At 31.3% G+C, this 72,089-nt stretch overlaps 6 protein-coding genes and 1 long non-coding RNA gene across 10 annotated transcripts in view; 5 read left to right on the plus strand and 2 right to left on the minus strand.

Annotated features, from left to right (window-relative positions):
* Positions 1 to 5,668: 5,668 nt before the first annotated feature.
* Positions 5,669 to 13,397, plus strand: LOC112717101 (protein CHROMATIN REMODELING 19). Of its 2 annotated transcripts, XM_025769200.3 has the most exons (12): positions 5,669 to 6,470; positions 6,600 to 6,723; positions 7,282 to 7,322; positions 7,412 to 7,662; positions 7,744 to 7,924; positions 8,830 to 9,015; positions 9,359 to 9,532; positions 9,632 to 9,790; positions 10,586 to 10,663; positions 10,769 to 10,905; positions 12,344 to 12,562; positions 12,683 to 13,397. In XM_025769200.3, exons 1-12 carry the CDS (start codon positions 5,913 to 5,915, stop codon positions 12,840 to 12,842), a joined length of 2,268 nt encoding a protein of 755 aa, XP_025624985.1. In that variant the 5' UTR covers positions 5,669 to 5,912; the 3' UTR covers positions 12,843 to 13,397. The 2 variants fall into 2 exon arrangements, with proteins under 2 accessions (XP_025624985.1, XP_025624984.1); XM_025769199.3 differs by having other exon boundaries at positions 5,712 to 6,470; positions 7,412 to 7,924.
* A 10,731-nt stretch (positions 13,398 to 24,128) lies between these two features.
* LOC112717102 (uncharacterized) lies at positions 24,129 to 28,310 on the plus strand. 2 transcript variants are annotated; one of them, XM_025769203.3, is made up of 5 exons: positions 24,227 to 24,376; positions 24,463 to 24,507; positions 24,600 to 24,781; positions 24,924 to 25,323; positions 27,146 to 28,310. In XM_025769203.3, exons 3-5 carry the CDS (start codon positions 24,601 to 24,603, stop codon positions 28,140 to 28,142), a joined length of 1,578 nt encoding a protein of 525 aa, XP_025624988.1. In that variant the 5' UTR covers positions 24,227 to 24,376; positions 24,463 to 24,507; position 24,600; the 3' UTR covers positions 28,143 to 28,310. The 2 variants fall into 2 exon arrangements, with proteins under 2 accessions (XP_025624986.1, XP_025624988.1); XM_025769201.3 differs by having other exon boundaries at positions 24,129 to 24,376; positions 24,463 to 24,781.
* A 6,776-nt stretch (positions 28,311 to 35,086) lies between these two features.
* LOC112717104 (uncharacterized protein At4g15970) lies at positions 35,087 to 38,211 on the plus strand. Its single transcript, XM_025769205.2, has 4 exons — positions 35,087 to 35,456; positions 36,404 to 36,769; positions 37,108 to 37,589; positions 37,692 to 38,211. The coding sequence occupies exons 1-4, from the start codon at positions 35,199 to 35,201 to the stop codon at positions 37,744 to 37,746; spliced, it is 1,161 nt and encodes a 386-aa protein (XP_025624990.1). The 5' UTR covers positions 35,087 to 35,198; the 3' UTR covers positions 37,747 to 38,211.
* A 3,848-nt stretch (positions 38,212 to 42,059) lies between these two features.
* LOC112718389 (uncharacterized) lies at positions 42,060 to 45,387 on the plus strand. Its single transcript, XR_003160787.3, has 4 exons — positions 42,060 to 43,858; positions 44,309 to 44,532; positions 44,799 to 44,876; positions 45,079 to 45,387. It is a non-coding gene; the product is annotated as an uncharacterized lncRNA (long non-coding RNA).
* A 2,395-nt stretch (positions 45,388 to 47,782) lies between these two features.
* Positions 47,783 to 51,422, plus strand: LOC112717105 (uncharacterized). Its single transcript, XM_025769206.3, has 2 exons — positions 47,783 to 48,347; positions 50,162 to 51,422. The coding sequence occupies exons 1-2, from the start codon at positions 47,918 to 47,920 to the stop codon at positions 50,689 to 50,691; spliced, it is 960 nt and encodes a 319-aa protein (XP_025624991.1). The 5' UTR covers positions 47,783 to 47,917; the 3' UTR covers positions 50,692 to 51,422.
* Positions 51,423 to 56,630: 5,208 nt separating this feature from the next.
* LOC112717107 (squamosa promoter-binding-like protein 14) lies at positions 56,631 to 62,431 on the minus strand. 2 transcript variants are annotated; one of them, XM_025769209.3, is made up of 10 exons: positions 61,441 to 62,431; positions 60,879 to 61,054; positions 59,950 to 60,746; positions 59,741 to 59,815; positions 59,525 to 59,632; positions 59,327 to 59,441; positions 58,987 to 59,122; positions 58,753 to 58,897; positions 57,997 to 58,599; positions 56,631 to 57,738 (listed from the first exon to the last, which is right to left on the minus strand). In XM_025769209.3, the coding sequence occupies exons 1-10, from the start codon at positions 61,932 to 61,934 to the stop codon at positions 57,304 to 57,306; spliced, it is 3,084 nt and encodes a 1,027-aa protein (XP_025624994.1). In that variant the 5' UTR covers positions 61,935 to 62,431; the 3' UTR covers positions 56,631 to 57,303. The 2 variants fall into 2 exon arrangements, with proteins under 2 accessions (XP_025624994.1, XP_025624993.1); XM_025769208.3 differs by having other exon boundaries at positions 60,864 to 61,054.
* Positions 62,432 to 69,305: 6,874 nt separating this feature from the next.
* Positions 69,306 to 72,089, minus strand: part of LOC112717106 (uncharacterized) — a 5,704-nt gene continuing 2,920 nt past the window's right edge. Inside the window, exons 3-8 of the mRNA XM_025769207.3 lie at positions 71,948 to 72,089; positions 71,670 to 71,849; positions 71,367 to 71,570; positions 70,721 to 70,819; positions 70,024 to 70,623; positions 69,306 to 69,943 (exon numbers count right to left, since the gene is read on the minus strand). The exon at positions 71,948 to 72,089 is cut by the window's right edge and continues 17 nt beyond it. Coding sequence (XP_025624992.1) covers positions 69,608 to 69,943; positions 70,024 to 70,623; positions 70,721 to 70,819; positions 71,367 to 71,570; positions 71,670 to 71,849; positions 71,948 to 72,089 — 1,561 coding nt within the window. The 3' untranslated portion in view covers positions 69,306 to 69,607. The remainder of the gene's footprint in view (positions 69,944 to 70,023; positions 70,624 to 70,720; positions 70,820 to 71,366; positions 71,571 to 71,669; positions 71,850 to 71,947) is intronic.

Here is a 72,089-nt window from a genome sequence, read left to right on the forward strand (position 1 = left end):
ACCACTATAAATACCCTGACACCCCTCAGATATCTCTAAGTTCCAATACTCTCCAAATCTGCTTAACTTTTTGCTGACTTAGGTATCGGAGTGTCTTTGCAGGTACCACCCCTCGTTCATTCACATACACAAATCGGACGGCGGCTTCTAGAAGCAAACCAAGTCAGAGACCACCTTCTTTTGGCGTTTGGGCTAATCCTTCAAGCCTAATCCACCTATCGCAGGCTACCTATGTAACATTGGCGCCGTTGCTGGAGACCTGGGGACTCAACCCATGATGGTGGACGACCTAAATAAAGACGGAAACACATCATCCAATTATGAGCAAGAAAACCAAGATGCTGGTAACAATGACAGAGTCATAGTCACTATGCAAGGAGTGACTAACCAGCACAGAGAAGGCCCCTCAAGGGTAAAAGACCTAAAGGGAATCTCTTCTGAGGTGCACAAACCAGGAAAAGTAGGACAGCCCCATGCGACAAGCCTTATGGGATTGCTCCACGGCCGCCAAAGACGACTGGAGCAACTAGAACAGGAACTAAAGCGACAGCGAGAGGCGGAGAAAAACCTAAAAAGAGAGGTAGAGCGACAAAAAGAGTTTGAAGAAAAGCTCCTAAGGCTGGAATTGAATCTACAAGGTCGAAGCTCTCGTAGTGACTGAGAATACTCTCCCTTGAGGGGAGAAGACCCGTTCAATGAGGACATAATGAGGGTAAAAGTTCCAAGGAACTTCAAAAGCTTCGATATGGACCTACACGATGGGACTACTGAATCAAAGCATCACCTGAGCAATTTCAAAAGTCGGATGTACCTGGCCAACGCTTCTGATGTTACTCGCTGTAAGGCCTTTCCAACGACCTTGACAAAGGCAGCAATGAAGTGGTTCGATAGCCTCCTCCCAGGTCGGTTATCAGTTTCAACGACCTCTCGCGAAAGTTCCTCATGCGATTTTCAATCCAGAATGATAAAGTAAAGCACGCACCGAGTCTCCTGGGGGTAAAACAGGAGGTCGGAGAACCTTTGAGGGACTACATGGAAAGGTTCAACAAAGTGTGCCTAAAAATTCAAGACCTGCCTATAGAAGCATTAATTATGGGCCTAGTGAATGGACTCCGAGAAGGCCCCTTCTCCCATTCCATCTCCAAAAGGTATCCGATTTCTCTGGGTGATGTACAAGAGAGAGCCGAGAAGTACATCAACATGGAGAAAAACGCTAGGCTACGAGAACCAAGCTGGCGACTTGGGCACTCTCACATGTCAAAGGAGAAGGAGAGGGAGCCCAAGAAAGAAGAAGAAGTTAGGGCTAAAAAGCCCAGGAGATACCACTCTTACACACCTCTACAAGTTTCCATCGTCGACGTCTACAGAAAAATTTGCCACACCAAAAGACTACCTCCCCCTAGGCCCATCAAGAACAAGAAGGGGGGAAGTGGTAGCGAATATTGTGAGTACCATAAGCTATATGGCCACTCAACAAATGATTGTTACGACCTGAAGAATGTGATAGAAAAGCTTACCAGAAAAAGTCGACTTGACAGATATCTCGTGGAAAGGTCGGACCATCATGGAACCGAGATGAAGAGGACCGAAGAGATCCACCACCACCGACCCCGAAAAGGCACATACATATGATCTCAGGAGGGTTTGCTGGAGGAGGTCTCATAAAGTCATCTCGAAAGAGATAACTGAAGGAAGTCTACCAGGTCGGAAGTGAATCTCCCGATCTCCCAACCATCTCTTTCACCAAAGAAGATGGACAGGGCATTGTTCTCGGACATGATGATCCGGTAGTGATTACCATAATTCTCGCCAATGCCCATTTACACAGAACCCTAGTGGATTTGGGGAGCTCGGCTAACATCCTATTCAAACCAGCATTTGACAAATTGGGATTGGATGAAAAGGAGTTATGGACATACCCTGATACCCTATACGGGTTGGGAGATACACCCATCAAACCACTGGGATTCATACTCCTACATACAACTTTTGGAAAAATGATGAAATCTAATACTATAACCATTGACTTCATAGTAGTTGATGTGGGCTCAGCCTATAACGCTTTAATAAGCAGAACACCCCTAAATCGGCTTAGAGCATTGTATCTATCTCCCATCTTTGCATGAAGTTCCCAACACCAGAGAAAATTGCAACCATCAGGGAAGATCAAAAGTTGGCGAGAGTGTGCTACAATGAAAGCTTAAACATAAGAGAAAAAGGCAAGGAGGTTCACACCATTGAGCTCGGAGGAGTCCGAGTTAAAGAAGAGTTACAACCACAACTTGGGGGAAAAACTGAAGGGGTACAGATCGAGAAGGAGGAAGGAATAAATACCAACATAGGAGCCAACCTGTAAGAAGACTTGAAGCAGAAGCTTACAAGGCTCCTATAAGAAAATTCCGACCTCTTTGCCTGGAAAGCCTCCGACACGCTAGGGATAGATCCCGAGCTCATGTCGCATAAACTGTCGGTATACCCTGGATCATGATTTGTTCAGCAGAGAAGACGGAAGCTCAGACCTGAACGAGCTCAAGTGGTGGAAGAACAAATACAAGCCCTCCTAGAAGTCGACTTTATCAGAGAGGTCAAATACTCGTCTTGGCTGGCAAATGTGGTGCTAGTCAAGAAACAAAACGGCAAGTGGAGGATGTGCTTCGACTACACGGACCTGAACAAGGCGTGTCCGAAAACCCATATCCACTCCCAAATATTGATACCGGTAGTAGATTCCAGCTTGGGATATCAATACTTGTTGTTCATGAATGCATACTCGGGATATAACCAAATTTTGATGTACAAGCCGGATCAAGATAAAACATATTTCATCACGCCTAGGGCAAATTATTGCTATGTGGTTATGCCTTTTGGGTTAAAAAATGCAGGAGCCACATATCAAAGGCTGATGAATAAGGTGTTTGCACTTCACCTTGGGAATCTAATGGAAGTATACGTAGATGATATGTTAATAAAAACCAAGTACGAGGCCGGCCTCTTGACCGATCTCTCGCGAGTCTTCAACACTATAAGGACGCACGGGATGAGATTGAATCCCGCAAAGTATACCTTTGTGTAGAGGCTAGAAAATTTTCAGGGTTCATGCTAACACAAAGGGGGATAGAAGCTAACCCCGATAAGTGTAGAGCAGTACTAGAAATGAAAAGTTTGACTTGTTTGAGGGAGGTTCAACAGCTAAATGGCCGACTTGCAGCTCTCTCCAGGTTCTTGGCAAGATCAGCATTAAGATCCCTACCATTTTTTTCCTTACTAAGAAAATGATGCCAGTTCGAATGGACTTTTGAATGCGAAGAAGCCTTACAATAGTTCAAAAGGTTTTTAAGCCAACCTCCAATTCTAAGCCGATCTAAAGTTGGAGAAGAACTCGTCCTGTATTTGTCCATAGCTGACAAGGCTGTAGCATCAGCCTTAATACGGGAAGATGAGGTCGTGCAGCATCCAGTGTACTTCACCAGCAATGTTCCACAAGGCCCCGAGTTAAGGTACCAAAAACTCGAGAAATTTGCGTATGCCTTAATAGTGGCCTCTCGAAGGCTACGACCTTATTTTCAAGCTCACACAACAAGAGTTCGAACGAACCAACCCATGAAGCAAATTCTTCAAAAAGCAGACATTGTGGACAAAATGGTTCAATGGCTATAGAGCTATCCGAGTTCGACCTCAGGTATAAAACTTGGACGACAATCAAAACTCAATGCCTCACTGACTTCGTGGCAGAATATGCAGGGGATCAAGAAGAGGCAATCATACATAAAGAAAAAAAAATGAGGGTCAGCATCAGCAGCCTTCCCGAAACAAACCCGGTCTTCAGGACCCGGGACTATCAACTCATATTTGGGCTCGTCAACATCAGTGCCACAAATCCTATGGTGGGTGCGGAGGTCAGTAATATAGTTAGTGTCTACTAAAGAATTTTTCTCTAATACTGTATCGTCTACCCATCTCGAAAGGGACTCAGGGATATGGGAAGACATTTTTTCAACAAAGAAGAAGTAGACACAAAAGTGACAAGACCTACAAAGAAAAATGAAAAGGCATAAAGAACAAGGCTTGCCCAAGACAAAGCAACCTTTCTCTAAAAAAGAAAAATCGCTAGACCCATAGGCAAACGCGCGAAGACACTAGCAGTACAAATAGGGAATCGTAAAAATGCAAAAACCTCATTCGACATGTAAAGAAAAGCACAACTTAAATGTCAAAGGATGAAAGAACTAACCTTTATCCGCGAAAGTGAGGAGGAACAGACACGGTGACAACGAAGCACTCCGAGAAGGAAGGCTTAATATTTTTTCTTTTGAGTAAGAAAGAGCAAACAGTGTAGGCAAAAAACTTCAGAAGACGAAAGAAAACAGAGAAAAGATAGGGAAAAGTATTTATAACATGCCAGGGGCATAAAGATAAATTGACGCGGTCATTAAAGAAACGCACCGTTACCAATGTAACTGCTCCCACATGTAAATGCGAAACTCCCAACAGACGTGATGTTTGATTAGACACGATGGTTGAGAAATTCAAATCACGTCGGTTGCAAACCCGAGTTCAATAATCGAATCCAACTCGTAAGCAAAAGAGATCGGACTCGAGTAGGGGCAGTATTCATATCCTGACCCAACACTATGGCTTATGTCTAAATAAACCAAAAGGCCCAAATCCAAAGATTGGCTTTCGCTATCCACCAACCTCCTCAGAAGAGGTCGGATTCAACGCAGACTCCATTCCAGAGAAGTCGGGTTCGAGGGATAGCTGATAGCTTATTCAAATAAGTAACTGTCCTTAAAATCTCTCAACCCACTTCCAGGAGCCATATCTCAACTACCCTAAGATAAAGGGACGGTTATCCACCTTGAAAAGTGGAACTATTACAATGGTGGTTATTGGATTACCACTATAAATATATACCCTGACACCACTTAGGTATTTATCAATTCCAATATTCTCTAAACCTGCTTATCCCTTTGTTGACTTAGGCATCGAAGTGCCTTTGTAGGTACGACCCCCCATTCATTCACATGCACAAATCGGATGGCGGCTCCCAGACGCAAACCAAGTTGGAGACCACCTTCTTTTAGCGTTTGGGCTAATCTTTCAAGCCCAATCCACCTATCTCAGGTTATATTTCATTAATTATTGAAAAATAAAATACAAATATGTCCAAAAACAAGACAGTATAATAAAAGGTGGGGATTTTCCAAAAACACTACACTGAAGGTATTCATCTAACAGTGCGTGGTCGAAAAATGAAGAAAAATAATAAAAAAGAAAGAATGATAAATCAAATACTACCAAAGTATTTTTGGAGAGTATATATGCCTTACTTGTAAAAAAATCCACCAACTTTAGGTTAAAAAAGGAAAAGTATAGGTTACCAATATATTATCTGCCAATTTATTGTCAATAATAATTAATTATTATATTTTAAATACATATATAAAAAGACATATGCATGAAATATATCTATAAAGACACTTCTATTAAACACAGCTATAAAAAATATTTTATTAAATATATTTATAAAAACACTTCCATTAAATACAATCATAAATAAAAGTTGTCAAAATTTGACAGAAATATTGTTGGTAAGGTAATGGCCAACGGGATTGGTTAAAAAAATAGTCTTCAAAAAAGATTATATTTCAGTTTCTTGGAAAAAATTAACACAAAAAGAAAAAACGGGGGAACTAAGTACTAGCAAGTAACGAGTGATTGCCAATTTGCCATGAAGCGCCATGTGTATGGCTTCCAAGCCCAGCCCTCGTCGCTTTCATGAACCCCCTTTTTTCCCCCTTCACTTCCTTTCTCTCTGATTCTTCTCTCTCTCTCTCCCTCCCATAAACCCAAAACGCTTCATTTCAAAGTTCCAATCTTTAGGGCACGCAACAGTGCAACACGGAAATAGAATGAAGCGCGACTACTATGAAATCTCCGACGACGAATGGGACCAACACGAAGAACAGTTCAAGCCCTCACGAATCCTCAAGAGACCCAACTCCACTCCTCCTTCTCCTCCTCCCATCGAGTCCTTCGCTTACAACAACACCAACAACAATTGCCACGACGAGGACGACGATTGCGTTGAAATCACTCGCGCTTCCGCAGCTTTTCCGGATGAATTGGACGATCTGGAGGATGCTGACGTGGATAACAACAATTCCACTGCAGCTGCAGCCCCGAATCGTGGCCGTCGGTTCATCATCGACGATGACGACGAAGATGGCGAGGAAGAGGAAAGTAATCAGAATAGGAATAGGAATGTTGCGGAATTGTATGAAATAGGGTCATCTTCTTCGGAGGAAATTGAGGAAGAAGAGGTTATGGAAGGTGATGTGGTTGGTAGGGCTTTGCACAAGTGCGCAAAGATATCGGCGGAGCTGAAGGGGGAGCTTTTCGGGTCGTCGGTGACTGCATGCGACAGGTATTCTGAAGTGGAGTCTTCTTCAGTGAGGATCGTAACTCAGGTGTGCTTTCAAAGAGACTAAAAAGATGGCACATTGGGTTTTTATTTCTAGGTTTTGGGAATTTTTGTGATATAAAGTTATGTTTTTTATGTTTGTGTGTGTGTGTGTGTGGTTTTGATTTTTGAATAGGACGATGTAGACGTTGCGTGTGGGTATGAGGATGAGGATTCGGATTTTCAACCTCTGCTGAAGCCGTATCAGCTTGTTGGTGTCAACTTCTTGCTTCTACTGTATCGGAAGCGGATTGGAGGAGGTAAGTCGTAGGGTTTTGGAGTGTTCTTTATCGGAAGTATGCATTGCTTTGAAGATGTTTCATTTTTACATTTGTTTAAATTTTTTGCATGATGCTTGTCTCAAAGGGGATGATTGGTTGCATGAGGGGGGAATGCATGTAGAAATCTTGACGATTTTGAAGGTTTTGTCTTGATCTTCTTTTTTCTATCCAAAAAGACAAAAGAAGAAAGGTTTTGTGATGATTAATCATTTTATTCTATCTTATTGTATTGTAAAACTGTAAAACATACTAATTTAAGAATATAATTTGTTAAAAATAAATAATTTATCCCTGTTCTCTTTTCCTCCAAAACCTCATCATAATAAAATTTTGCCCCTTGTTTCCCTATTTGTTCTTATTGGACATCAATTATGTAATGTCTGGTGACTTGTTTCATCTCATCTTGTCCAAAATTTAAGTTATTTTATTTGCTTTTATGTTTCTTATGGTAATTATGCCATGAGTTTGTGCATTAGAGATTATTTGCTGATTGTGATGAGTCTCATTCTTAACATTTGATTTTCATGTATGGCACAGCCATATTGGCAGATGAAATGGGGCTGGGCAAAACTGTTCAGGTATGTTCTTGTCCATTTGGTTTGATTATGCCTTCAGTTTTATTTTTAATCATTGACTTATTTGAGTAAAACCTGTTATTGTCTACCAGGCCATTACATATTTAACTTTGTTGAATCACTTGCATAATGATCCTGGTCCACATCTCATAGTATGTCCTGCTTCTGTTTTGGAAAACTGGGAAAGGGAACTAAAGAAGTGGTGCCCATCAGTTTCTACTCTTCAATACCATGGGGCTGGACGAACAGCATATTGCAAGGAGTTGAACTCCCTCTCGAAGGCAGGGTTGCCTCCTCCATTTAATGTTCTTCTTGTGTGTTATTCACTTTTTGAACGGCACAGGTTCGTTTGTCTACACAGAGATGCCATTTCTACAAAATATTCCGGTGTTAACTACATGTTTATAATTTATATTCACTCTAGTCCACAGCAGAAAGATGATCGTAAAATATTGAAGCGCTGGAGGTGGAGCTGCGTGCTGATGGATGAAGCTCATGCTTTGAAGGACAAAAATAGCTTTAGGTGGAAAAATTTGATGGCTGTTGCACGGAATGCAAACCAACGATTGATGTTGACTGGGACACCACTTCAGAACGATTTACATGTACGCATTCTGTTTAATTGAATGTCATTGCCAAAGTCTTGTCTTTTGATTTTCTGTCCATTTAACTGTTTCGTGTTACTGAACAAAACAATCCTTTGGATACATTAAGAGCATTATATGTTCATTAAATTAGATTTAAGAGAGGAAAGTATGGAAGGGGAATGTTTAGTATATACCTTTCCTTTTCTTGGAGGTTGTGTTAGAAAGGGGAAATAAATGGCATTGCTTCTTAAAGCCTCTGTGACCTAGTTATATTCCAAACATCTCAAAATCAGAGGTTTTAGGGTGATTAAGAAAATATTTTGATACGGTTTTATCCTTGTTCTTGTCTTTATGTCTTAATGAATTTTATTTTAATTCTCTTCTTTTATAAAAAAAGAATCCCAATTCGTATAGCAGAAACTTATCTCCAATTTGTAACATCTTAAAATAAATTCTTTTATCCCAGAATCTGTGCTTACTATGTAAAAACACTCAAAACATTGCAATGCCTTTGAATGTCAGCTAAGTAAACCCCATTAAAATGACCATGTGCTGAGCACCAAAGGGAAGCCAAACATTAACCTTATCTCAATGAAATCAATAGTCAGAAAGGAATAATTAAGGATCCTAGAATTCTTTTCCAACCACGAACCGAGCCAGAGTAGTTGGTCTTTGGTAATAGGGCCTGAATGCTGGTGGGAAACTAGAAGTTTATAGGCCACATAATGCAAACTTCCATGAAATGTATTGTGCGATGAGCACAGGATAAGTTATATTTCTAGTTTCTAAACCGAAAAGTGTACTTTGGTGCATTTGGTTGGAGCGTGCAACTCTTTTATTTGGACAAGCACCCTAATTGGTATTTTGCTAGCTAAAGATATATAAAATAATTTTTTTGCTGAAGTAAGTATGAATTTATGCAGGAGTTATGGTCGTTGTTGGAGTTTATGATGCCTGATATTTTTGCTACTGAAGGTGTTGACTTAAAAAAGCTGCTCAATCCAGACAATAGAGATTTAATCGGTCGTATGAAGTCTATATTGGGGCCATTTATTTTGCGGCGTTTGAAATCTGATGTGATGCAGCAGCTTGTTCCTAAAATACAGAAGGTATGTAATATGGTGCTAGAGATTAAAAGAACAAACTGTATTAGTGCTACCATCCAAGACATTGAGATCCCTCTGCTATTGATATTTAACGCATTTATCTGTTAAATGGAGAAAAATTTAAACTCATATAGTAAAATATAGAAATAGAAAGAAAATAAAGATTCGAAAAACCTTATTGATTTACCCATATTCATGTTCACATCACTACTAGGGTCTATGTATATCTCACCCACCATGCTTATTTCACTGAGTTTTAATTTTTTTTTTTACCAATATAACCTTGATTTTATGGTATGTTTGTCATGTAATGCAAAGTTTAATCAGGCTAATATTGTTATTGCAGGTTGAATATGTTGTAATGGAAAAGCAACAGGAAAATGCTTATAAGGAAGCCATTGAGGAGTATCGTGCTGTCTCACAAGCTCGGATAGCCAAGTGCTCTGAGCTCAACACCAAATCTGTTCTTGAAGCTCTTCCACGCCGACAAATAAATAACTACTTTGTTCAGTTCAGAAAGGTTCTAGATTACATTTTATTTTTTGAGTTATAATATAGACAGTTAACTTTTGACATTAATATAGCATTCTATTTATTTATTTCTGTACTATCGTTCCAGATTGCTAACCATCCCTTGCTGATACGAAGAATCTATAATGATGACGACGTCATTCGCTTTGCTAGGAAGTTGCATCCAATAGGTGCTTTTGGTTTTGAATGTACTTTAGACAGAGTTATAGAGGAACTTAAAAGTTACAACGACTTCTCTATTCACCGGGTAAATCTTCTACCAAGGGCATGCATTTCCTCACTTTGCTAGCATCTTCAAGTGTTTGTTTCATACTATTTACAAGAAAATCTAACCACGTTAGATCAACCCCAATTTAGTTCGTATGATCAACTTTGGAGCATGGGCCACAAAAGTGGCAAACAGTGCATAACTACTTATAGTAAGGAGGCTTGATCTATTCGGATCATAAAAGGTGCATGCCACTTATCTGTAATAGATTCACAAGAGAGAAAGAGCCACTAATAGCCTCTTGATTATCCAAGAGAAGGAGACACAATATAATTAGTAATTTATTATATCTGAATCCTAAACTCTCTCAAATCAATACCTATATCTATTGTTTTGCCGACATTTTAACTAGAGCCTTGATTGATCTCCCTGACATTACCAGACTACTTTATGTGGGTTATGGTTTCTTCTAATCTTTTCTTAACTATTCTTTTATCCACCACAACTCATTGTCTTGACTGCTGCCTAACATTCTCTGTCATCATTTTCACCTGAGTAGTGCTGGTCAGTTCCTTGTGAACTCTGGCTATCAATATGTGTTGCACAAACATTTGTGGAAACAAGTTTGGCCTACAAGATGATTGTGCCTAATGCCTGTGCTTTTTGTCTAAACGAAAGGAAGTTTATGCTAAATGATTGCATATGATTGGTTTTATTTGTTTACAAGCTTTTACATGATGTTAACTAACAAGTTTCATTTTTTTCCTTTTTGGTTGTTTCTGTTTCTTTTGTTGTGCTAGTTTAAATTTCAAGCTGTAAATTTCTTATTTGCAGCTTTTACTTCACTACGGTGTCAATGATAGAAAAGGGATACTTTCCGAAAACCATGTTATGCTTTCTGCAAAATGTGGGGTATGATTCTTCATTTCTTTAGGAGTCTGTATTTTTTATAATCTCCAACTATACATGGCTGGCATAGTTGTCTGCTGAAGTTGAGCAACACTCTGGATAATGTAGGCCTTGGCAGAGCTTCTTCCTTCACTAAAGAAGGAGGGTCATCGTGTCTTGATCTTTAGTCAATGGACGTCAATGCTTGACATATTGGAGTGGACCTTAGATGTCATTGGATTGACCTACAAACGACTTGATGGAAGGTACTGCTACTTTTGGCATTTAAACTTTTTCTGTGATATAATATTAGGTGTTTTTTGGCTTGCGTTGTGGAATATTTTGTTTGTGACTTAAAATAAATGCAAATTAAGAAAATAATTGATCAGAATGAGGATGCATGCAATCTAGTATTTTCTTTTTGTAGTTTAATGTTATGTGAAAGAAGTGTTGTTGTAAAAGCGTTGAAATGGAATGAATATTTGGATTATAAGTGGAATGATGGATTTGGTGGAAACAGATACTTAATAAGTGCCATTTCCTGTTTGTTACGATATGTTTTGTTTTTGGTTTTGTTTTTTTCTTTTGGGCTACATATATCTTTAAGTGGTGATCGGTTTCATGGCAGCAATGAAGCTTGTGCTATTATTTGAAATGAAACATCCATCACTGCTGTAGTTATTGTCTATAAATGTTGTGTGCATGACTGTATGTACATGTCATAAATATTTTTCTATTTTCTTGTTTTATTTTTTAAAATTCAGAAAGCAGTTTAGAAGCTGTTTCTGCTTCGGTTTATACTTTTTTTTTTTCTTTTTTGGTCGTCTCTTCTTGTTTCTATACTTGTTTAATGTTTGGTAGTAGGATATGAAAATAACCGGCTGAGTGGTGCAAACTAGGAAGTACTATTTGTCACATCTTCAGCAGTCAATATAAAGAAAGAACTGAGTCATGCACTAGTGTGTGTGCATTTTGGCTAGCATTGCTCCCTCAAAGAATCTATAAAATCTATAACTGGCCTCTATTTTAATTTTTATTAGAAGGAGGAATTTCATTAAGATCAAGAGAAAAATAATAAAAAATAGTGGATAAGAGCAAAACAACCAAGAGAGTTAGCTATAAGCATAGGTTTCCAATCTCTCAACATGTCTGAGAAGGGAAGCTCTTTCTTTATAAAGATCACGTGTTTTATATAGCAAATAGAAGCCATACGTACAATCATTTACAACCACATTCAACTCTTGGTATTGTAAACTATCCTTTGCTACAACTCTATGGATCACAAAGTTGCCTAGGGAATATTATGTTTTATTCCTTCCAGATAAACCAAAGGGCTTTCCTTGCTTCAAATTTTGTAGTAGTTCAAACTATGCCAATTTTATTATCCTTTTGAATCTGGACTGATGGAGAGTAAACTCGCTATAATATATTGTTTGTCTGAAATTGGGCTATGTTTCCCATGTCACATTAATGGTAGAACTCCATGTGTCATATTAATCCTAAAGTTTCTCAGAGTTGGTCGTGCTCCTTTTCATATATTACTACTATATTAGGTTCATCTAATGAGAGACCAAATGAATGTTTAATTGTTTCTTCATCTCTCTCCACTGATTCTGAAGAGGTGTGTGCAATGTGCATGATTGTCAAACTAACCAAATGCTGCGTTCCCTTTATTCATTTAAAATTCTATGTTTTGATTGCCAGTACACAGGTGGCTGAAAGGCAAACGATAGTTGATACATTCAACAACAATACTTCCATTTTTGCATGCTTGCTATCGACAAGAGCCGGAGGACAAGGTTTGAACTTAACGGGAGCTGACACAGTTGTAATTCATGACATGGATTTTAACCCACAGATTGATAGACAAGCAGAAGATCGTTGTCATAGAATTGGTCAAACGAAGCCTGTAACCATATACCGGTATGTGTCCGTTATCTCATTCCTTCACTCTCATCATTGATGAAATTACTAAAAGTCTAAAACCCCTAAATTATTTGATGGGTCTACTGGTATGTATTCTCATTATGAACTCTCTTGCAGGTTGGTAACTAGGGGAACAGTTGATGAAAATGTATACGAGATCGCGAAGAGAAAGTTGGTACTCGATGCTGCCGTCCTCGAGTCCATGGAGGAGGTTAGTGAAGGCGACATGCCTGAGAAAACCATGGGAGAGATATTATCTGCAATTTTGTTGAGTTAAAATGTTGAGCTTAAGAAAAGTTTTAAGCATAATTTACCATAACCCCAAGTATTTTTCTTTTGACTCTAGTCCTTTTTTTAATTAAATATTCTCCATTAAGTGCCCTTCTTGTATTATCCTTTTGAAGGGTTGGGAGAAACGGGTATTACCTGCCCTACAAATTGGTAAGAATGGCATGCAGTTGTACATGTGCCTTAATATCCATATACTAGTGACTAGACAGTAGTGAAGGTGAATTATCTTAGTCTTAGTATCAATATGACAATGATTAGAAAGTCATGGTAGAAATTAGCAGATATGTTACACATTTCTCCTAGAGCCATAATGATGAAAGCTTTATGTTGCATTTCATATATTTTACACACCCTTCTCCTGGTATATCTCTTAAGACAATTATTAATATGTTACATCTGTAATATAAGTTCAACTTAGTTTACTGCATTAGTCCTGTTGAGTTATGTGGACAAGATGTGATAAGTTTCTCTTGTAATCTAGTTAGATATTTGTTCCTTTTCACAAGTGAGTTAATTTACATGTTCAATTTGGTTTGCTCAATATTTTTCACGTTTTGCTCAGTTTTTTTTCTCCAGCCTTTTGTCCCTCTTTGCATAAGTTATTCAATATGGGGGCAGTGAATATTGTCCTTTCAAAAGCCTAGGGAATATTCTTCATTTTGAATTTAGTTTACCTTCTACATCGAATTGGAAAAAAAAAAATAAGAGTAAAAAACCCAAGGCGAAATTGCTTCTTCAAAAAGTGCAATTGGATGGTATGGTGCGAAGCTTTAACTCGAAGCACTTTCCTTATATAACATTCACATTAGAGTCCAAGAATTTCTCACACAATACACAAAGCTACAAAATTATCACTAAACCTACCTACTTGTAATTGTAGGATGGTACTTCATTATATTCTTCCATCATTTGTGAACCTAGTATATCTTTTTGCTTTACATCTCAATAAAATGAAGGTTTTAAGTACTCTAAAGTCAAACCCTTAAAGATTTGCTCAAGAGATTTATATTTATATACTTATTTATATATAATAAAATCAAGTTGCGTTGGTTTAGTGGTTAGTTCATTAGTCATCTTAAACAAATATTAGATGTTTAAATTCTGTCTTGTGTATGCATTAATTTATTAGTTTGTGACAAACCATTAGACGAAATTTTGATCTATAATTGATTAATCCTTAGTCTGTCTAGTTGGAAAATACCGTAGAAAATCATAAGTATATATAATAAATAAATAAATCATAAAAATTCATAGTCGTTGCATATTTGTATTATCATGTCTGTAGGCAACACAATCATACAACCTAAGTACTTAGTTTGGGTTTTGGCATAAAAGGTGGCTCATAAAGTCAAATAAAACCAAAAGACTAAGCAAGGGAAAATCAAGAAGCAAACCATTGAATGAGGACAAGTTACGAAAGAAAGAGGAAGGCAGCCAAAGGCTGTAAATTTGTTATATCATTCATTTTTGTTAAAGTTCCTTCTCTTTGCAACAAGCTAATTAACATCAATATCAATCAATAATATAAGATTTATCAACGTGGTAACTATTTTAAGAAGAAATGTTAGGTAATCAACACACTACCAGAGAACAGTCCATTATAGACAGATTTATCGACGTATTCTTCTATCTTTACTGATGGATTTTCTCACAAAAAATCCACAAAAATTAGGATTAAAAATTTGACAAGGTTACCAAGTTACCAAGTGTGTGCTTGGATTGTGGAGTTCGAATAAAAGTGACTTTATAGAATTAATTTTGGCCAGAAATGAGTTTGTGTCAACATGATTTATATTTGACACCTTTATACTAAAATTGATTTTGATAAAATAAATATTGTTTGGATAATATTAGTTAAAATCACTTTTAGATAAATAATTGCTAAAAAAGACATGACATTAAATTATAATGTTATTTTTTTATACTTTTTTTACATGTTTTTATACCGTATATTTTTAGTATTGTTAGTATTTTTTGATAGAGAATTGCCAAATATAAATTATGTTAACACAAACTTACTTCTGACAAAAATCAATTCTATAAAATCACTTTTATTCAAACTCCAATTTAACAAATCACAATCCAAACATACAAACTACCAATAGATTTTCCGTTGGTAATTCTCCAACAGAATTTTCTATGGATTTTACATTAGTAATGTGGACTTTAAAAAGGGAGGAACTTTTTTTGTCTTGTATTTAAATCAACACTAGGTGAATCTCTTCTTGTACGCTAAAAAAAATGGTCATCTAACATTCTTATACATATATCTCAATAATTCGTTTTAAATTTGATTCCCAAAATAGAAAAAGAAATCTTTGCTAGAGACCCATTCTTCATGAAATTTCTAAATAATTAGTATATGATCCGAATACAAGAAAAAATAATAATAATAAAAGTAAGAAAAAAGGTGGGGGGCTTGGGGGTTGGTGATGCAATGCTAAGGAACACAGCGCTCCTGTTTAAGTGGTGGTGGCGGTTTTCAAAGGAGGATTGCCCGCTGTGGAAGAAAATTGTTTGTTCGTGTAACAAGTTGAACCCGAATGTAACGTTGGCAACTCAGCCTTTACAAGTAAAAGGAGGGCCTTGGAGGGACATCTGTCAGCTGAATATAAAAGAACCGTGGATTCGGGATAAAATGGTAAGTGGACTGGCAATGGAAATAGGCAATGGTATGCAAACCCGATTTTGGGAAGATAACTGGATTCAAGGGGGTGTTCTCAAAGGGAGTTATCCGAGACTATACTCTATCTCAAGCCAGCAAGGACTTCTAATTGGGGACTGTGGCTTTTGGGATGGGCTTGATTGGATTTGGAATTTCCAATGGAGGAGGGAGTTGTTCCAATGGGAGCTAGAACTTGTCAATCAGCTGCATGAGAGGTTAAGGCCAGTGAAGTTGTCATCAGGTCGGGAGGACAGCGTGGTCTGGAAGTTTGACAATAAAGGTGTTTTCTCTACTCGTTCTGTGATACAGGCTATACAAGCGGAGACTCTTTCGGCTGAAATAACGAGTTATAGTTTCACGAGCTCCGTTTGGAAAGGTTTTGTTCCTCCGAGGATTGAGCTATTTGGGTGGTTTGTGCTAGTTGATCGAGTTAACACCAAGGAGCGGCTGGGTAAAATAGGAGACAACATTCTGGGAGATAGTTTGTGTGTAATGTGTACTAAGGAATTAGAATCTGCTGAGCATTTATTCCTTAGGTGTGAGGTAGCTTGGCAGGTGTGGTGTAAGTGGTTGAGGTCACTAGGTAGAGAGTGGGTGATCCCTGGAACCATTAGGGAAATGTTTGAAAGCTGGCATGGCTTGCATAATAGACAACAAGGGCAGCAGATGTGGATGACAGTGTTCTTTGCAGTTATTTGGAACATCTGGTTGGAACGGAATGCACGAATCTTTAAGAATACAAGAGCAAGCCTGGAGGTAATCCACACAAAGACGGTGATGAGCTATACAGAATGGCGTGGTGGTGATTCTGGGGGAGGCTGTTGATAGGTCTGGGATGTTAGGTATTGGTTTGGTTGGTAGCTAGTTGTGTGTCTTCTTCTTTATTTTATGCTCACTTTAATGTGTTGAGCTTTCTATGTTTCAAAAAAAAAACTACTCTCACCAATCAATGATCATCATGAATGCATAACCCTAATCATCATTGCATAATAATAGGCCGTAAGCAATAATCCAAATTGCAAACTAATCAATCAAGTCCAAAAAGTAGGAAGTTTACTTGGTGAAATAATATCCAATAATTAATGAAAAAGTTTGCGTTCTTTCTTTTTCTCACTAACAGTACTTCTAACAGGGACTATACTAACAAGTAAAAAGTACCCTTAACCATCAATGATACACAAACTCATAGATTTCATGTCAATAATATAGATATTCAATTTTAACCCTTTTTTAAATTGAAATTTAGATATATATAAATCTAAAGATCTAGTGTTTATATATTGAGTATTGACACCAAATGCACCAAGTTAATTAAAATAGAAAGAGAAAAAAAAATAAAATGTAATATTTAATTTTAAGACTAGATTAGTTATTTGAATCCCTTGAATATATTATATATAGTTCTAAAAAAAACCTTTTGATATCAACTTAATATCTAAAGCTATTTTTTTTATATTATTTACTTTCTAGCTAAAACAGTAATTTTTAATAATAATAAGTTTAATCACAAATGATACACCTGACTTCATTTTGAATCCTAAACAATAATATATTATTTTACATCAATAATTAACTTAATACTATTATAGAACATAAAGAATCAATCATGCATAGATCTCACATAATTCTTTTACAGACCAAAAAGTATGTTCATATGTATTTTTAAAACTTAAATCCATGTCAAATATCTTTCTGGGAGTCATCAATAAATGACATCAAACATATCTTTTAGCCAATAAATTAAACTTATGAAAATTTTGTTTTTCAAAAAGACCAAACTAATAATATCATGTGTGCATCTTTCTAGGAATAAAAAAAATAGGTATAGTTTTTATCTTATTATTATTCCACATATCTGATATTTTGCAAAGTCATGTCTTTGACACTCATCACATGATGACTTAACAAATTATATTCCTTACAATGTTTTGTCAATATATGCCAATAAACCATTTGTCCATTCAAACACTATTTTCATTCTGTCCAGCTTGGTGAGCTCCACATAATAGCTCAAATACTGTTGTCATGCACTTAGCCTATTGTCCTAATAGCTACCCATATTCTTCACTAAAATGCCACTCTAATATGTATCACCTGACTTTCTAATAGTTCTCCTCAAATTATTTCCTTAAAAAATTTAAATTAATAAAAAAACATAAAAATAATTATATCTTTAATATGTTCTCTCAATCAATAAATTTTTTTGAGTTTGTTTAAATTTTTTTATATATATTTTTTATTTTGTTAGAATATAATTAGAATCAATTAGCATTATTTAACATATTTAAATATTTATTATAGGATATTACGTTTTTATTATTTCGATTCTTTTAACACCTATAAATACCTTTCTATATTGTATTATTTCAGACAACTTGAAATCTTGAATAGACAACTTGAATACACTCAATAATACAGAATTCCTTTTCTCCATTTTAGTTTCTTGTGGTATCCTCCTTGAAGAGGATAAGTTGTTTTTCTTGTGGTAAAATCACCAAAGTTTTTGCCTTTTCTTTTCTATGCTATTTTTATTTCCCTTTTATCACTCATTTGATACTTTTTCACCTCACGACTAGTCTGTTTTCTCTGTCTTGTGTTTTTTCGAGTCGAATGATCAAACACCATTGTCATCTGCTGTTTACCTATTCTCATGAAGAAATTATATAGTTTTCGCTCTCTTCCGACAGTTCCGTTTGTGTTCTCTCGTGGCAGTTCTGTCTGTGTTCTCTCGTGGCAGTTTCATCTGCGTTCTCTCGTGGCAGTTTCGTCTGCGCTCTCTTCAGACAAGCGGCAGTTCCGTCTGCGCGCTTCAACTAAGCGGCAATTCCATCTGCGCTTCCTTTCGGTAGTTCCCTCTGCACCTGTTTTTTTTAGCTTATGTAGTTTTTTTTATTTCGTTGTTTTAAATATGTTTCAAATTCAAGTTGTCACTTGAGTTTGAGGGGAGATGTTAGAATATAATTAGGATCAATTAGAATCAATTAGCATTATTTAGCATATCTGAATATTTATTATAGGATATGTGTCTTTATTATTTCAATTCTCTTAGTACATATAAATACCCTTTTATATTGTATTATTCCGGACAACTTAAAATCTTAAATAGACAACTTGAATACACTTAATAATACACAATTCCTTTCTTCCAGTTTAATTTTTTGTTTCTAACATGTCTTATATTTTTTTTTTTCATTCACTTAATATTAAATTTTAGATTATTCGGATATAAAAGTTCTGATAGTGTATTATATTCTAAAAAAAAATATGAGAAGATTATTGTAATTTATTATTTTTAATTATTACTTTTAACCATCAATCTAATTCTTTTAGTTTAGTAATCTAAAAAATATTTTAACCCATCTTTTTAAATATTAGTGATTAATTAATAACCAACAATAATATATTCTGATGATCCTCTATTCTTCTATTCTAAAACTCCATGACCTACCCATATTCTTCACTAAAATGCAATATACATATACCATTTAAAGTAGTTGTCAAAAATAGTTGTTACATTAGAATGAGTTGTTGGTTAGCATTTTTATTATTAGAAAAATAATAACAAAGGGTAAATGATTTTTTCTTTTCATTTTTCTGGCGTGTTAGTTAGGTTTTTATTATTTAAAATAATTTAAGCTCATGACCCATAATCATAGAAATTAAATAATATTAAGTTTTAATCTTAAGCTCATGAATCTTAAAAATGACATGATTTTAATCTTCTCCCACTTCTCAACATTTTTTTATGACTAAAAGCCTGAATTTAATATTGCTTCTATTTTCTATCAGGCAGTGATGGTGGAGGGTGCTGATCTGGTGATTGAGAACGACAATATTTGTACCAACAAAAATATTCTCATACATACTCAAGTGCTGAAGAATCAAATTTGGTTCCTTCAAGGACTATTTCTTTCCAATACTTTAGTTACCTAATTATAATTCTGTTTTGTGTTTATATAATAATAATAATAATAATAATAATAATAATAATAATAATAATAATAATAATAATAATAATAATAATACAAACTTTGGTGATATAATTTAGTAAAATTTCAAATATACTAAAATATTGATGTTTTAGTGATTTTAGTCGTTGATCTAATAATATATGTATTTCATGATTGATATTAATGGTTAAAAACTTAAAATCACTAAAGCACTACTAGTTTTGAAATATTTAAATTTTTTTTCATAATTTAATTTACAATAAATACAAGTATGGATAATAAATAAAGAAAGATTCTTTTACGACAAAGTCTGAATTCGGCGATCCCTAAGTAACCTAAATTGGCCCCAATAGTATCCAATTGAATACACACACACATTGATATAAGAAAATAATAGGAATGTATTTGTTTTGTGCTTTACTCTAAAAAAGGAATGTTGCTAGTTTGCTATATAGCTTAGTCATAGTTGTTATGTACATACTCATGCACATGTATATGGTTATGTTTATCAATAATTAATACATATATATATAGAAGCCACTCAGATAAAGACGTCTAAAACATCTTCTTTTAAAGATATTTTTTAGTAATTAAAATTTAATACATATAATCGATTAAATCATGTTATTTTTATCAAAATTAGGCTAGACAAATTGATTCGACTGAAAAAATAGTAAATCAAATCTTGAACTGGTCTGAATTAATATTATTTTTTATAAAAAATAACTAAAATACTTCTATTATATAAATATATATGTGTGTGTTAAATAACACGATTTAATCGATTATATGTGTTAAATTTTAATTATTAAAAAATATCTTAAAAAAAGACGTTTTATGCGTCTTTATTTAAATGATTCTCTGGGTAAAAACTTAGGTGAAATCGAATTCACGTAAAGTTGATAGTTAAGAGTCGTTAGATAATTTAACTGATTTGACTAAATTTTTATCTAACTATTTTTAACTATAAACTTTACGTGAAACCGACTTCGTCTGAATTTTCACCGTATATATACCTACGATAAGATTCTTGTTGACGAAGAGAGTGTAGATGAATTAGAGTAATAAGAGTATTTCCATTTGAAAGGGAAGCCACATAGAGAAGAGAAAAGAAAAAGGGTCCACACACCACACCCATCTCTCACTCTCAATTCATAGAGAGGGGGACCCCATTTGTTCATATCATGTGTCCTTCCAATGTCAATATCATCACTCTTCTTCACTCTCCTACAACAGGCAATTCACATGTCTCCATGTGTCTTTAATTAATTTCTTTTTTCTCTATTAATTAATCTCTAATTATCTCTATCACTTGTTATTCCTTTGCTCTTCTAATTACTAATGTTCATGATGAGAATAGAGATTAAATAAGTTTTTTATATATGTGCCACTATAGACCCCACTAGCTTAGCTTAATTGTTCCGTCCTCACATATACAAGTATCTTTCCTTTTTTGGGTCCATTATATTATTCTTGCATTGTGTTCATGTACAAGCTATTCATATAAGATAAGCTTCATGCATAATGTAATTAAGTTTATTTGTGCAGTTTTCAAAAATGCTACGTGCAAATGAAAAATTAACTATGTATTTGTGTGTGAATATATATTATTTAATTTATTTTTATAATAATATATATTTTGCATATATATTTTATATTAATAATTATTTTTTATATATACCTAATATTATTGTTATTGTTTAATCGATAATATTAGAGAAATAAAAAAATAATAAAAATGTATTTTATTTAATCATTAATAAATAATATTAAATAAGATAAATTTTAATTTTTTTTATTAATTTTTTTTGTTGTTTAACATTTTCGTCATTTTACATTAGTCTCTTTATCTATATTGTGCTAATAAAAATTGGACAAAAAATCACATTTAATTAAATTATTATTTAATAATTTTTAACTATCAATTTTATATATAAAAATAATTGTACGTAAATTTTCACCTAAAACTAGACCGATGCTAATAAGGGAATAGTAAGCAAAGTGATAAACTCATTTTAATTGGAGTGAAATTAATGCAATTCAATTATAAACGACTCTAAGAAAAACTGTGTTTTGAGGGTTCACTTAGTTGAGATTTGACTAAATTTTATCTGTATACTTAGTACTACTTATTATATATATTGACACTATTTTTGTTAATTAAAAAATAGTCAAAAGGTCTAAGTCCCACATTACGAATAAACTCACATGAAACTTAGCCACCTTTAAATAAACGACTGTGTTTGAAAATTTGTTGAGTCTTGAATAATGTTATATATGACAGGTTTGAGAACAATTGAAATGTCATAAATGATAGTGTTACTCATGTTTCCAACAAAGATAATGATATAGTTCTTGATATATACTGAAATTAATTCAAATCATCCAACGACTTTTAGATATTAACTTCACATAAAATCGAGTGCACTTCAGTTTTCACTCTTTTTTAATCATCATGTTGTTTAATATTTACATTTACCAATAATTTCTCGTATTATATACTGAAAGGAGTTAAGGTATATGAAGCAAGGAGGCCACTCCAATGGCTTCATGATCCGATATCTTGACGCAATGACGCGTCATATGCGTTGCCTTTACAACACTTTGATGTAATTTGAGAATCAAATCAAAGTATGCCACCTCATCTAACATATCTCTTTTTTATATAAATTTATTGCAAAACTACCATTGTATTCTTATTGTAGGTTATTATAAGTACAATACACACATTTTTGAAATAATATACAATTCTCTATTATAATTTTAGACAGAAGTTAACAAGAGATTCTTTTCATAATTCTTATATAATTTTGTCAATTATATACACTAAAATTAATAAAAACATATATTAAAATAGGTAAAAACTTATGTACAATTGACTTCACGTGAAGTTGATAACTGAGAGTCATTAAATAAAAATTTAATCAAATCAATCAAATAATCTAACGGCTCCCAACTATCAACTTCATATGAAGTCGACTGCACCTGAGTTTCTACCATTAAAATAAATTAAATTATATATTTATATAAAAATATATAATAATTAATTGTGATGTATAAATAATATTTTAATTTTCAACATATAAATTATAATTTTTGTACTGATAACTTTAGTAGATTAAATTCTTTTACTATGAAAGCAACTACAAATTTCTTCATTGTATTTGAGAATCCATAAATCAAAGAAAAATTTTACACCAAGAAAAGAAATCAATGAAAAATTCCCTCTTGTGTTATTGCTTTAGCTTGTCCTTCATATTTTTCCTATTTAATCTTCTACTCATCACTAATCACTTCCATATATATCTTCTCAAGTATTGTTGCACCACATATTATTGAATATTGAAAACTTGATTATATTTAACGATTCCCTTACAAACTGAAGTAGTTTAATTTAGCTTAATAATAAAAAAAAGTGATTAATAATTCACCTTAATGCGACAAATTGTAGTTTGAAATTTTCTTTATTTGATACTCCCTTGTTTATTATTTTCTAGCTTCTCCAAATTTTTGTGAAATAAATCTGAAGAAAAATATGAGAACATCCATTTCAAAGTAGTTAGCCTCATATATATGAACATACAGGATTACATTCGATGAGAAAATACATATAGAAAAAGATAAAAAGCTTATCCATGGTTGGTCAACTTATATATTTAGATGATTAAAGTAGGTTTTTTTTTTTCTTTTGTTGAGGTTCTGAATTTCATGCATCTTGTTATTTGACACCTTAGACACATAATAAGACTACAAGATATGTTTAAAAATAAGTCAATTAGCTAGCTTTATGAAAACCACTTTCAACAATTATATATTTTCAACATCATATTGACTCATTTCCTAAAAATATTTTATCATCAATGTTCTTTTGTGTGTGTCACCATAATAACTAACAATCATATCAACATAAAATAATGACATTAAAAGAAGAGGAAAGAAAATGATGAATTAAATATGATTAGAATTTGAGAGACTATCATCTCAAAAAAATTTATTTTTAATGGTAATAGTTTATTTTATTTTTAACAATAATAAAAATAATTACTAACACATTTATCGACAATTAAACATTAATCGTCTTATGTTTTGTTACAAACAAAAAATTAGTACAATTATAACAATCATCAACAAAAAAAATTTTAGTCGCTATAAAAAAAAATATTCAATGAATTTCATTTTTATAAATTATCAGTGTAAAACTATTTTATATAAATATCCAATTAGATAGTGTCACATTAGTCAAAAATTTAAAATAATTCATTTTTACGTTAATCACATGAATAGTCATTTAAAAAAATAGTTATGATTGTACGACTATATAAAACGTTTTTACATTGCATAAAAACTAAACTCATATATATACTATTGCCACTAAAACTAAATTTTCTCTTATATTGAGGAATTTAGAGTGTAATAAATAAGAAAAGTTGAGAGAGAAGTACATAGAATAGGAAAATGATTAGAGAGTAAGATGAGAGTTTATGGGGGAGGCAAAGGAGGAAGGAACAAATTGTATGGTTGTTGGGAATAAGATAGGAAACAAGAGAGGGAGAGAGATAAGGAAACTGCAAAGGGCAAAGCCCTATGCTTTTAGTGGCCCCCCCCTCTCTTCCCTTTGCTAAAGACACACCACCCTCTCCATCTACACCTCCTTAATAGGGACATAATTTACTCCCCCCTCTCTCTCTCTAATTACACTCTTGTATATGTGTATGTATTTCCGTATATATATGTGTACACAAGTATATATGCATTATTTATTTATGTACAAGACATCAAATGATTGAGGAATAAAATTAAATAAAAGAAGAGTTTGTGTGAAGAAGTAGCATAGCCAAGTTTCATTCTTTTCTTCTTCTCTTCTCTTCTCCTTCTCACACAATAAATAACACCTTCTTAATTCAGGTTCTTATAATTCTTTCTTCTTCTTCTTCTTCTAAAGCATGGAACTAATAACTGAATTTTAATTTTGTTTTTCTTTCTTTTTGCAGATGAATTATATATTCATTCAAGTTCAATAAGCACTACTCTTTGTAGTAGGTTTATTTTTCACAAATCTAGCTTCCAAGAAAAGTTCTCCAGTTAATTAATTACTTTGCTTAATTAATTACCTGATAATTTGTATTAGCATGGCTGCTACTTCTTCATCATCAACACCGTTCTTCCAAATCAGACAAGAGAATCATGAGAATCTGATTTCACAGCAGCAGCAGCAGCTTCTTCAAGCATCATCCACTACAACTTCTGCACCACCACCACCACCACCACTTCCTCAAAAGAAAAGAAGAAACCACGCTGCAGGAACACCATGCAAGTACCTCTCTCATAACAAAACCCTAAATCCTAAATTTATGTATATATTAGGTTAATCATGCATATGTGATCCTAAATTTCTTTTTTCATCATCAATTGAAGCATATAATTCTCTTTCGGCGATTATTGTTTCATACAGATCCAGATGCAGAGGTGATAGCACTGTCGCCGAAGACGTTAATGGCGACAAACAGGTTCGTATGTGAAGTTTGCAACAAAGGATTCCAAAGAGAACAGAACTTACAGCTTCACAGAAGAGGACACAACCTTCCATGGAAGCTCAAGCAGAAGAACCCTAACAAAGAGCCTAAAAGGAAGGTCTATCTCTGCCCTGAACCCACATGCGTCCACCACCACCCTTCTCGGGCTCTCGGCGACCTCACCGGCATCAAGAAACACTTCTCTCGCAAACACGGCGAGAAGAAGTGGAAGTGTCACAAGTGTTCCAAGAAGTACGCCGTCCAGTCCGACTGGAAGGCGCACTCCAAAACCTGCGGTACCAAAGAGTATAGGTGCGACTGCGGCACCCTCTTCTCCAGGTACCGATATCAAAATTTAGCTACCAAATTCGTTACTGTATTTTAAATATACAGTAACTGATTTGGTAGCTATTTTTTTTTTTTATTGTTTACTTATACTTTTTCTTAAATTAATTATGTGTTATTCTACTTTTATTATGCATGCATGTCTGTTAGCATTATGGCTTCATTGTTATTCTCAACCAAATTAAACATTTTTCATTATAAATCTTTGTCAGCATGCATATTATAATGTGTGATAAAAAATATGATCATAAAAAAAAAGAATTTAGGGAAATTAAAAGAAGTTCCATGTATTGTGTGCGAGTGTTAGTGGTGGCAGCGTCAGAGGCAGAAGACTGCACACACGTGAGCACACCGTACCGAAAAATAAATAATAATAATGAGGTTAAAAAATTTGAAATGTTTTGAGAAGAAAAAAACAAGCAAGTTCTACTTTATTTAATTTTGTTCAATTGCATTGGAAACAACGCCCTCTATCTTCAATCTTCATCCCTTTTTTTTCTTCTCCCATTCACGTGTAGTTTTAAGCAACAATGTTATAAAGGGGGCACAGGCACAGTGATACTGGCTTTTGTTTTCTTTCTACTTGGATTTTGGATATTAATTTTCTACGTGGCATTTTATATATTCAAATGTAATTTTATTTATTTGATTCAACAAATTTCACCATTAATTTGCAAATCTATATATTGAGATCATGCATGTAGAGATATGTAATGGTCACAGAGATTTTCCCAAAAAATTGGGAACTCGAATTTGCTAGTACGAATGTTTTGAGAAGCTGAGAGTGTGTTCATGGTAGAAAATGGACTACACATGGGGCAACTTAGCTTAGCTTGCATTTATTGATGCTGGTCCCATTGTTCATTCACTTTCATGAATTTGGCAAAATAATTCCTCTCTTTTCATGATATCAAAGAGAAGCCTCAAATTGGTAGCTTGATATGGAGTTGTTTGTGTGTATCAGATTTTTGGCATAATCCACTGGGCCCTCTTCTTCTGACCTAGTTGTCTTATTTTTTCAGAGAGATGCAGTTTTCTTAATTACAACAAAAATTATATTAACATTCATATTTGATAATAACTACTAAATGATTTTTAATTTATTTTTAAACTTTTTACATATATTACCATATACTATATAGTATATTAGATACATTTGGTCGTTGTTTCACTCCTATGTTAAATAATTGTTTCCCAAAATCCCAGCATGATCATTAATTAAATCTTATTATAGTATCTTTTGTAGTGCAATCATATGTGATATAAACATGCTAACTAGTGGAGCATTTCTAGTGTAATTAGTCTAGGTTGTGTTGTTTAAACTTTCATCATTAGGTCTTAAAATAAATTAAGTTTACAAGAAAAATTCAGGTGCCAATTAACTTTTACTTGAAGTTGATAGTTGAGAGCTATTAAATAATTTGATTGATTTAACTAAATTTTCATCTAACGACTCATCGTAGATATAACTATATAGTATAGAACACACAATATTTTTCATGAGAAAGATACTTGATGATAAGCAAAAATTTTTGTGAACCCTAATTATCATTCTCACTTTGCTGCTTCTTTCAATTATATAATTTAAGGGGAGTGCTACGTAAATAATGACTATCTTGAACAACATGAACAACCACCAATCAAATAAAAATATATTATACCTCTAAATTAACCATCTAAATCTTAATATTAAAATAACTGTTCGTACATTTAGTAAAATCAACATCCAATATATCTATTATTTACATTGTTTAATATTTTCATTGTCTGCCTATACTTTTTCATAATTTAATTGTGGTTTTTGTTTGCATGGCAGGCGTGACAGTTTCATTACTCACAGAGCCTTTTGTGATGCATTAGCACATGAAAATGCATCAAGACACCCTCCTCTAAACCCTTTTGGAAATCTCTATCCCACAAACAACAACAACAACAACAACATCTTGAGTCTTGGAAATAGTACTAGCACTTTCATTGCACCAAAATTTGAGCATTTAATATCACCACCACCGCCGCCACCACCACCATTCAATAACAACAACCACCACCACCACCACCAATCTGCATTATTATTTTCACATCACTCATCATCATCACCATCACCATCACCATCACCATTCTTCATGGAAGGATTTCAAGAACTCCAGCCTCATCATCAACACCAACACCAACACCAACAAGAACCCTTATTATTCTCAACTAATAATAACAACATGAACATGTTCAACCTCAGTTTCTTCCCAAGAAGCAATAATAGCAGTGGTGGTGGAAGTAGCATCATCACCGATCATCATCACCAAATTGGATCAGCTTTTTCTTCTTCTTCATCTTCAATCTTCGGCAACAATAATTCATCACTCCAACAACAACAACAACAAGAGAACAACAACAACAACAACGACAACAACATGTGTTCTCCACACATGTCTGCAACTGCACTGCTCCAGAAAGCTGCACAAATGGGTTCAACAACTTCAACCACCAATAACAGTAACCACAGTGCTTCTTCTCTACTAAGAGCAATGGCCAATAATAACAACAACCACCACCACCACCTCAATGCTGACGTGGACAATGATGAACACAACGACAATCTTCGCGGATTGATGAACTCTTTGGCAAATGAAAACATTTCTTCTTCCATATTCGGCAACGTGAAAGAGAATGCCAACAACCACAATAATAACAATCTTGCTGGTGTGTGCTTTGGAGGATCTGATGATAAGTTGACGTTAGATTTTCTTGGTGTTGGAGGAGTTATCAGAAACATCACTGGGATCAGTACTACTTCTTTCGACCCAACAATGCAATGATATAACCTACTTTTATTATTAATTAATATCAATATAATGTGTATTAGAGATTAATTTCTTTTATTTTTTTTCACTTTTTTTTCCAAAGAATGTCTAATTGCAATGCCAACTTATACATGATGACATTGTTAACTAAGTAATATATGTCATAAGCATCACTTTTGTGCATATAATTCTCGTATATATACTTTTTGTTTTTAATATTAAATGTGATAGATAAGAAATAAAAAATATGTATAAGAAAGAAAAGGAGATATTTTAATAAAGACACTAAAAATGTCTTTTTTTTTAAGATGTTCACATATATCATGTTATTATTGGATATCTTTATTAAACTGGTTAATAATTTATTTTTTAATAAACTAGAACAAAATTGGTTTATTATAGCAACAATAACAAATCTAATTGTCTGCATTATAATTATTAGACCCGATTTAATCCGATCGAATTATACAATCTAAACCGAATATCTTTAATCTTTTTTAAAAAATAAATATATCATTGAGTTTTTGTTTTGCGGACATTTAAATTTCTGAAAATTTAAAAATATAATTAAATTCTTAAAAAAAATTGGGTTTATTATTATTGTTATAAAAAAATCGGTTTTATTCTAATTTTTTAAAAAATTAAAAAATAATCGGATTATTAATACGTCCAATAATAATGCGACATGTAAATATCTTTAAAAAAAACGTTTTATGCGTCTTTATAGGAGCATCCCAAATAAATCTTGAAAACTAACCCTTGTTCTAACTAACAAAAAGATTAGAAAAAAATATTTAAAACTGATAAAAAAAAACCCAAAGTTCAACTAAAAAGAACGTTTAAAAGTGAAACAATGTAAAATTAATTAAAGATTTTAGAAATTTAAAATTTAAAATTTATAGTTTAAGATTTATAAAGGAATTAATTTTTTAGAGTATTATAATTGAATTTGTGTGTTGATTATATTGGTTATTTTTTGTGAACTCCCTAATTAAGTTGATAAAAAAAAATGGTTCAATCAATTCTCTTGTTAATTAGGGTTTCCATGTAAAATGTGAAATATTCATCAACACGTCCTTTAGTGTCCATTTTCTATAGTTCTTTGAAAGTGATAGGCAACTAATTAATTAATAATGTATATTGTATAGATTTATATTTATAAATATTTACTGTTGCATTGAATTTTTCATGGCTCCGAGGATAGAAAAAATAAATAAATAATTACTAGCAGTAAAGAGTAATGTGGATAGTGAAGCATATATAAATATAAACGAGGAAGCTGGCTCTCACTTTCTGAGAATCTTCACATGTTGGCTATATTCCAAGGGAAGCGACAAATATGATTTATTTCATTATTTTTCTTACCGTCTATATACAATATTCCCAAAACTAACCTTAAAAGTAAAGCTAGCTACTAGCTAGTTTTTCTACCTAATACCATATAATTAAAGAATAATAATTCTATTTAATTTGATGCTAATTAAGCTAAGGTAGTTCTGTATCCTAGCCATATATAGTTTTTAGGTACTATTTTGTGTTCACATATTCTCTCTTAATATTTATGTCTCAAGTTATTATTGCATGATATAGCATGCATTGTAGAGCGTACTTTTTTTTCCTTAGAACGTTAGTTAGGGTTATTAGCTAGCTTAGGAGTCAATTTTAATTTGTCATTCAATTTGCCAATGATTTTTAATATATATTACCAATTATATATGATGAGGACTAAATGTAGAATAATCGATTTAATTGTCTACTTAAACAAATGTGAGATGTTTGAATTTTATTTACTCATGCATAGGGATAACATTACGTGACATTTTTTTGTCGTGAGTGATTCCATTATTTGTTTTGGGCATAGGGATATCATTTAGTCCGTGACCATATCATATCGTCTTTATGCATGTTGTACTTTGTTTTTCCTTTTATTTTAAGTTATTTTTTGGCCCTTATTTTTTTATAGACACTTAAATAAAATAAAAATTTAAATATAGTTATTTTTATAAAAAATTACTAGTTAAAAATTATTAAATAATTTAATATATTTAAATATATTATCATTTTATAATTTTTAACTAATAATTTTACGTGAAAATTGCACCTTAAATAACAACTCAGTCAAATGCTAATAAGGAGAGTTTATCAACCATGCTCATTTCATACAAAACCAGGCATTCTTAGAAAGAGATAATAACATGCTTTTTATTTTTTTAAAACAAAAATTATTAAACTTTTTAACCATCTCACCAAAAACATATCTAGTCACAAGCTCAACTATATATATATATATGAAAAAGTATAAGGGACTAGTATATTATCTGCTAATAATAATTAATTATTATATTTTAAATATATATATAAAGAGACACATTTAAAAAATATATATATATATAAAGATATTTTTATTACATATTATCATAAAAAAATATTTTTATTAGACACATCTACAAAGATATTTCTATTAAATACAATTATAAATAAGAGTTGGCAAAAATTGACAGAAATACAGTTAGTATCATAGCGAAATTGTATATATATACACACTCATCATCACTGAAAGTACAATTGACTTCTCCACTTCCAACGATATATGCTGCAACGAGGAAATCATCGTTTCTAATATAAGTAGTAGGTGTTTGGATTATTTAAGCATTAGTTTTAGGTTTGAATTAATTTATTTTTAAGACAGTGTGTTCCAATAGAACTAGAAATTATTAGTTGTTAAATCTCAGCCGATGATTATCTAAAACTGTGTTTAAAAGAGAGATTGAAACTGAGAGTCAGAGATTAACGTAAAAATAATAATTATTACGAATCTTATTATTCATGCCACGTGGCACATCGTCATGGTTTGGCCATGATGTTGGTGGTGGTTGAAGAATTTAATTCAACCAAAACATGACAAAGTGCACCATAACTAATCATCAACAATCAACAAATAGTTAACACAACTGGGAGTTCAATAAATGAAGGTGGAGAATGTTTTCCTCATTTTTTAATATAATTTATTAACAAGAAATATTTATTATATTAATACAATAACATTGAACTACAATTTTTTTTTTCTCATGAGCTACATGTGAGAAGCGATGATGATTATTAATGGAGATTGTAACAAGAAGAACGTAACACATATATGATTTAAGCAGGGGACTGAGTACTTAGTACTTACGCTGTGAGTGTCTGCAGTGTGTACCCTCTATCTTCTTGTATATATATCTTCTCTGTGTTGTTCACGGCAAAATTAAACAGCAACACGTGAACATGGAAATTATTTGGACATGTCTCCCATCCAGGACAAACTAACGAGAAATCTAGCTAGCCTCCTTTTGCTGCGGTACACTCACAACACAAATGTTTTTTATAATATTCATGTTGATTATTTTTGGAGAAAATAAAATAAGGTGGAAATTCAGGTACAGTTGATTTCAAGTGAAATTAGATGATTTAACTAATTTAATTAAATTTTTATTCAACGATCTCACTTATCAACTTTACATAAAATTTATTGTATCTGAGTTTTCACCATAAAATAAATAAATGAATTGGCTATTCAAACCATTCAAATTGGTTATTCTAGAGATCACAGAAGATGATTTAAAAATTAAGGAGAAAAATGAGCATACAATATTAAAATTTTGGTAATGTTAGAAAGAGAAAAAAGTTAAAATTTATTTTATTTAATTATTATTAGTTATTATAATAATTAATAAATATTAAATAAGATAAATTATAGCTGATTTTAGTAATTTTTTGTTATAAAATATTTTTAGAAAACATTGATTTATATGCTCACACTAAATATTTGCTTCTATTGGATCATTAATTTATATCTAAGAAATATGATCTTGATTCATGTATCTCTCCTTTGAAAAATCAAGGAGTATTTAATCATTTTAAAAAAAATATATTATTTATATATTAAAATAAACTATTAAAATCAGTTATTAATATATTATTTGTGTGTAAATATATGTGTGATTTAATTTATTTTTAATATGTATTTATATTTTATTGTATATTTTATATTAATAATTAATTTTAGTGACTAATTTAAGTATACATGTAACATAATTTTTTTTCTAATGTTTTTTTCAAATTTGATAACAAGTTATTTTATAAGAATAATGCTATAGAGGTAATAATCTAGAATTATTTTATTTAATATTTATAATTTTATAAATATAATATTTATAATTATATATTTATTATATTTAATATAATATATTTATTTCAGTGATATAATTAATGAATATAAATAAAAAAATAAATTATAATTATTTTTAACCTCAAACTTTGACTCTCAAACAATTCTATTTTATAATAGTGCTCTTTAATTACTAACTTAAACTTTGGTCTCCAAACATTTTTATTGTAACTAGCATCGACATCTTTTAACTATTAGATGTGATGAGATAATCTGATATGGATATCACGAATTTCATGTTCTAGTTAATAGTGAAAAAATATCTAAGAACTAATAATGTTTTTTCAGATGGTAGAAGATGATTCACGTGGGGGATCGGAGGGAATTGAAGGGGGTTTATTTATGGTTGACATAGCTTCCATTTTTCATTACATATGCAGCGTGAGAGACTAATAAGAGGGAAAAAGACAAAGGAAGCCATAGGAGAGGGAAAGAGAAACCAAACTGTACACAAAAAGAAAGCATCTTAAACCCTTTCCCTCTCTCCATACCTATATATAGTCACCCACCTGAAGGAATCTAACAAGTCAGAATCCATTTCTCATCTTGCATGATTTATTTGCAATTTTTGATCAATTGGAAGCTAAGTGGCAATTGATGGATTACAATGTACTTATAACATACAGAAGAAGTAATAATAAAATAATTTTAAAAATTTATTTTGTGTTTAAAATTTTATTCGAACTAACATAATTAAATTAGGTATAAATATCTAAATTTATTAATTAAGGTTGGATCTAGTAATACTCTTTAACAATTTGATAGTATAAAGTAGTATATTTTTATTAAGAATTCGAGAAGAATGAAGTGAAATTTCTTCTATCTTTTCTGTTCTTAGTTAACTCTTAAAGTATGATTTAATTGTTAAACTCTAACTTGTTATTATTTATTATAATGAACTATGAATAATCTAATAAACTTATTTTTTATTCATTCAATAATCTCCTTAGCCAATATTTTATTTATCTCAATTATAACTCAAATTATTTTATGAGAGTTGACAGATTTTTTATTGACTAATAATTAATTTTACAAGTATTTAAATCATACCTAATATTCATTCAATTAGCATTTTAGAGTATTAGATGTTCGAAATCAAAGTATAATAAATACGTTATTAATTATCATGATAATCACATGTAAAAGAAAACACTATTACTATGCTCATCTTGAAAATATCGTATTAACAAATATGCAATAATTATAACTATTCAAAATTTTAGAATGAGTCAATTTTATTATCATATCTCTATATGTATCATTTATATATATAATTTAATAAATGAAATCTATTAATTTTCATATAATAAAAGTTAATATTAGTATTATAATATATATATATATATATATATATATATATATATATATTATTCTGTTCAGATTATTATTAACGTATATTCTTTTTAATAATTTTATAATAAAAAATAATTTAAATTAAATTATAAAATATTTATCTCTTAATATTATAATTACTGTCATTAGGATAATATTCTAAATTTAATCATTAATTTTATTCTATTAACTCTTTTATTAAATAATATATATTAATTATAATAATAAATTATTTAACACATAATAAATTAAATTATAGTCATAATAATTATCTTTAACAGAAACATAATTAGTAAGTTAATTAGAAATATGATTTTTTTTCATATTTATTATATATTTGCTAGTGTTTAAAAGTTAGCTACTTTTGCTAATATTTCAATATATGATTTGATTATTTTGTGAAAAATTCTTTTACAAATAGTAGGATACATGAAAATTAAATTTATATATAAATTACTTAAATTCAATCTGGACAAATAATTACATAAAAAGACCAAAAAACGCTCTATCAATAATACACATATCTTTTCTGTATTGACATATACATCTTGGTTAAATCATATTTTTGAGGTGATGACTTTTTGGATGTAAAAGCTTGTTTACTTTGTGAGATAATGTGATTTACATACAATGATATGCACGTGAAAAATCTAAAATCCTACTAAAAATTATACACAAATATGAATTAAATACTAAATCTAAAATTTATTATTAAATTTAATATGTATTTTAAGAATATGTTTAAAATTATTATAAATAGAAAATTTTAATTTTTTTTAAAAATAAACACCCAACAATTATATTATAAAATTATGGAAAAATATATATATATATATATACAAATCAATTTAAAACTAATGTTACACAAATATCCTAAACTAAATAGACATTTGCATAATATGAGTTTTCAATTGATTTATTTATATTAATTAATAATTTTAATATGTATAATGCACATATTAGTTAAAATATTAATTAAATTATTTTATATTTTAAATTATTCATTTTGTTTTAAGTGATACCAATACTAATAAATTATAGTTCAAATGGTATAATCTCTCTATATTCATCTAAAAGTTAAGAATTTGAGTCTCCCTATCTTTAAGAAAAAAAAGTAGTACCAATACTAAATACCAAATTATTCTTACCAAAGCCATCAGGCATCCGCCATCTTAAATAATTTGAGAAATTTTATGTGGTTTGAGAATAAATAATATTTTTATTGTGTATCATTTATTTAGTTTAAATTTTAATAATATAATTCGATTAAAAATAAATTTTTATTTTATTAATTTTTAACATTTTAAATTAAAAAATAATAGTAACTTAATATAATAATGCGCCTGAAAATTTCTCGTCTAACAATTCCATTATTTCCATAGTCATTATTAGTCAATGGTCACCACTCCCCCCTACTTTGACTTGTATTGCCTACTTGTGTGTGTTTTTAAAATTGTTGTCTTCTCTGTCGTTTTATCCCAAAACGACACAACACCGCCCAACATGAACGCTGAACGCACCAACGACACTCAATGCACCTCTCACGCATCCGAAGATTCCAGCCGACGGCGCACCGCCACACTGCCGGTGACTCCTTCCTTACCATGTCACCGGAACCCGTTGTCATCCATCTCCGGCGTACCCTCGCCGCCGCCCTCCTCTTCTTCGCCGTTTCTCTCTCTTGCTTGATTCTCTTCGGAAACTTCGAGCACTTTCGGTTCTTCCCTTCCTCTCATCGATTCCCCAATCTCTCCACCGTTTTCCCTTCGCAGCTCAACGATGCCGACGCGGTGAGTTAAGGTTCTTAGCTCTCCTCTTTATGTAGAAAAGAAAAGTTTGATTTTGTGTTTCGAATTGAGTGAGGGAATGGATTCTCGAATAAGGTTTTATTTTTTGGGTACTAATTTGAGATTTTGAGCTGAAATCTGTGTTGTTTAGTTAGCTTATGATGTATATTTTAGATTGAAATGTCTTTCAATGGTGTTGTTGGTTAGGACTTGGGAGTTACTTTTTTTGGATAGTTGTTTTCTTTTTTTAATTATCCAGTGACTAATGACTAATCCCGATGCAATGATGAAACAGAGGAGGATGAAATCTTGCCCCATTTCCTTTTTTTTTTTGAGAAAATTCTTTCTTTGGATATTATGCAAATTTAGTAGTTGGCTTGTTCTCTAAATTTAGTACTTAGCTCACTAGTCTGCCTAAGGAAATGTGGGTTTTGAATCCCACCTTGTGTATGCAGCAACTCATTGGCCAGCGGAAAACCCTTAAATGGAACTCCGATTTGCGACGAATTAGTTATTGGCCTGCCAAGCTAAGGGATACTTAGGAAAACCAAAAAAAAAAGTTGTGATTGGTAAGTTCGGATGTCTGGCAAATTTATGGACAAAGTTTCTTTTCCACATGACCACATCTAATAGCTTAGTTTTCTTCCATGTCCATGCTCTAGCCCTGTTTTTTCCAACTAAAAAAAGTAGTTGGCTTGTGTAATAGTTGAAGAAAATTCTAGTTATATCCTTAATGTCTGTATGTTCTAAGCCTCTCTGCCACTCCACAAGAGGTGTCGAACATGCTGGCTTGTTTGATATGGTTTTTTGTTTGCTTGACAACACACTGCAGTTGTTGAGGCAAAGTCTGGAATCAAAATGAAGGCTTTCTTGAATTCTTCTTGTGTTTTATTTGTTCAATTTGTTGGTGGAACAAGTGGTCACAGTTTTTATTCTGTTTGGCTCTTCAGGCTAGCAATGAATATCCACTCGAAGAAATTCTGAAAGAAGCTGCCATGGAAGACAAAACTGTTATCTTAACCACATTAAATGAAGCATGGGCATCACCAAATTCAGTCATTGATCTTTTCCTGGAGAGCTTTAGAATTGGATATCGTACACGTAGGCTTTTGAATCATTTAGTAATTATTGCATTGGACCAAAGGGCGTTTGCACGCTGTAAAGTTATACACACCTATTGCTTTTTGCTTGTTAGTGAAGACAGTGACTTTCATGAAGAGGCATATTTTATGACTTCTCGCTACCTGAAAATGATGTGGAGAAGGATAGATTTTCTACGTTCTGTTCTTGAGATGGGGTACAATTTTGTATTCACAGTAAGTATTTCAATGGCTACTCTCTTTCTATTTCACATAATGTAATCTTTGGAATTGTCTCTAACTGTTATTAACCTGGAAAAGCTTTTCAGAGTATGAAATTTTCCTTTAAATCCACCAAATTGTAATAGCAGCTTATTCATAACCTGATCAACCGCAGCCAAATTTTTAGCCCTGCATTTGATTGTTGATTTTTCCATTATACACACACTAAGTTTCTTTTACATGATGGAGAAAAGTTTTAAAAGGAAAAGAAGAATTAAAATATTCTATATAGGAAGCAAGATACATTTCTAAGATGTCTAAATTAGATTGATGTGATTGTATTCCTCTTCCAGGATGCCGATATCATGTGGTTCAGGGACCCATTTCCTCGGTTTCACCATGATGCAGATTTCCAGATAGCATGCGATCATTTCACCGGTAGCTCGTATGATTTAGAGAATAGACCCAATGGAGGGTTCAACTTTGTAAAGTCCAATAATAGATCAATAGAGTTTTACAAATTCTGGTACTCTTCGCAAGAAGTCTATCCGGGATACCATGATCAGGATGTGCTCAATTTCATCAAGGTAGACCCTTTCATCACCGATATAGGACTGAAAATGAGGTTCTTGGATACAGCAAATTTTGGTGGCCTTTGTGAACCAAGCAAAGATTTAAATCAAGTTTGTACAATGCATGCGAATTGTTGCTATGGCATGGATAGTAAGCTTCACGATCTTAGAATTATGCTTCAGGATTGGAAATACTATTTGACCTTGCCTCCTAAGTTGAAGAGATTGTCAGTTATCTCCTGGAGGGTTCCTCAGGAATGCAGGTTGGCTATATTTACTTTGGTTCTTGCTTACCATTTTGATTTACCTTTTGCTCTTTTTTGTTTTAATTAATGGATTCTGATTGGGTTGAAACGTTTTATCAGCATTGATTCTCTCAGGCACCAGGGTTCACCGGAAATGAGTGTTGAAGAGGATTAGAGTTTCATTGCACAATTCTCATACATGATTATTGATTAATTACATGATGCATCAAAGTGAAAGTTCTACTAGGATGCTGCAAAAAAAGACTATATAGCACTGATACTAACATGGAGACAGGACATGGGACACAATATAACATGAATATCTAGGATACTCACTCCAAATTTTGGAAGTTGTAACATTTAAGATACTGATATCATATGTGTATATCTTGTACTATTTTCTTTGTTAGATTTGTGTGTTATCCTGTGCTCAAGTCCCCAGAAAAAAAATTACAAGCAGGTTGTCATTGTATTTGTAAGGTGTGATTAGTAAGTGTCCTAGGAAAAAAAAAATATAGACACAGGAAATAGAAGACAAAATAGAAAACTTGTGTCTTCTTGTCTCCACCTTTTATAGATTTTGGGTTGATAGAAAATTATAAGCAACTTTTGTCTCAAAATATAAACATTTTGCTTGTTAGGTTCGTTGTTTCTGTTCTCTCTAATCTCTTGTTGTTTTGTGCTTGAAATATACGAGGATGATTCCTCTAATCTATATAAGAATTTTTCTGGTTAAAGTATGGAAACATTGACAAGTGGATATAGCAAATTATGTAAGTGACATTAATCTGTTCATTCTTCTTCTATTTTACATTCTATAATGTAAGTGACAGAATGAGACTTGAGAGCTTAACGCCTTAAGCAAATATGGTTACTAAAAGGGTGAAGTAGCCAGTTCTTTTAATTTCAAAAAAAAAAAAAATTAAACATCTTATTTTAATCTTATAAAATTTTAAATGGGTTAAATATTATCTCATCGTAAAATTTTATAAGAACAATTAGTATATTCAAGAGTCAATAATAATTAATTTTAATACATAAGTAAAATCGATTCGTTAACGATAAACAACGTAAGTTTTTTCTTTGATTCAGAAGCATTGATGACTAATTGATAGCATTAGGGATTTATTTATAAGAAAGAAATCGAGAAGATGAAATATTATAAAAAAAAAATTTACTTATGTTTTTTATTTTGCTAATACATTGAAGAAGATATAAATTAATAATAATATTGTTAATGCTTATATTACTTATTTCTATTAACTATTTATATTAAATTTAATGGTAAAATAACATTAAATTTATTTAAAAAAATTCTAAAATAAAAATAAAATATTTAAACCGTTAAATACCAAATAAAAATTTGACCCAAATATTAAAAAATAAAATAACACTTTACCCGTTATTAAAATTTGCTATATCATGAGGCTCATTCTCCCAGCAAAATAGTTGCAAGCTTTTTTATATACACATATATATATATTCTCAAATATCGCAGAACCGAACGGGATATGTACGGTTTGGGGGAGATCTTTCATATCTTTCGAGATCCACCCTACAATATGGGGCCGCTTCTCTATGGTACCAGTTGTTGCTTCATTGAATTTGCTTCATTATATATATATATATATATATATATATATATATATATATATATATATATATATATATATATATATATATATCTTCAAACCTTTTGCTTTTTCCCTTTTTAGAATGTTTATTTATTTATTTATTTATTATTACAATAAGAGAAATTGTTATTTTCTCAAGGAAATGTTTTTCTTTTCTCACTCTTTTTATCCATTATATATGACATTTAACGATTAGCATGGCAAGTTAACGTGACATATAAACAGCTTCTTTGCTTGTATGAATGGATAAGAACTGAATTAGTGTGAAGGTGGCTCAAAAATAATTTCTTAAATTTACTCTAATACTATATTAGAAATTAAATATATCTAATTCAACTTCAAAAACCAATTTTCGCAATAAAATTTGCTTCATAGTTATACAGTAAAAGAAAATTGATGATAAATTGGTAAGATAAGATAGACGAATCTAGGTTCGGCAAGAACCAAAGGAGGTATCTCTTAGCTTTTTCAAACTGTATCTTCATTAATTCTTCTTTTTTTTTTCCATTTATATATATTAATATTACTATAACTTCGTTAGGTTATAATGCATCTTCTAATCTTGATTAAAGAATAATTAGTAACAGCAGAACGAATTGTGTTTATTATTTTTCTTGTGAGAAACACGAGCTGCATGCATGTGCCTAGTCATCATTTTCTTTTTCTCAGCTTGCTTAATTATTTGTGGGGTAAGTCTTTAACTATATATATTCCAAAAATAAAAATGGCAATACATAAAAAAATATAAATATATATATGGTGGAAATTTAGCCGAAAAGGAATATATATGGTGGAAAACTTTCAAGAGAGCTCCTTGAAAGTCGTAAAGATTAAAGATTGGAATATGCTCTTTTTTCTTTTCTTATTTTTTATTTCTTTCCCTTTTTTATGGTTTTGTTTGTGGATTTCTTGAAGCTAAAAAGATTAAACAGGATAAAGCAAATATATAAAATAGGAATAGTAATAATGCATGGGAATCACTTGCTACTAGACACAAACCAATGAAAAATTCTATAAAATCATTAAATTTATTATTTTTAACTATCACTTAGTTATTAATATTTAAAAATATATTACTAAATTATTAAACTAAAAAAATTAAAATAATAATTAAAAATAATAAATTCTCATAACTCTCAAATATTTTTTCAAACTAATTATTGGGAATCGCCTTCAATGACACTTAGACTTCCATTAGTGAATGAAAAATTGCCATCCAATAGGAACATGTTTGGACAAATATATGCTCTTCCAACTCAACACAATCTATATAATATTAAACAAAAATAATTAAAAAAATGCAAAATTCTCATATGTTTGTTGAATTTGGAAAGTCCATTAGTATAATATCGTATCAAAATCCCTGTTAATTAATTAATACAAAGGAAATTGCCCACTCTCTTGCTAGCTAGCTAGCTAGTTCTAAAGAGAGAACCTTGACTTTGGTGCCAAGGGTATCTAATTTTATTTCTTATAACTTCAACTGCCCTGAAAATATGGCATTATTGGGGCCCATTAAGAATCAAAACAATGCTTTATTTGGGCCCCACTATATTAGTTTTGTGCTGGCTTAGTGGCTTTCCATGAAACATAAATAACCTAATTCAATTAACTTGGTCTATTAAAATTTAAGGAATGCATAATTTCCTCCTCACACGCTATCTTTTTTGTTTAAAAAAAAAAAAGTATAAGTAGACAATAAAAATATTAAATAATATAATTTATAAATATATTAGATATTTATTTTACTAGGTGTATGAATTATTATTTTAATATTAAGATTTAAATAATTAATTTAAAAGTGTAGTGTGTTTTTATTTGATTGATGGTTGTTCATGTCGTTTAAGATGATCATTGTTTACCTAACACTCTTTACAAAGCAAATTAGGTTGATAAAATAGAATTTGAATTCTCTAAAATTTAGATTTTTATTTTAAAAGATAAAGTAAATTTTTTATTATTAAATATTTTTTAAATATTTTTTCTTAGTCTAACCTAAAAAATAAAAAGTGATAGATTATATTTTATTCAATAAAATAAAATTTAAAATTTAAAAAATCTAACTACGATAAAATGACACTCCATGCATAAATTCATTATATCGCCCATTTAACATAATATACATATAATATATATAGTAATTAATTTCAAAATCATAAATTCAAATTGTAAAAAAAATTGAAAAAGATCTTCCATCCCTAAAAAGTAAGACATAGTTTAAAACTTAATTAACAAAAATATTATTTATACACTAAAATTAATTATTAAAATCAGCTACTAATGTATTTATATAAATACGTATATAATTTAATTTATTTTTAATATATATTATATTTTAACATTTTTTTGAAATAAAAAATTCAACACAATAAGATGAAGTAGCTAGAAAGTAACAAAATAAAAAATTAAATTGTAGTCATCTCTGACATTACCATCAACAACTAGAAGGATCAAAATTAGTCCACTCTTTGTAGGTCTTAATCGCCTTGTTGATAACCTCCGCAACACCTATTTTTTAATTCCTGAATATCCTGTCATTCATTTTCAGCCAAATATTCCAGAATTATAGATGATAGCACAAAATTCATCAACAGATAATGATCTGATAAACCTCTCTGCCCATCTTTAAGTCACGTCTCAGAAAATTCTTCGACTCATTCCACACTAACCAACACCCGATCAATGCGAATGTACCAAGTAAACTTACAGTCATTTAGTTCTAAATCCACCCGTTCCATATCCTGTATCCAATTTCTAAAATCTTCTGCTGCTCCTATTAATGTACTAGCTCCTTTTCTCTCATCCACTGTCACAATCTGATTAAAGTCACTCATGTAGCAAATTGGACTTGACATAACCAAAGATAAAGCTCAACTCTTCCTACACAATCAGCTTGTCCTCTTTGGCATATGCACCGTACGCCAAGCAAAACGCACAATTGAAACTATTATTCGTAAACACCCCTTTTACACACAACTCTCTCTCTCCTTTATAACAATTATTCGACTTAAAATCGTCCCACATCAACAATAAACCCAAAAAACACCATCCGATCCCAGTAATTTCTAACTCATTGCATCATTCTCTCAAAATTGCACTACATCAAATTTAGTCGCAACATTTTTTTATTTCTATCAATCCTAACATGTTTACCTTATTTTTCCTCTTAAATTTTTTTTTACTATTTTTAACTTTTCGAAACCTTGTATTCCTATCCTCTACACTTAAACATTTTCTTTTCTCTATATGTATTCTTTGTACTCTCTATGTACTCTCATAAAGATTTTGAATTACATATTTCTTCAAATATGTTTAGATTGGGTAGATACATTTGTAATAATCACAAGTGGAACAAGCTGCCTTATTGGACTTACAGTCTACCGAACGTATCTAATGTCGATGATAGAAGATGTAAGCTTAACCAATATCCATAGCCTTAAGGATGGAAATACTGGAGAAGAATTTGAAAAAGAGCTTTTACGTGAAAAAAATTGCCTAACTCTATTTCACTTTGTATATCTCTACTTTTACATTTAAACATTTTCTTTTTTTTCGATGTGTATTCTCTGTATTCTTTATGAACTCTCATGAATATTTTGAATTACATATTTTTGTAGATATGTTTGAATTGGATAGATACATTCATAATTATCACAACACTACAAGAAAAAGGTCTATGGCCACGCTTTTTTTTGTCACGCTTTAAAAGCGTGGCCAAAAGTGGTCAATGGCCTCACTTTTGTGAGGGTGGCTATTGAATAGAGATTCAGCCACATTTTTTTCGCCACGCTTCAAAAGTGTGGCGAAAGAATCAATGGCCATGCTTTTGTAAGGGTGGCAATTGATTAAAAATACAGCCACATTTTTTTTCTGCCACGCTTCAAAAACGTGGCCATAGAAAGAAACGGAGACGTTTTGAAAGCATGGCGACAAAATCTCGTTACGGTAACGTTTATAAAGCGTGGTCGTTTCCTGTTATCTTTTGGCATGCTTTAAAAGCGTGGCCAAAAGGTTTAGAAAAAAAACTTTTGTATGTTCAAAACAGTTTTGAGACTCTCTCATGAAACCCAACCTTGCAAATAACCCTAATAACCCCAGCACTCCCACGATGCCTCCGCCGCTTATAACCCCTGCACCGACGGCGAAATCCTAATAACCCTGAAGAACGAAGAACATCGCCGGCGCTCACAATGCCTCCATCGGCACTCCCACCATCTCTGCTCCCACCCTAAACCCCTAACCCTCTCCTCTTCACTCCCATCATCGCTGCTCCCACTAGAGGCTCCTCATCGCACCTCCAACCCTAAACACAGACCCTCTTCATCGCGCCTCCAACCCTAACCCCAGAGGCTCTTCATCGCGCCTCCAACACTGACCATAGAGGCTCTTTATCACGCTTCCAACCCTAACGGCAGAGCTTCATCGCGCTTCTAACCCCTCCTTCGGCGCTCCCTTCGTCGGCGTTCTCTCTGTCTCAAACGCTCCTTGAGTGATAGTGAAGACGACGATGGATTGAACATTGTCTTGAACGACGATGAAGGGGTTTGCAATGGTCTTTCACCTGTTGCTCGTTGTGATGACGTGGATGATGATTGCAGCTGGTTCTGACCTCTTGCAACAGTTGGAGGATATCCTTGAATCTGACCATCTAATGTAATGTTTAATGATTTTATGAACTGAAAATTTATTTACTGGTTGCTATTGTAAGTTGTTTGAGAAACTGGTTAAGATTTAGGGCATTTAGTAGAGAGCTTCTACTAGGTATCTAGATACAAATGTCTAGTTTTATGTTTTAATCTTGGTGGTTAATGTTGTTCTCTTGTCATAGTTGCTTGACCTAACAATATCGTTTTGTCTTCGTCTAACATATTTTTACTTGAGCTTTTGGATCCAGTGATGAGGTGGGATTTATTCATCCATCTCAGTTTGACTTGCTAAATGAAGAATCAGGCATTTTAGGCAAAAACTACCAAACCATTTAGTTATTAAAGTACCCTGTAATAAATAAAAGTTAAATAAGATAAGTTTAGACTATTTGAACCGATTGTTTTTTGTCTCGCTAGCATTAGTATTGGAAAATTTATGGTGGTGGTGATCCTGCAGGAACAAGTGAATGAGTGCTACAAACACATAGTGAAACAATTGGTTTTGAATCATGAACGCATTTACAATCTTTGCCAAAAACACAAATGGATATCCGAACCAAGTAGTCCCGGGGGTGTAATTGATGCATCATTCAATTGTGACAGCTCAAATGATTCGTGGACAGTAGCATCTTTGATCTCTCCTTAATAATAACTTTAACTTTGTATTCTAATTCCAACATGGTAGGTTTCTTTGGCATATATATCTGAAATTCTGATATTCAAATGAACTGTATCATGTTGTTAATTTTACACATTGCTGCTAAAACATTTGAAATTCAATAAGGTTTGAGTGGAACATGGATATGATATTGAGTAGAAAGATGAATTGTAATTTTTAAGTTTAACTTTGTTTCTTTACTTTCTTACTATCATCTGCCAATCTTATCTCATGTTTGTGCAGAATAAGATCTAGATATTGGAGTTTGTTAACAGATAATTACTTTTAGGTTATTTGAACAAAGAACAAGATGGAGACTTGGCATTACAGATGAAGATCAATGCATGTTACTCTTGAATTTTCCAATGTAAGTTGATTGAAATTTATAAAAACCGAATGTGACTATAATTTATACTTCTTTTTCAATTTGCTGAAGTTATTTTCTATTAAGCTTTTTGTTTGTGCTTGATATATGTTGGATGAAACTTTGTTTTTATATTCAAGAAGCAAGCTGCATAACAAACTTAACTAACTTAAATATTTGTATCTGTTTTTGCCATCTTTTGTAGGTAAAAAAGTTCACAAATATTTCCGAAACAATTATGTATGATCAAAGGGAAGGAAGTTAAGAGGGCTAGAGGAAGGAGAAACAACAAAGGACTTAGGATTTAAGTTGTATTGTTTTTGTATTTTTCTTTAGTTTTCAGTTTTGGAATTTGAACTCGAGATTTATTTTGTATTTGAGTATTAGTTTTTTAATGTATAAAATAATTATAGCAAAAATTATATATGTCACTAATTATTATTTGATTTGTCTTGTAATAAAAATTGCATACTATATTTATAAGTTTGGTAATAAAAAAGAACTGAAAAATTTATATTTTGTATCGATAAAGGTAAAAATCAGAAAAAGGATTTTTTTTTTAATTTTATAAGACTATTGCCACGCTTTTAAAGCGTGGCCAGATCTCGCTATCGCCACGCTTCAAAAGCGTGGCCATATCTCTCTCTATCGCCACGCTTCAAAAGTGTGGCCATATCTCCCATATGGCTACGCTTTTAAAGCGTGACCATATCTCCCACATATGGCCACGCTTTAACGGGTGGCCATTTGTATAAAGCGTGGCAAAAGAAAAAGCATGGCGATAGATCACCAAAAGCGTGACGATAGAGTAACCGCCACGCTTGCAGAGGCCACCTTTCAAAAGCATGGTGGTAATTTACAAAACGTAGTGAAAAATTATTGCCACGCTTTTTTAACTTTTCGCCACGCTTTAAAAATGTGACAATAAAACTGTTTTTTTGTATTGCAAGTGAGACAAATTGTCTGGTTGGACTTATGGTCCACCAAAAACTTTACGTATCCAATTTTAGTAATAGTAAAATAGTAATTGAGACAGATAAAAAAGGTAAGCTAACAGTAGAATTATTAATCAATATCCACAGCGTTAATGATGGAAATGTTAGAGAAGAATTTAAAAAGAACTTTAAATTTTTATTTTATATTAATGACTAATTTTAATAGCTGATTTTAGTATATACATAATATAATTTTATTAATTATACATAAATATATACAAATTATCTTTACTTGAATTACCATCCCAATTGTTGAGTTTCAATGATTATTATTGATGCAAATGATGTCCTAGTTTTATTAACGTTCACACAAAAAAGCTACAAAATTCAATCCACCGAACTTAGTACTCCTTAATTTTTATAGCCACTAATTAATTTATAAAACTTAACTAACTTAATGTGTTAGGTTACTATCATTTTATTTTTTACTATAAAGAAGAACATACTATAGAAGTTATAGTTAGCTATAAAAGATAAACAATTAATAACATAAAGCACTAAGAATACGTGAATAAGTTTAATTTGTTTTTATTGTAACAATCTATTAAAAAATTAGAAAAATATAATCGTGTTACAAATATAGAGGATTTGTTCAATTTTCTCCCATGAATTATATATCAACGATGAATCCGATTTTGAGAGTGACAAAATGAAAGGACAAAGGAAAAAGAGTGATATGAGATTATTTAATTTGAAATTGATAATGATCAAAGATTGGAAGTAGTGGGTCCATGAGACAAGAGGATTAGAATTTAGAAGTTTAGAACCAACAACAGGAAAAACAAGATGAGGTGGCACAAATTAAAGAGTAAAGAAAATGCCTCAAATGGTTACTACCATTTGTGTCACACTCACATGCAAGATGCCTTTAATTTATGCATGGCATCCTCTTTCTTTAGTTTAGTTTTTGAGTAATGAAATGACAAACCACAAAACCTAGAAATTAAAACCTACTTTCTAAGCATCTAATCTAAACAAAAGACTGATGTGGCTAGATATAACGTTTCTTAGTAAAACTTCTAACTAATTATTCATTAGTTGAAATCACAACTAACTAATTTGTTTCTTGCTTACCTCCTTTGATTTTAGAATCTTATACTTCATTTTTAAGGCTTTTTATATTTTTGAGAATACTAAGTTATTAATTTTTACTATAAAAAATTTAAACACTAAAAATTTTAATTATAAAAAATATAACCTAAATCGTCGATATCTTAATTTTTTTATAAATATTTAGTTAATTTATATCTTTTATAATTAAAATTATCACGCTTAAATCTTTGATATTCAAAAATAATTTATTCTATTTTCTATTTAAATATATAATCAATTGTATTACTTCTATTTAAAAAAAGAATTTTGCTAGAGAGTTAATGAAATATTTGTACACTGTATATAATAGGCAATTTATTTGGCTCAATATGAGTTAAAAAAATAAACATCCAGAATAAAATACTACTAATTTCTCAAGCACAATACACTCATACTATCCATAATAATCATTCGAATAACATGAATAATAAACATTTGATATCCTAATGAATCGAACATCCCTAAACCTCCATCGTACACATTGTACAGATACTCCATTAGTTCCCTATACTTCCTCTTAAAAAAATAACTAGTCTACAATAATAGATGATTAATAGTTTAATACATACCCTAGATATATACATAGCAAATTAAAAATATTATTTAACCATTTTAAGAGCTAGATATCCTAAATAAGAAATATAACAACCAATAATATAAAAGTTTGTCAAATAAATTTTTGTGGGAATAATAATAAAGGAATAAATTCTACAAATTATATCTTCCAATTTTGCTTCTGTTTTTTTTTTCCTCCTTCAAAAGTAACAAATCCTTTTTAGAAGTTAATTATAACAACTTTAGAAATTATTGAAATATGAATTTGGGTTCAACAATGAAAAGACATGAAGAGTGTGTGGAACAATATTCGAGGTACCACAATATATATTCTCCATTACCCTTACTCAATTCCCATGCACCAAAAATTAAGACACAGTTTTCAATTGAGAACACAAAGAAATGATGATGAACCAAAATCAAGCAATGATGAGGAAAACAAGAACGTTCCAATTGCAAAAAGCACCATCCAATATACAAGAGCATCAATTCATGATGACATCCCCTAATGTTATTGACCAATATTCCAATTTTACCCCCAAGAAAGCATCACCATCACCGCCACCGCCGCCGCCGGTAAAATTTCCAACATCACCGGAACAAATATTTGGACAAGAGATCATACACTTCAGCCATCCACAACACAGCTTGTCAATGGTGGAGATGGGTGAGGTGTTTGTGTGTGTGGGATGTAAGGAATATGGATGTGGAAAGAGATTTGTATGCCAAGAATGTGAGTTTCAGCTTCATGATTTTTGTGCTTTTGCTCCTCCTGCTCTCAAGGCACATCCCTTGCATTCTCAGCACTCCATCTTGTTCCATTCCAAACCAGGTCTTACTCTTTCTTCTCTCTATTTTTATTTATTTATTTATTTTTTAATGAGAGAAAAACTCAGGTGCAGTTAACTTCACGTGAAGTTGAGAGTTGAGAGCCGTTAAATAAAAATTTAGTCAAATATAATCATCTAACAGTTCTCAGTTATCAACTTCATGTGGAGTCGACTGCACTTGAGTTTCCATCTTTTAATGATAGTGTTAAGATTTGACATTAAAACTTGGTATATATTATCCAAATCTTTACTATTAAACTAACCCTAATGACTCATCAGATGAGACTATATATATATATATATATAATTTAATTTTTATATACTGTTAGTATTTTATACTAATTTTATACGTGCATCTAATTATATAACGTTAGATCAACAAAAATAACTATTTTTTATATTTATCGCATGAATAATCATAAAAAACATATGTAATTATTCGACTATATAAAATACTTTATACTATACGTGTATTAAAATTAAACTCATATACATAAAAACATGTTTTAGCTAATATTATTTGTATAATTATGTCATATCTATTATTTGAGATAAAAGAGAAAGAGAAGGAGGGGGAGTGAATGGCATATGCTTGGATATTTGTTTTTCCTTCTTCTCCTTCTCCAACTCGGATAACTTTCTTAATTATTCATGATTTTTTTTAAATAATATTTTTTTATAATTATATACTTTCAGCTTTTCTTTCTTTTTTTTTTTAAATAAAAGATCTTTTAGCTTTTTTCAACCATATTATACATATATAGATATCACATATTATATAGATATTAGAAGTTTGCCACTTGTATAGGAATATAGAATGATCACACATATATATATATATATATATATATATATATATATATATATATAATTATATTTATAATCAAATTTTATTAAAAAAATTATAATTGAAATTTCTAGACATATATCAAATTTTATTTACAGTTATAAACAAATTTTATAAATAATATAATATTAATCAAACTAAATTTATATTTATAATATAATAAAGATACGAATAAAAATATAGTAATGAATAGTTTTATTGTGTTCACCAAAAGTTTATTCTTTTGCATTATTGAAAATTTTGTTTATTTTAGAAGTTGATTACTTTATTAAAAAATATGTAAAACTTGTTTAAATATATATAAATATAAAATAATTAATTTCTGATATTCATAGAATATTTTAAAATTTTAGGGATTTTGTAATAAGTCCAATCTAACCCTTTCCACTGAGTTAGATGGTTTTGTTAGATATAAAAATTATTTATGTGTCTTTAAAATATGCATGATCAAATTTCTATTTTTACCAATTTTTCTAAATGAGATATTATTAAATATATAGAAATTTAAAATACTAATAAACATATAATTTAAAAATAACAAATAGGTCCTTAACCTTTTTTTTATTCGTAGATATTTAAATTCTAAAAAATTTGAAAATATATTTAAGTCTTTGACTTTTTTAAAATTTGGAATATCGATCCTTTATATTCACTTAACTTGGGTCTGTCAGATCCATAAAAAAATCAAACTTGACTTTCATTGTATTGACCTTGTTGATACGGATGCACACATGAAAGAATTTTTTAAAATGGGACAAATTAGACCCAACGATCAATGTGTCCAAATTTTAAAAGAGCCACCAACCTAAATATATATATTTTTAAATCTAAATGTCCGTAGACCAAAAAGTCAGAATCAATTTGTCATTTTTTTCAATATTATAATTAAATCTTAGTTTTAGAATTATTTAATAATTCTAGTACACATACATATCAAAGTTACTCATATATGTATATGATGAATTTCAGCTAAAAGTGGAAAATCCAAATGTGATGTTTGTGGGAAACCAACCAAAGGCTTTGCATTCATATGCACTGCATGTGGCTATCAAATGCATCCATGCTGTGCCATGCTCAACACTGAAATTGACTACCCACCCCATCCACACACCCTTAAGATCCTCCCGGCCGCCACGACCGCCTCGGCCGCAGACTCCACCGGCTTCATATGTGGGGAGTGCAAGAGGAAGAGGTCAGGTAGGGTGTATAAATGCACTTCTCCTCAATGTGAGTACTATATCCATGCTTGGTGTGCAAAGAGCAAGGTTAATGGGCTCAAGGCCCATGGTATAAAGCCCCCAGAAAAGCCCAGCATGATTGCCACTGCTGCAAAAGTTGCTTCACAAGTTGTTATTGAATTCATTGGTGGGTTGGTTGAAGGCATTGGAGAAGGTGTTGGAGAAGTTCTTGTTCAAAACATTACTAAAGGAAGTGCCAATGATCATTCTCACACTTCCAATACTAGTAATACTACTAGCACAAGAACTAGGCCTCACTAATTAATTATTATTATATTTGGGTAAATTATTTTCATTTTCCTTAAAATATGTCATATATATTAGACCCCACATTTTCTAAATACTAAGATTATATATAGGTTTAATTATTTTATTGGTCCCTATAGTTTCGCGAAATTTTCAATTAGGTCCTTATACTTTTTTTTAATTGAGTTCTTGCGCCAAAATTTTTTTTTAATTGGGTCCCTACACTTTTTTTCCTTTTATTTAGGTCCCTATACCAATTCTTTTTTTTAGTTGGGTCCCTATAAAATTAAGCCAATTACTACTAAGAGGGACTTAATTGAAAAAAAAAAATTAGTGCAGGGACCCAATTAAAAAGAAAAAAAATATAAAGACCTAATTGAAAATTTCACGAAACTATAGGACCAACAGAGTAATTAAACCTTATATATATATAGCACTTGACTAGTATTTTAATTACTTTTTTTAATTAAAATTTGGGATTAAGAAGATTGTGATCAATAGATACATATTTGACAAATTAAAGATTGTGATCATATATAATTAATATCACCTAGTTTTTGGAAAAATGTCAATATGATTTACCCTATATAATATTATATATTATTGTATGGTGAATTAGTGTTAGTGGTAATATGCTTAAGATGGCTCCATTGAATTAATTATCACAAATTGTTCCATTATTATATTGGGAACGATAAGGAATTGTATATCATTGATTTGTGCAAGTAATTGTTCTCCATTGTGTATTTTTTGTTTTACTATTATTTTTATTATTATGCTGAAGTGTTTGTTATTATTATATTATTGTACAAATTTATGTTATAAATATTGTTCTTTCCGATAATTAGATAATAAAAAATATTGGGGCCCAATATTTAGTGAAAAAAATAGAGTTAATTAATATTTATTTAAATATAAGATTAAAATATAAAGAATATTAATCCCTTAACGTTTTTTGATAAATAATACATAACTATAACTTTTAAAAGAGATAAATAAGAGATGATTAATGATTGTAAAATAAAAAATACTACCAATCTGAAAGTTAAAGAATACTAAATAAAGGCCAAAACAAAATCTTAGCACTCAAAACCTCATCACATCAAAACAATAGGGGTGTGACATAACAATCACCGGTATGCCAATTCTTTTTTTATTTAATTTGCCATGTTAACAACTGCTTTAATAAGGACATTTTAAAGATATAAAAGGTTTGGTTTGTTTTTGTTTTGTTCAGTTTTATTTATTTTATCTTTAAAGGTATAGGAAGAGAAGGTATATGAAATAGGATTGAAATTGAATGACTGATACTAGGGGTTTGTATGTAATTTGGGATAGAAAGATAATTCGATGAGAAGAAATTGATCAAAGAAGAAGAGATGTTCTAAGACATTTTTCGATTTTACATATTCGTTTATGGAAAAGTATACGAACAAAAAACTAAACAAAATCACGTTAATTTATATTAATTATTAATTTTAAATTTTTTAAGTTTAAAATTTAAAATTGATTAAGTAAATCTAATTAAAATTTATAAAAATTTCATCTTCTCTCTCACATTAATCTACCCACTTCCAACAATTACACACACAGACTTCTCTCTTATCAATGCTGCTAGAAGTACCGGCGACTTCCATGCTCTCCACGATGCCCTCAATAAGCGCATCCAAGACAACTGTTTCAACACGAAGTCCACCTCCCGTTTGTTATTCTTATTTTTTTTTGGGTTAATTTTCAATCTCTTTTTCAATGTTTTTTCCTCTGTTTCTTTTTTTTTTTCTTTTTCGAAGAGAATAGTAGTACTGCATCAGAAAATAGAAGCCTATTATTCCATACAAGATCTATAAAACTAGCTTTTATTATTATTAAGCGGCAGCAACTGTCCCTGTGGTATAAAAAGAGTAGCCTCGTGCCTTGTTTGGGTAGCTAGATTGTGTTTGCTCCTTGTTTCTCAAAGCTTTCATGGAAGAAGAAATGTTCCTTTTCTTCTCTTTCGCTTCATCTCAATTACAGAAATATAAAAAAATATTCATTTAATATGAAAAAAAAAATATCTTAATACTTAACAAAAGAAATATTCAATTATATTTTAGTAAAAATAATTAAATATCTATAAAATTTAAAAAAATATGAAATTCTTCAAGAAATAGAGACATTCATATTTGTAATACAAAAAATTCGAAAAATATATAAAAGAACATCCATTTAGTATGAAAAAGAAACATTCTGATACTTCGCAGAAGAAACATCCATATATATATATATTAACTCGTAGAGATTTTAAATTTACCCAGAAATAATAGATCAATCCAACTTAGTCGGTTTATTATTGATTTTTATGTTCCACTAATTGGGTTAGTCCTTTTTTTGGTAAGAAATTGGGCTAAGTCCAATTATATATAATCTTTGTCTATAAGTACTGATGGATCAACTGGGAATATTTTAACATGATCTAAGTTTTTGCTCGATTTATAATTGGGCCAACCTTTTGATCCACAATAGTATTACTAATAGGTGTTGAACCAATCTGTTGACCAAAAATATACAGAACAATACAAATTTTGGAATCAATGAAAAATAAAAAGTAATACAATAAACAATTTTGCGCTTATGAATATTCACACAATAACACAAAATTTAGAATCAAACGGAAAATAAAGAAAGTGAAATATAATTTTGTCCATATTATCGGGATTATAATTTCCTATGCTTAGGCTCAATATAAAAATTGTACTCTCATTCTTTTTTAATGTCGTTAGAACATAGAAGTATCATGTAATCATGCTAACACAATATAATAAAAAAGTAATAATTATATATCATTTTTAGATTTATGTAAAATTTGCATAAAATTTTATATTTTTCTTCCTTTATCTTTTGTTAAAATCTTCTTTTAAAAATTAACAGTAATTTAACTCTAAATTTTTTTATCATAAAAATTTTAATATTATAATTTTTTTTTTTAAATTCAAACCGATTAAAAAAAATAATATTTAGGTAGACTCTTGTGTCGACCACAAAATCTAAATCTAAAGTATCATATGGTATGATAAGAAATTATGGATAGCTAAATATTAGATTACGTGAAAGATTTTAAGTGCCAATATATTAAGATAAGATTAAGCTCTTGAGATATTAATTAAAAAAAGAAAAGAAAAGAAAAGAAAAAAAGAAAGAAAGCTTAGTTTACGGCTGGAATGGTGGATTTGAGTAGCCATATGCACAGCTGTGATCTTCAAAAAAGTTTGCTTAACTTTGGCAGTTAGTTCCTCTGATCTTAGAAAGGCATTTGGGATATTTCTAACCCAATTAGGTGTACAGTTTCTACGCGGAGAATTAATGGTATCTTAAGTAGGATATTTTCAAATGTGTCTTGGAGAAGAAAACATTTTGTGTAAGGTTTTGAATGATGTGACTATTATTGATTTATTTCTCCGAGGTTGCATTTGTATATATTTAGCTTCATACACTTATATTTGTCTCATAATTGCATGCCATCTTGTTTTTTCAGGTGGCATGAAAGTGATGACTCAAAGTGGAGAAGAATTGGCTAAAGTGATTTTTAAAAAAATAAAAAAATATTTTTGAGTGAAATACAAATTACAAATGAAAAATTAGATTATTGGCAGAATTATTAAAAGGAAGGATCATTTTGTTAAATATACTCTATCTATCTAAAAGATGATACTTTAATAATAATATAATAGGAGGATGCTCTCGTAAATATAAGTCTTTTTGTAAAGACATTTATGTGTTGCATTATCATTAGACGTATTAATGAATCGATTATTTTTAAATTTTTTAATAAATTAGAATAAAACCGATTTTTTATAACAATAACAATAAATCCAATTGTTTTTAGATTCGGTCGAATCGACCAATTTACATAATCCACTAGATCATGGTTTTTTTTTGTTTTTTTTAAACAAAAATCAGGGATATATTTGTTTTTTTATCAAAAAATTTAAACATGATTCGATTTAGATTGTGTAAATTGATCGGATCAAATCAAGTCTAATAATTATAGTGCGGACAATTGAGTTTATTATTGTTGCTATAATAAACCGATTTTGTTCTGGTTTATTAAAAAATAAATTATTAACCGACTTAATAAAGATGTCCAATAATATCATGACACATGTAAACGTCTTTAAAAAAAATGACATTTTTAGTGTCTTTATCGAAGTAGTCTCCTAATATAATCTTTCATAATTAATATTTTTGTTTGAATCTTTAAATTTTTTGGTTTTTTTTTAAATAATTATATAAGTAATATGACTTTCATGATAATCTGAGTATGGAAAAAGACTAAAAACTACTCTCTTTCTTTTTTTCCTCTAACAGAAAAAAACCAATATTTTTTCTTTATAATAATAATTTGATAAAAATAAAAAAACAACATAATTTGTTATTTTTGACCAATAATTTTAGCTATCAATTCAATTTTTTTTAGTCTAATAATCTAAATTTTTAACCTATATTTTCAAATATTACTAACTAAAACTCACCAAAATAATAAATTTTAATATTTCTAGCATTCTTTTAATAATTTAAAGCCTCAGTCCTTACTCATTCGGTATAGCTAATTGTTGGTTCAAAAGAAGCTGTGTTTCTCACAAAGTTGCTTTGATATTTCACTCCAAAACTTTGTTAAAAATCTCTATCTATACCCCAAAAATAAATGTGAACAATATCAAATTTGTAGTTTCTTATAGCCGCGTTTGATCATTATTAAGAGTCCAAGTGTCAATTCATAAGTTACAGAAAAAAACATTACGATGTGGACATGGCGGATGATACAAGTTGGAAGGTAAGGTAAAGTAAAGTGCTAAAAGGGATATACATTTATAATTTTAATATAATATAATTTAATGTAAGAAATAAAATATTATTGGTGGTGTTATCTTCCACGCCTAGGATATGTATGTTATAAGCGAGACCTCCCAATCAATGAATGTGGTCCAAATTGCCAATACATTGATGAAAACGAAAGCCATTCATTCAATTCATCATTCATGTGCTTTCGATTTTGACGCAAGAAATAATGCAAGTTGGCCACAGTATTTTGTATTCAGCTACACCCTACAAGTACGTCGGTACATATACCTAACATTTTTGAATTATTGATACTACTATTATTAATATTTGGAAAGAGATTTTTAGTAACATTTTAGCATTTTTTATTTTAAATTTTTTCTTTTAACCAAAGAATCTAGGTTTTGCCTCTTGGTTAGAGTGGTAGACATGTGTCTCTCATATTAAGTTCCACAGCTGCTTCAGAACCAACTATTAATAACTCAACATTAGGTATCTATTGATTAAGGTGAATAATAAACTGCACATATTCTTTATATAAAAAATATATATATTAGGAAAAAAAAGGTAGTGTGTGGATAACTGGATATGGATATAGTCATCAACAATATCTACATAATTATGAATTTTAATTATATGGATATTAATTACAAGAATTAATTAGTCATAGATGCACAATCATAAATCAATGTCAGCTTCATATATTCTATATAACTAAAACCTACACTTGGTTTCAGTGGTAGCTATCACATATGACGTATCAATTATTGATTTAATAACATTATATTATATTAATTCAAGACCAACATAATTAAAAACACCCTTTAATTAAATTAGAATTATCAAATGTCAATTTGTTCAAATATGATTATAACAGACATAATAAAGTACACAGCAATAGCAGCAGCTACAATTGTCAATGATGTATTGTGGTACCGTACTATATATGAATATATCCAAGCAAACGAAATTATGGCCACTGGTTAAGAATCCTCAGCCATTGAGCATATAATGTAATCTTAATTGGACATACACTAATAAAGAAAAGGACCACGGAAAAAAGTCAAAAAGACATCATAATTAAAAAATCACATGCAAATGATAGCAGAAAGGAAAAGAAAGGAAACTGAAACCATGAATTTAATAATAATAATAACAATAATAATAATAATAATAATAGTAATAATAATAATCATCATCATCATACAGATGGTCAGCAGAAACATCATAATTACACAGCCACTTAATCATAATACCCTGTACTTGTGGCCTTGCTGCTCTCATAAGTCAACTGCTTTGTTCTTGAAGCCATGCACCACCTTCCAACTTGAACATGGAGTAAACAACCAAACTCATCCTGGAGTAGAATAGTTTTGGACATATAAGTTTCTTAACAAATGAAATCTCCAGCATGATCCTTAAAAACACTATTGATTTCCCTAAAAGTGGAATGATATAGTTTGATTTCTAAGGGACTCTGTTGTGAGATTTTTATTAGTGTTCAACACTATTTTAACTCGAGAACATTGATACCCTTAATTCTGAAATTCCAATAGGACCTTATCTCAAGTCAGAATCTGCAAAGAAGGCACTAGGGCAGCCACACTTTCTTTCTCCTTGATCTTCCAAACAGCTCTGCATCGATCGATATCGATGTGTGAGGTGTTTATGTTGGGCTCTCAACACAAAATGCCCGTTCCCCAAGAAAAGCAGTTTCCGCCTGCGACGAAAACAGCAACCATTGGGTTCTTTTGTTACCCCCTAGTTGATGAATCCGATTCCCTTTATGCCAAACTTGTCTAGCAATAGCAGTTATATGGTGCCATAATCCAACTTCTCCCAATTGAAGGGTGTAACCGAGCCAACCCAAGGGTGTCCTCGCAAGAACAGACAGACACAGACACATACGGCAGCAATAGCTAGAATCGAATGAATAAAGGGTCGGTGGTGACCGAAGCTCCGTGAACCAGGAATTCTGCTGCTGTAGCGAACATCCGCCATTGCACTACACTTAGTGCAGGAATTCTGACCTCTTTTGGTTTGGTCACTTTGCCTTTGCTTAAGCTCGATGTCCATTGATGAATGCTCTATCTCACTATTAATTGTTACTGAAACATGGCCTCTTCTTCTATCGGAGAGTTTTCGAGCAACCAGCACATTATAAGAATGATTATTCCTCATCATGGCATAAGCATGCGGAGTCTGCCCATTTGCATCTAGAAGAGAATCCCAGCTGTTCAACCCAATCTACACCACCACAAGAAACGCTGATTATTAGGTGCTTTATAAAAGGGAATTATACATGCATCTTCTTTATGCTTGTGAACATACTGCACGAATGACTTCAGTGTTTACTCGGAAGTTTCAAGTTTACAAGAAATAAAGTCACCGAAATGTAATCCACGTTTGTGGAGAAAAGTGTGTTGAAATTAGCACTAAATAAGACGTCCAAATGGAGTTTTTCCTGTATAAACCTTATTACTAAAATAAAGCGGGTAAATTTACCTCCTGCGGATCATTTGTCAGAGAGTCAATTACACCCTCAGATGACGAGGTGCATGCTGCCAAGTGCAATGGCGTAATACCATCAGGTCCTGCAACATTTGGCGGAAATACGTACTTCCGGGATGCATCATTTTTGCTAGGCACAGCATACTGAATGAGCAAATCAACCATGTTCACATACTTTCTTTTAACCGCTCTATTCAGGAGTTGGATTGCGTTGAGCATCTCCAATGATGCCGTTGACGACCATTGGCCTTCCAAGTATTTTTGAACCAACATATCCAAGAGTGTTTTAACTAGCATACAGCAATTTCTTTCCACGGAAAATGTGAGTATGAACCTGAATCTGTCAAGTGAATAATCTGGAACCAAATCTGTATATGAGAACCTTTCTCTTTGGAATAGCCACCCAAGCTCATTCAGGAAGTGTAGAGTCTCCTCCCTTGACCTTGGTCTTCCAAGATCATATCCATGCTCATCTGAAATGGCATCACTTGCATTTTCTTCCTTGTTGAATTCAGATTCAAGTGGTCTCAATTCCTTACAAATGGTTGCATCAGCTATTATCACTGGAAAACTGTTACCCTTGAAACCATTTTCAACCTGTTCATGAATGACATTGCATTTATTAGATACAAACTTTGCACAGGCAAAAGTTTCAGGAAAATATGCATGTGTCTGCAAGCAAATAGAATTCTCTACAGGGATAGAAGTTAAAAAAAGACAAAAAGAAAAAAACAAGATTAAGAACTCTACCTCAATAAAACAGCGACCCAAATGACCAGAAGAAGCATCCTGAACTTTAATGCCACTCAACTTTATCTTGTCGTAGGTCATACCATGACATGCAGATTCAACAACTTTTATGGGCATGTAACCGCCAGTACCTGTGCAATGAATCCTGTAAAATTTAGAACAAATATTAGGAGAATGGACCAGAAAGAGGTATAAAGCAGCACACAAATAAAATGAGGGAACAGTGCTACTGACTTGGTGCCAGGATTTGACAGGTTTCTACCCTTCAATGAAAAAGAGGTTTCTTCTCCGCTAACAATTGCCAAAGGGGATACTGATATCAATTCAGGAGACCTCCATGTTCTCCATGGCTTGCATAAGTGAATTTTTCCTGGATTTTCAATTCAAATGGATCTAATTCAGATAAGGAAATTTTGAGAGAAGGGCACGTTTGATCTTCTAAAGTTTGATTTGAAAAAAAAAAAAAAAGAAAACTATTTAGATAAAGAGGCCAAAAAATCATATCTTAAGCATAAAAAAGTTCATTCTAAGTAAAATAAATAATACAAGACTGCAGTCATGGATTAGTACTCACCATCTTTGTGTAATGCTAACTGATTGCCAGAATGAACCAGAAACCTTCCAATTCTCCAAAAGTCGGAATTGCTTTGAATTAAAGAATGGACATGTTGCAGGAAGTTTTCTTCTAGCTGCAAAAAACACAATGCACAATCAATCAGCAAGAAGAAACATAAAAGCTATATATGCACGTGCATCACAGCAGTTCACTTACTTGCTCCCAGGCAGCAGAGGACATTGAAGCATAAAGCGATAGTACCACACAGCCCGGCCTAATGTAGCTCTCCATATCTGATGGACTATTAGAAAGCCAATTATAAATCTAGGAAAGAAAAAAAGGAAGTTAGTAACACTATTATTTTTCCAAGCGCAACCTTTTACATTCAATAAGAATAACAAAATGAGGACAGATGTTGGCACAGTATTTTACCTGTGTTCGCAGTGTTCCAGGGAAATGACTAGGATCTTTGTCAAATAGTTTGAACATTATTCTCCCAGTGCGATCCTATTGGCATACCGCAACAATATCAAATCACTCACAAAAATGAATTACCTAAGCTTGTTTGGATATAGGCAAGATAAAACAAATACAAAGTTGAAGTTAAAATATAAACCAGGAATAAGGAAATCATGAAATACCTGAGCATCTGAATTCAAACTTGGAGGTGAATGATCAGAACCAGAAGATGCATATCCAGCTTGAAATGGAACACTTTGAAGTGAGCTAGGCTGGACTCTGCTATTCGGCGCATTAAAGAGATTAAGAGATATATTATAACTTTGACTTTGGCTAGCTTCTTTATTTGCATTTACTTCTCTTCTGCTTGGAACGCCGTCAGCCTTGAAACCTCTAGCCACGCCTTGCAAATCGAATTGATTGTCCACAGCAGGGGAAGATGATGGTGACCTCTCTTCCACAGGATTACTGCTGTCAGAAGAGAAATACTTTTGCGAAGGTGTCAATTTTGGCGGGTTGCCAACTTCAGGAGAAGAACTAAAGAGTTGCAGTGGCAAATTAACTTGAACTTCTGGGAAGTCTGAATCTTCAACTGGAGATTGCGAACTGCCACTACTTCTTTCGTCTCCAACAGAAGCAAATTCTTGTGGATGTTGTCTCATTTGTAAACTTTCACCAACTTGGTCAGCACTAGCTCTAGACTTCTCGCTGTCACTACTCTGGCTACTCTTTTGAGAGTTGGGAGTAGATGCCGATAAAGTGGTTGAAAGAACAGCAAGTAAGTCCTTCGTTAATGGACCAGAATTGCTCTGGTTCACTTTGTCATGATGATAAGATGAAGTTTGTATTTGACCTTTACCGCCAACATTGAGCAACTTTGCTGCAAGATCAGCTGGCAACGGTATCCGATTAAGAATCTGAACAAGCTGGTCTTTATCCGGAACTTGTGACGCAATCTTGCTTCTGTCCTCAAACTTACCTACACAGAATAATTATCGCAAAAAACTTATTGTTTCTTTCCTCAAATTTTCCTACGCACGATCATTATCATCCACAAACATAGCTATATTAATGGCGCGGATAAGAAACACAGTACCATTTGGCTTCTGACCTTGTGAACTTGCTATGGCACTCAATAAATTGAAGATTTCTGCATTTCCAGTAGCCACACTCTCAGGCTGCGACGTGACATCTTCCGGTTGGGTCTTTCTTCTCCGGCGGTTGTGCCCAGCCAGTCTACGTCTACAGCTTCGCTTCCCTTCATCAAACTCCGTCAAGGGGTGAAACCTACGCACGTAAAACAACATCAAATAATAGTTAAAAGGAATGAAAATTCAACACTATCATGGCAGAAACAGTTAATATGGAAAAAAAAAAAAAAAAAACTCAACATCCATCAATTTTGAAAACAAAAGTATAACCAAAAAACTATAAAATGCTTAGAACATCCATCAATTTTGAAAACAAAAGTATAACCAAAAAACTATAAAATGCTTAGTCATTTCAACTAAAGATTTCTTCCCTTTTTGAAAAAAAAAAAGAAAGAGATTTGGTACTATTACATCAACATCCATCAATTGTAGAAACTTACGCTATAATTGTAAATTCATCAAACAACTCATCACAGAATTAAGGCAATTCAAAAGAATTGACTAGGGTAAATCAATTAACACCTGCTACACTGCTGGCAGAACCTTTGCATTTGGTTCCCAAGGGGGGCTTTCGAGGCTTTGCTATGAAGCTCACACACTTTGTGCCTTCTGTGATAGTCTTTAGCACTTGACAGATCTTCCTTGCAGTTATCCACCTGGCACATCGGATACGACGCCGTTCCGGTGGGTGAAGCAGAACGCACTCTCTTACTCGGCCGCGACACGCTCGGGTCAACGCTTCCGCCGCTGCCACTAACACCACTGCTACCGAGATTTAAACGCAGCGTTTCTTCCTCAACTGAAACGACACCGTTTTGCTGCGGTACAGGCTTCCCAATAAACCTGACACTGTCCCAGCTCCATGCGTTTGGATTCCAATTACCGTTGGAGCTGCTCTTATCGACGTCGTACGACAGATCGCGCTTCTTCGTGGTAGCAGTAGTAGTCATCGGTACATCACAGAACCGACTTTGAAGTGCTTGGTGCATAAAGATCGGAGGAGCCACCTTCTCCATCTTCAAAATCTTCAAAACAAAACTATAACCAACAAAAACAATAGGGTTTTTCCAATTAATTGTATAAAATTGAAGAAGACAAAGTCAGCATCACATGTCTGAAGAAATAAATGAATCCGAGGATGGATGGTATAGAATTAGATCAAGTTAGGTGAATTTGGCAACAGAAGAGAAGGGATCTGAGAAAAAGAGGAGTAAGATGCATTTTGTGTTCAAAGAGAGAAGTTGCTTGCTGTACTCAACTTGCATCAAAGAGACACCCTGTTGGGTTGGGGGGGAGTGGCAGAAAGTGTAAATAAGAGGAAGAATGAGGGGGTAATTGGTAATTGGAGTTTAAGGGGCCGAGCCGACCATTGGGGTGCAGGAAGAATCCAAGGGGGTTCGCAGTCCCCACTGCTCAGTCATTCCATTTCCGTACTACTACTGCTGCTGCTGTGACTTTCATGCTTTTACTTTCCTATATTTCTTGACGCCCTCAATATAAATTACTAAATTCTCTAATATTAATTTGCTAAATCCACTCTTAAACTATATTTGCGTTACTTTGGGATATATTATTCATATATATTCTTTTCAAAAAGGTTACGTAAACGAATTCTTTTTTTAATTAAATTTATCTCATTTTTTTTATTCTTCTTCAATTAAAACTTTTTGTTATTAATTCTTAAATTATTTAACCATATAATATTTTTTATTTGTTCAATGATTGTTATAATTTAAATTTATTATTAATTAATTTATTTATTTAAAAAATATTAGAACAAATCTTTACTACCGTCAAATTCTCATTAAATATCAAATTAGAGGATATTGTGTGAATAAAAAATATGATTAATACCAAAATAATATTTTTATATGAAAAAATTTAGGGATTAATATTTTTATTAAATTTTGTTCAATATTTAATCAGTAAAAAATAAAATAAAGAATTATATATTATTGAATATAAGGATAAAGTATTAAATTGGTTTTCTATATTTGAGCCTAATTCTATTTTGTTTTTTGAGGTTTAAAGTGTCCTATTTAAATCTAACAAAGTTTAATGTCCCACCATGAAGTCAAAATTAAATAATTAATAGAATCTCATACGTGATAATAGTATAAATTCTAGAGGTACAAAATCAATTGTAAATATATTAATATATTTATTTATTATTTTTTTGATTTAAATAAAATATTTTCTATAGAACTAAGGAGAATGATAAATAATAAATGTATTTGTTCTCCAAATTATTGATCTTATTCTTGTACTACGTAGGATATTCCGTTAAAATGTACTTGTTCTCCAAATTATTGATCTTATTCTTGTACTACGTAGTATATTCCGTTAATTATTTAACTTTGACTTTTCCGACTTATATTGAAGTTAAATGAAATTTTTTAGATTCAAATACTAAAATAGGATTACGCTCAAACGTACAAGACCAATTTAATATTTTGTCATAAATATAATTTTACACTATTAAAAATAATAATAATAACTAATTAATGATTATAATTTATAAATCACAAAAAATTGTTGGTCCTATAATACTCTTTTATATATATATATATATATATATATATATATATATATATATATATATATATATATATATATACCAAATTATGCATATAATATTGTTTAAAAAATAATTAAAGTATATTAAACTATAAATAAAATAACTTTTGTAAAATAATATTTTCTTTAGCATTCATTTACTTTGTATCATTTATTTAGTTCCTAATTGATTAGGATAGAATTCGTACGGGTGTAACTAGGAAAAGAAAAATGAAAACATTGATCAATTAAGTAAACAGTTAATTTAAAAATAAACACTTATTCGTAAATGAAAAGTACCCATCTAGGCTTATTGATTTACTTTGCTCCTTACTAATTTACTGGTACTTTTATTTGTGTAAGTATATACTGAAAAAAAATTCAGTGTATCTAACCACAAAAGTAAAATGAACAATTAGTTAAGAACAAAGATAGCATTGACTTACTTTACTAAAACAAAATTTTACCACCTGGTTTAATTAATTATTATTGCATTAATTTTTTTCACTATTAAGATATGACTATGTGATTAACATTTTGTGGGAATGATCCACTCAATTATTAAAAAAAATGAAGAAATAAAATATGATTTTTAATTTTTTATTGTTCTTTTTTTTATATATTTTTTGTTTTACTTATAAAATTAATAATGAGAGACTACACTTTTCTCTTTTATTCTTGAAAAAAATTAAGAAAATCTATTTTCATATTTTGCTAATCTAAAATTTTAAAATTTTTATGTCTAAAGTGAAATTAAACCATCAAAATGATGTTAAAAAGAAAAATGAATTCGTTCTATTTTAATTACACTTCAAACTTTATATTAGCTTTTCTAAATAACTTTTTTTTGGATTTTTTAAAATGAGATGAGAACTAGAAGAAAGAATCATGATTTAAAAACTTTACATTATTAGTGTATAATAATTAAACTATAATTAAAAAAATGACCTGCTCTTAAGTGTTTAATTAGAAGTGAATGTTTATAAAAACTACTATAGACAAAGTATAGTTAGTTTCTAAAAGGAAAAAACTATGATGAAAAAGTATATCCGTATGAAAAAAGAATAATATAACAAAACATCACATCTAAGTCTAATTGTATTGGAACGAAAATTCATATGGAGTTGTATTTATATAAAATTAATAGTTAAAAAAATTTAAATAATTTAATAAATTTAATTAAATTATTTTATAATAATTTTTTATTATTAATTTTATATAAAAATAAATACGTACGAATTTTCATTTTGTATTAAATGAAAATAAAAAGAAGAGAAGAGGTACGATTTTAGGATTAGGATGGGATGCCATTGGGAATGCTTTTGCCGCATCCAACCAAATGAGTTATCATCATCATCCATATATTCTCACGCCTTTTTTTTTAATGATGAGAGAAATTAGAAAATAAATTGTATTATTTATTATTGTAATAGAATTTAAAATATAAAAATTAAATATTTTAAAAATTATTTTCTTAAATCAAACAAGCTTAGTTACTTTTATAAAAAAAACTAGACTTAATTACTCTCATTTTTATTATATTTTTTCAAATCCATAAAATTATTTGCTAAACATACGTGTATTAGCTTCTTAGATTAGACAGAACCTAAACGAGAAAATTACACGAAATTGGTAGTAAATAGCAATAGTTGGGAAGTTTTATTATTATTTTTTCATATTTAAGTAAGAATAAAAGAAACCAAGAGAAAGAATATAACGTGTGATTCTCATATCAAAATATTTTCTCATCTCAAGTGGAAAGAAAACGAGAGATAGAAGATATGTTTGGAAATATTTGAAAATTAAATTTATTTTAATAATTTTAATAATGTTTTATTTGGATAAAATATCGTCTTAGTCTGTAAAATTTAGATCAATTTTATTTTTATTTTTATTCCTAACATTTTAAATATTTTATATTTTTGAGATATGTTAACAATATTTTATATCTGTGATAAATATTTAATACTCTTAAAAATATGCATAGTGATAATATAATTAATAATACAAGTATTATCACCTATTAATTTATTATGACTATTATATTTCCGTTCTAACATATTTATTCATAAGACAACCCATAATATTTTTTAACATAAATATTATTTTTTTCTGACGGATCAAATCACATAATTCAATATTAACATATATTAAGAGAAATAAATATTTAAATAATAATGTTAAACATTTTATATATTTATATTTAATTATTTAATAATATTAAGTTTGTAATGTTTTATGACAAAAATAAAACGCTTTAAATATTAAAAAATAAAAAATGAATATTATTTGAGAAGTTTTAAAAATTATTTTTTTAAATTTTTGACTTATAAAAAATTATATTAATGGTGTTTGATATAATTTTTTTAAAAAATTATTCAAAAATTTTTTAAAAAAATACAAATTTGACTTCTTTCTAATTATTTTATTATTCTTATTTATTATATAATTTTTAAATTTTTTTATAATAAATTTTTAAATATAAAATAATTTATTATTTTTAATATAAATTTATGTATTTTTTTAATTTAATTAAATTATTTATCAAAATTGATCTTTTTAAGTTTACAAGGATACACCTAAGCTTCCCCTCCATGCCCTATAAAGGCATAGGGGTAGGGGCCTGATGCATGCCGTACATAAAGATTGAATAAGGTGATCACGTGTTTCACTTGAAGAATGGTAATTGAACACTAGTCACTACTCACTAGGTGCATGAACTTCTTCCATCTTTCGATTTCTGGAAAACAGATTCGTATTGTACTATTGTAGTACATCAACTTTGGTCGGCTTATGTGGCGGGGTAAAATGGTTATTACCTCTTAGTTTATTACTTATTAGCAATTCGGATATCATTCTATTCTATGACTCACCATGAGGTATAGTCAAACTCTATTTATGATGCCATTTAATTACTATTGTGTTCATTTTCTATTTAAAAAATTATCATTTTACAATTAAATTAACAACGTACTAATAATTTTATTTTTTATTAGTATTTAGTCAATAATAATTTGTATTTATATTTATAAAAATTTTATATATAAAAAATATATACTTTGTGTACTGTACTTCTATAATCTCGAACAAATTGAGTTATCATAAAAACGGCTTCATCTTAACTGATCGCTTGTCTAAATCTAAGACATTTTTTGCGTTTGATAAGGAGAAGTTGATGCGATTAGCTCAATTCTATCCATTAGAATTTTCTTTTACTCAACTTTTGGTACTTGATAGTCAATTTGAGAACTTTATATTAGATTCGCATTCTAATGATCAATTTTTAAACTTAAATGGAATTGGTGCTCTTTATTAGAAATTGGTTGAGACTAGAAAAATATTGTTGATCCACATTAGTGTTTCTTCTTTTGAAGTTAGCTTTAGTTTTGCCTATAACAACTACATCAGTTGAAAGAACTTTTTATGCTATAAATATCATAAAGAGTTAGTTTCGTAATTGTATGGGAGATGAATTTTTAAATGATTGTTTAGTGACATATATAGAAAGAGAGACATTTGATTGTATTGATAATAAAAAGATTATTCAATCTTTTTAAAATATAAAACTTAGAAGAATGAAATTTTAAATTATTTATTATTTTGAATTATTATTTTATTGTTTTAATTTATTAATTAAATAATTTGAGGAGTAATCATATAGTATATTATAGTATAATTATAAAAATTATTATTATATTATATATATTTTGTCCCATTAATAAAATTTTTTGGATCCGTCATTGACTCGAACCATGGATGGGACACTTAAAGTAATATGGGAGAGATCATAAGGGTTTCGAGTAAAGGAGATTGATCATAATTAATTTCAATTCTTCTTCCATAAAGAGTGAGATATTTTGAGAATTGGGAGAGGCTCCATATGACTTTTAAAGGACTATGCTCTCCATGTTCAGCATTAAAAAGAGGGGGTGTACATTGGAGAACAACTAATTAATAAGATAACAATATGAACCCAATTTTAGAGAGTTTCTGAAATCTTTAAGATGTTGGAAGTTGCTCGAAAGCTTGATGAAGGGTTTAGTAAGGTGATGAATGTGTAATCATGAAATTTGCGGTCTGATGACACATCGAAAGAGGACAATCTTCTATAACTCTTTTTATATCTCTATATTGAGAGTTGTAAAAGACGAGAAATTTAGAGATTTTTAAAGATGAGAAGCCAGCGGCAGCCATAATTATGGAAACAACAAAGAAGTTCCACGCTTATTAGTTGTGTAAAGTGGAAAAGCAGAGTTTGTGAATTGTGTGATAAGCAGATTACGCACCCATCAGCTATATGGAGTATTATACTATTATGGACATATTGTTACGTTGCTTATCATCCAATATGTTGAACATACCTATACTTTTCCATGTATATATAATGAGGGAGTGATGCATACATGTGATGTGATTAAGATACATGGGAGGCTATGTGTGTTTATGAAGACATGTGAATTATTAATGCAATACAAGCTTCATAATGTGGAATAAGATTGTTGAGATGATAGTGACTTGCAATATAAGTGAAATCAAATGAGATTGCCACATTTTTTCTTTGTTATAGTATTATTCTGGTCAACTGTTGCTTATACTAAGATTAATAGTTTGATTAATTTTATTTTAAAAAGGATGATTGATTGACATAATTAGAAGTATATTCGAGAGGAGGACTCTATAATTTGTGTGAATAAGTGCTTAGACAAACGTTGGGCGATATTTATGTTAGAGATTTAGTTTACTTATTCATAATTAGGTGGCATGTATGTGTTTAGGTTGACACTCGATATATGGCATAAAATAGTTGTCTTCATAACTATAGATCTATAGCTGTCATCTATTAAGTATTCACACAGGGATCAGTTGGATTACCGTGTTACATTATTATTATTATTACTATCAAGAACTATATAGTTATCTCAAGAGTACTCAAAGCTTCACTTAAATTACAACTCATCAACTTCTACATATAATAATATTCAAATTATTATTTTTAAGAAAACTTTCCTTAACCCAAAACTAAGTCAGGAATTTTGACCATAAATTTGTACAGAGCAAAAACTAAAAAGAACAAGTAGTTCCTTCATGCTAAGTCCATGCACATGCAGGCGCATAGGCATAGCTCATAACAAATTATGGGATTACCACTTGATATCATAAATGCTGATGGCAATAAGCATTTCAGAATGAGTCTGCAAGGTGCATGGTAACTATTTTGGGTTTAGAACATTCAGCTAATAATAGCCTAATACTAATGCAAGTACGTAACATATGTGAATCAGCCACACCATATTACTTTGTTAAAGACATGAAATTCAATTGGCTAAAGATTTACCTCCACTTTTATCATGCAACCTATTAATGATCGCTTATCATTATTAATGGTTACTAACATATTGAATTGGTTAAGGCAATATATATTGAAGGGTGAACTGAGAAAAAAGTAAAAAAACAGAGACAGCCTCTTGTACCCTTTTAAAATCACAAGCATGCACAGTAGACTAAATTCACTTGCTATACTACAAATAACCTTATTTACTCGGAAACTAATTTTTCTTTAACTAATAATCAGCTCACAAAAGTCATTGAATATTACATATATTATGAATAATGTTATACATTCAAAGTCTGTAATAAGACTTAAAATAATACTAACCATAACTAATTTTTGTTATATTAAACCAACTTGATTAACAAAAACACTTGAATGTGTAACATTATTTTATCTAATAATTGTGATTATTTAAGACGACTTATTTATCAAAGAGGATTTATCATTATATAGAAGAGAGAAACTACTGTTAAGAAAGAAAAAGGAATAACAGTGAATATAAAAAGCACAATCATAATAATTTATTACCATATCCATATTGGTCACAGCAACAAAGCAATAAGCAATATAAATCACATCACCCGCAAATAAACAAATCTCGGTCTAAAGAAAATAATCAAAACTAACCGGAGTTAAAAAAAAAATGTAAGCGCACGAAAGAATTGCTCCTATACGTATGTATGTAAAGTGTAAATGTAATAAATATAAGGGTAACATCCCCGGCAAACACCTAGTAGTCTAGTAATGCTTAGTTTAAAAAAATAAAGTAAAATAAAAAGTAGATTATACTTTGTATCATACTCAATAAGCAGAACCTTGGAGCCAAGATCTCAAAGAGCTGTTATTCCCCAAGAAAAACAAGGCAACAACAGCCAGAACAGCGATCACAGCCCACATCCATGGCTGAATTCGCCTCTTTCCCCTGTTGCGAAGAGGGAGCGGCATAGATTTTGCCTTGCTCTGCCTTGTATATTGTGATCTTCTTGTTACCTCAACCGGTTTTTCACTCTGAACACATTCTTCCGTACTCCTTGTTACAGTCTCAGAGATAGGAGCAGGTTCTTGTTCTGTGTTTTCTGCTGTTTCAGTGGCAGCAGCCTTTCTTCTTTCCTTCTTCCTTAATCTCTTCTCCCTTTCCTGCATCAGAAAGAATGCACAGTTATACAACAACCGATATATGCTTTTTATAGAGTTGAAATAATGTTAATGCTATTTACCTTTTCTTTCTGTTCGGCTTCTTTTTGTGCCTTTAAGGCAGCCCTTTGTTGGGCTTTCTCAGCATTACGCTGTTTCCGAAGCATTGCCTCCTTAGCTTTCTCAATTTCCTCTAGCCTTCGCTTTTCCTTCAACTTTGCTGCTTCCTCTTCCTTTCTTGCAATTTCGGCCTTTAAGATCTGCTCCTCTTCCTCCTTTGTTCGCACTGATTCTTCAGGTATATCTTCAGGCTCATCTGCCCATCGAGGAATTGCAGCCACTGACTTCTCCAAAGGAGTGGCTTTTGCAGCCTTTTTAGGTTTGGTTGTCTGACTATTTTCAGTTTTTTGTTCTACTGCCTTTGGAGCTGATTCAGCCTTTTTATTAACAGATTCTGCTGGTGTTGGTTTCTTTTCTTGATCGAGAGTTGATTGCGAGACTGAAGAATTATCTTTGGATACTCTTTCGGGTAAGAAACTCGGAATTACTGGTGGCTCTTCATCAGGACCCAGTGATCGGCCATCCAGGGTTTGCAATCTCCTTAGTGTACTCCTGGTGTTGCACCGTACATAGTCCCTTCTGAACTCATCATTTTTGTTCCACAGCTCCATCATTCGCTCAACCTAAATTGTTTATTGGTAAGTGCTCAAGTCACATTTACTGGCTAATAGTAATAGATTGCAAGAAAGAACAGATAATCTGTCTGGATGAAAAGATTACCTGATCCATACAGAAGCATTGCAGTTCCTCTTTCTTCCCTTCTGCGGCTAGGTCCTGCCCTTTCTTCGAAGCATTTTTGTATTCCCAAAAGTATTTGCTCTGCAGTACAGATGAAAAGCATTACACTCAACTGACGGGCACAAGAAAAAATGAAAAAAATTATATCCTGTACAGCAATTATACTAGTACTATTTTAGAGAGGCTTTAAAATAAAAAAGAGAATAAAAAGTTTATCTGATATACACAAATCTGCAAATGTTCCTCTCCAGACACCATACTAACTGAAGTGGATTCCCATGGATGATATATTAATATTGAAAACAAAAAGGTGTGTGCAATTTGATGAACAAATCGAATGGCGAGCAACTAAGGATGATATCAGTTGTGTACTAGAATAGCAAACCACACAGTAGTAGAGTGAAGTCCAGTGAATGTATTTTTATTGTTTCAACTGTTATGAGTAATAGAAGCCATTTAGTGTATTTTTAGTGCTCAGTTCAAACTCATACAAAACTACTTAAAGCAGGTCCCAAGTTTAAATAATTAAAACAGAACTATCCAAGAATCAACTTTCTCTAGTCTTACCAACACATACCTTTTATATAATTGCTATCTAAAAGAAAACGATAAGAAAAGGTGCACGTACCTTCAAATGGAATTGTTTCTTCAAAGTCTGTAATTTTGCATATGCTTCTTGGCGAACGTCATCAGCAAACTTAAACCGAGCTGATATCTCATTCAATATGTTGCATTCATCTTCGTATTTCTTCTTTGCAGCTTTGGTTGCTGCCTCTGCCTTCTGAACATTACTTCTAAGCAATTCTATTTCCTTCTTCAAAAGCTGTAATTTCTGTAAACATCAAAATAATGATATCATTTCATTTTCATAGACTAAAGAATAAGGTAGTCAATTCATGAAAACGTAATAGCAGTCCGAATGTATTATTACCTTTGAGCTCTCTTCAATGTTGTCCTTGTCGTCTAGAGATTTCTGTGATTGATCCTGCTTTGCCATACTAGAAGACAGCTCCTCCCGATTCTGCTTCAATTGTTTGATCTGACGTATCAATTGCTTTTCCTCTTTTAGAGGGAGTGTTTCATGCTCAATCATGTGTTCCATGTTTCTTATCTGCCAACAAGTTTAAATATCAGAAAATTAAACAAACATAAGACTGCCAAAAGACTCAAGTTCTTATAAATATCTCCAGAAGAAAATTGGTAGCATACCTTGCCATCTATATCCCCAACAGAAATTGCATTGTTTAATCTGTTCATTGTGGCTTGGACCAAATCCATTTCTTGGCGTTTGGATTTGAGTGTGTCCCGAGCAGCCCTCTCTGCTGTTATTGCAGCTCTAAATTCTTGATTG

Source organism: Arachis hypogaea, chromosome 10, assembly GCF_003086295.3.
Source record: "Arachis hypogaea cultivar Tifrunner chromosome 10, arahy.Tifrunner.gnm2.J5K5, whole genome shotgun sequence".
Taxonomy (NCBI): Eukaryota; Viridiplantae; Streptophyta; class Magnoliopsida; order Fabales; family Fabaceae; genus Arachis; species Arachis hypogaea.

Excerpts from the sequence above, each read along its gene's own strand:
- LOC112717101 (XM_025769199.3), top strand. The coding sequence starts at position 5,913 with ATGAAGCGCGACTACTATGAAATCTCCGACGACGAATGGGACCAACAC. Across the intron at positions 9,016-9,358 it reads TTGTTCCTAAAATACAGAAG|GTTGAATATGTTGTAATGGA; the intron begins GTATGTAATATG and ends TTGTTATTGCAG. Across the intron at positions 10,664-10,768 it reads TGCTTTCTGCAAAATGTGGG|GCCTTGGCAGAGCTTCTTCC; the intron begins GTATGATTCTTC and ends TGGATAATGTAG.
- LOC112717102 (XM_025769201.3), top strand. The coding sequence starts at position 24,601 with ATGGCTGCTACTTCTTCATCATCAACACCGTTCTTCCAAATCAGACAA. Across the intron at positions 24,782-24,923 it reads CCACGCTGCAGGAACACCAT|ATCCAGATGCAGAGGTGATA; the intron begins GCAAGTACCTCT and ends TGTTTCATACAG. Across the intron at positions 25,324-27,145 it reads TGCGGCACCCTCTTCTCCAG|GCGTGACAGTTTCATTACTC; the intron begins GTACCGATATCA and ends TTTGCATGGCAG.
- LOC112717104 (XM_025769205.2), top strand. The coding sequence starts at position 35,199 with ATGCACCTCTCACGCATCCGAAGATTCCAGCCGACGGCGCACCGCCAC. Across the intron at positions 36,770-37,107 it reads GGTACAATTTTGTATTCACA|GATGCCGATATCATGTGGTT; the intron begins GTAAGTATTTCA and ends TTCCTCTTCCAG. Across the intron at positions 37,590-37,691 it reads AGGGTTCCTCAGGAATGCAG|CATTGATTCTCTCAGGCACC; the intron begins GTTGGCTATATT and ends ACGTTTTATCAG.
- LOC112717105 (XM_025769206.3), top strand. The coding sequence starts at position 47,918 with ATGATGATGAACCAAAATCAAGCAATGATGAGGAAAACAAGAACGTTC. Across the intron at positions 48,348-50,161 it reads CTTGTTCCATTCCAAACCAG|CTAAAAGTGGAAAATCCAAA; the intron begins GTCTTACTCTTT and ends GATGAATTTCAG.
- LOC112717107 (XM_025769208.3), bottom strand. The coding sequence starts at position 61,934 with ATGGAGAAGGTGGCTCCTCCGATCTTTATGCACCAAGCACTTCAAAGT. Across the intron at positions 59,442-59,524 it reads CCTCTGCTGCCTGGGAGCAA|CTAGAAGAAAACTTCCTGCA; the intron begins GTAAGTGAACTG and ends TGTTTTTTGCAG. Across the intron at positions 58,898-58,986 it reads CTGTCAAATCCTGGCACCAA|GATTCATTGCACAGGTACTG; the intron begins GTCAGTAGCACT and ends TAAATTTTACAG.